General features: G+C 47.1%; 1 protein-coding gene across 1 annotated transcript; it reads left to right on the top strand.

Moving 5' to 3' along the window:
- Positions 1–513: 513 nt before the first annotated feature.
- Positions 514–31,099, top strand: Il20rb (interleukin 20 receptor subunit beta). Its single transcript, XM_032911323.1, has 7 exons — positions 514–759; positions 11,661–11,787; positions 13,428–13,618; positions 18,657–18,781; positions 20,820–20,970; positions 25,298–25,440; positions 29,617–31,099. Exons 1-7 carry the CDS (start codon positions 687–689, stop codon positions 29,731–29,733), a joined length of 927 nt encoding a protein of 308 aa, XP_032767214.1. The 5' UTR covers positions 514–686; the 3' UTR covers positions 29,734–31,099.
- Positions 31,100–60,948: the final 29,849 nt, after the last annotated feature.

The raw sequence follows: 60,948 nt of genomic DNA, 5'->3' as shown, positions 1-60,948 counted from the left end.
TACAGCCTAGATTTTCTTTTTGCAGATGTGTAAATATAAAGTGACTGTTCTTTTACCTTTTGACTTGTAAAATGGTATTTCAAATGGAGGCCACAGGGCTGAGTCGTAGCTCGGTGGCAGAGTGCTTGTGTAGCCTGCCCAAAGCCCTGGATGCATCCCCTAGCACTGTAGAGTACAGCCATGATGGGAATCATTTAACTTCTCCCCCTTTTCCAGAAGTAGGTATTAGCAAACAGAGCTGATTAGCACCAGCCTGAATGAACAGCCAGAGAGGGTCTTGGCCGAGGAAGCCTCTTGATGAGTAGGGACAATAATCTTGGCTGCTCACTGGTAAGTCCCAGGGCCCTCCACCACAGCCCGGATGCCCAGATGTCTCCCTCAGGCAGATGGCGATGTCTCAAGATCCCCGGCTATCATTTCTCTGGAACTCTGACAGGCCACTCCCCTTGATGCAATATCTGGGTTTGGGCAAAAAGGAGGGTGCTGCGAAGTCCGCCCATTTTGAGCATTTGGGCCAGCTCTCCTTTTCAGAGCGAGTCAAGCTTCATTGCAACTCTGACCTCAGCACCAGCATCTGCTTCCTGAAGCAAGATGGTCAGCATGGACAGACAGCTTCATTCTGGAAGAAAACAGTGTTTCAGGGCAAGCTGAGTTTGCCAGAGATCCTCACCCAACAGGCCAGCACGATGGCTTTCCAAGGAGTGTGGACAAGTCCGATCATGTGGGTTTTCTACAGCATGACCTCAGGTTTTCTCACTGGTAAGAATGAATTTAAATACAACTGACAGCCTGGGCCTTGAGTATTGGTTAAGAAGGTGACAAATAGTTTCCTGTGTTTGGGTTGAGTTAGAATGTCTTTTCAAAAACCTTAGCTCCATTTTTCAAATCTCAGATGCCTGCATTTTATTTGGAAAATTTCCTCCTGACATCCACAGAACAATTTGGAAAAATGTCATTGATATGGTCTGCAGAGCTCAGTGCGTTTTGCTGTTTCGTTTGGCATTTGAAGGGTTAAGGTATAGTTACAGCAGTTATTTCCACGTGGCACTTAAAATGATTAAAAATTCTGACAAATACAAAAAGACATTTATAAGCTTCAAATTGAGCCTAAGATTTATAAAAATTAGATTTCTCTCTTGATCATTACAGAAAAAGGTACTTTTCTAAATGGTATGAACATTTAGAAATACATTCTGTTTGGGGCATTTTCCTTCCCAGGAAGATTGCATAATTTTCTGTTCCACTCCTGGCTCCTTGTAATTGCCTTCTTTATTGTTCCGGAACTGCAGCTCCTTTCCTACCTGTTAGTGTTTCTTTAAGTCAAACTGCGTTTAGGAGAGATTTCTAGTTTAAATACTCCAGCGTACGCTTACTTCGTGGCGTTGGTGGTGTGTGTGTGTGCGTTGCCTTGAGCACTAAGGCAACTTTTCCAAGTGTAGCTGACATAGAAATGGACGGTGTTCCTGGCCCTCAGACCTTCAGCGTTCCAAAGGTTCAGTAAACGCGGTCCACACTCTGCTCAGTTGTCGTCTGTCTATGTGGGATCATCCTGTATCTATTTGAGCCTATGTCTCACTCCTTTCAGAAAACAACTGTAGACGCGGCCACTTGCTGTCCGCACAGTCGATGCATTCTGTTACTCTTTTCTTGCCTTAGCCTTCATTGTTATCATTTTCCCATAGGGGCTGTTGAAGTGGTTCAGTAGGTAAATGCACTCTGTTGGCCAGCCTGACAACTAAGGTCAATCCTCAGAACCCATGGCAAATGGGTCATTGTCTGCCAGCCTGTCGGTCCTCCTGCTACTCTCCCCGCCCCCCACGTGCCTGTGTGTGTTTGTGACTTACTAGTTTAGCCACTGGTCATATAACTTCATTTTTTCCATCTGTGAAATGCTTATAGCAGCCACCTTAAAGTTTTAAGGGGTCAAAACAAGACAGTACAAATAAGTTTTTAAAAACTCAGACACTCCTGCCCCAAATGCTAGCCATTCTTATCTTTTGGTAATGCAAATGGTGGTGTTAGAAAATACTTGCTTTAGCTAAGGTTGCCTTAATGCAATGCAATTTGGAGCATTTGCTCAGGACTATGCAGGCAAACTTTGCAAATGCAGAAGGAACTTCTGTTGCTCACTAGATCCCTTGGCCGAAGAGTAAAGATGTCTTACTTCACTAACCCTAACCCTTTCCAAATAATAGTGGGTGATTTAGGAAACTGCTTCCTACTGCTAATAACAATGACAGTCACAATTGCCTACCTCTAACTTCCTCCTCTCCCTCTTCCTCCTTCCCCTCCCCCTCTCCCCTCCCTTCTCCCTCCCTTCCTTTCTCCCTCTCCCTCCCTCTCCCTCTCCCTCCCTCCCCTCCCTCTCTCTCTCCCCTCTCCTCTCCCTCTCTCTCTCCCTCTCCCCTCTCCCTCTCCCCTCCCTCTCTCCTCCTTTCTCCTCCCTCTCCCTCTCCCTCCCTCCCTCCTCTCCCTCCCTCCCTCTCCTTTCCCTCTCCCCTCTCTCCCTTTCTCCCTCCTCTCCCTCTCTCCCCTTTCTCCCCTCTCCTCTCCCCTCCCTCCTCTCCCTCCCTCTCCCTCTCCCTTTCCCTCTCCCTCTCCCTCCCCTTTCTCTCTTAAGATTGGACCTATGACCTAATGCATTCTGAGGCAGTCGCTCTACTATTGAACGTATTCTCGGAGCCCTTGTCCCTGCTTTTTTTTTTGTAACTTTCCGTGTTTCAGTTAGGGTTCCCTTACATTTTCCAAACTGCCTTGAGCTTGCTCTGTAACCCAGACAGGGCTTCAATTTGCACTCCTGCTTCCCCCTCCCATGTAGGTAGAATTCTAAACCTGTGCCACTAGACATGGCTCATGGTCCTGGGTACACTGTATCCCCTGGATTAACGGTAAAAGCTCTTCAGACACATCACTCTGCAAGGTGGGTCTGATAAGCCCCATTTTACACCAGGAACCAAGACTCAGAAAGGTTCCGTTCTTTGTCCTGGTATTTGATCAATGGGGGAATTGGAGTTTGACTCTGATTTAGCAGCGCCAGACAAATGCTCTGCGCTCTGTCCTCTGTGGAGTACAAAGGAAGGATAACAGAGTGAAGGGATTAAGGGATGTGTGGCTTTCCCAATGCATTTACCTTAAAGACTGTGGCAGGGGGGCTGCAGAGATGGCTCAGCGGTTAAAAGCACTGACTGCTCTTCCAGAGGTTCTGAGTTCAAATCCCAGCAACCACATGGTGGCTCACAGCCATCTGTAATGGGATCTGATGCCCTCTTCTGCTACAGTGTACTTATATAGAACAAATAAGTAAATCTTTAAAAAAAAAAAAGACTGTCGCAGGAAAGGATGGTGAGAGAGGGGAACCAAACAAGCAGAGGTGACCAGAGGGATCCAGGGATCCAGGTAGGAAGAGATGCAGCAATTTCTGCCTGGAAAGTTTGCCCCGTGGCTCAGTGGAGGATGCCCTCCTGCTGCGCCCCACCCCCTGCACCTAAGATTTTCCGAGATGTGAATCTTAGAGCAGCTAAAAGGATGACCTCAATGGCTGAGAGATTAGGAGAACCACCAGGCTAAGCTGACCTCTATGGGAGTCAAGATGTGTGGGGTTCACTTGCTCAGTTTCCTTCACTTAGTGTCTGAGCCCCTGGTCTGTGATGGGCTCTGAGCTGGGTGCTAATTCGGGATGAACAAAACCTGTTTATAGTAAACATAAAGTCTGCAAGAAAATACACTGAGACCTTCGACATTTGGGGTTTAACGTATTTCAAACTATACTTTATCCACCGGAAGTAGGATCAGTGTTCTGGTCTCTCATGAAGCCTGGAGACCTGGGGAGCTTTTCACAGATATAACTGCCAAGGCTGCATGGCCATAGGTTCAAAATTCACCAGGGGAGCAGCCTAGACACCGGCATTTTAGAAACTCCCTGGGTGTGGCTCTGTAGAGAAGTGGATGCTTACAAGACTGGGCAAGGGGAAAGCAAGATGAGACAGGAGCAGTGTGTGGCAAGCTATGAAGTGCTTAAAATAGGACGGGGGCCCAAAGGTAGCAGAGCATCTTGGGTTGGATGTTGGAATGGAAACAGTTGTTCGTGAAAGAATTGGCAAAATCCAAATGGAGCCTGGGATTTTTTTGTGGTCACTGATCCACAGTGTTCCTTGGTTTTGATAACGGCATCTTGTCTACATAAGATGTTAACATTGGCTGGGGTTTGCACTGTCTTTGAAGTCTGGAGGTCTAGAGTTATTTTAAAGTCTACTGACAGGGCTGGTTGTGGCGATGCATGCGTTTAATCCCGGAACTCAGAAGCAGAGGCTGGTGGATCTTTTTGATTTTGAAGTCATCAAAGTCTACATAGATCCTGTCTCAAAAAACTAAAATCAAAGCAAAGCAAAACAAACAAAAAAAACCCCAAACCAAAGCAGATTGACAAGAGGAGAATGGTGAAAGAGTGGGAGGGGGCGACAATAGCAAAATGGACACAGGGATCAACCTGAGTTTCCAGAGGCTGACACTGGAAACCAATAACAAAGCAAACAACCAATAACAAAGCAAACAATAGTAGCGTTGGGTTTTAACCGTAAAATGAAAGCAGTGCCTAGGAGTCTATTCATCTACGTAAATCACTGGAAACATGACCAGTAGTGGAGGAGGACTGGCTCTCCCTTAGGGGAGAACCCCAGTGCAGTTAAAAGATTCAGATCACAGCTGTAGTGACTGCCGAACCAACGGCTGTCAACAACGTATGAAAGGTTGAAAGGAGCTTACATACTCTCACATGTCTCTCCCAGCAACTTTAACAGTAAATTGGTAGTTTTGCAGATCAAGATTAACATCTGATAATTGCACGTATTGATACTGTGTCCTGTGCATACAAGGCAAACGCGGACAAACGTTTTGCAATCGGTTGCTTGGGCTTGCCCTGGTTTGAAGCACATAGAAAGGTGGAAATGAGTGCCCACAGCAAGAATGCATGGTAGACGTTACCTGAGAGTTTTGGTGGACCTCCTAAAAGAGGGCCAAGTGGAGCATATTAGGCCTTGGGGACACATACGCCATTGTTGCATCAAGGTACACGGCAACACCCTCATTCAGCTAGAGAGACTATTCACCACCTCAGACCAGACTCCGCTCACTGTGTTTGGACTTCATAGGGCAGAGCAGTGGTTGACGGACACAACCTAGAGTGTAGGGAGCCACGCATCTTACTATGAGGTCAAAGACCAGGAGACGTTGCAGCCTGTCTGGAGTCAGTGTCTTACCAACGCTGACCTGAAGATCTCCCTCGGGGTGCAGTCACCGAGCTGAGACCTCTCTCCAGCTAACATGATGAAAGGGACAGCCTAAGACTGATCTCTCCACCATCCCCGGAAAACTAGGATGGGGAACGGGGACCTTCATCAGTCTCTGAGAAGTTCGTGAAGGATACTGAAGAAACTAGATTTGGTGCACCATCCTGTCACTCTCGGGATGCAATGGCAAATAAAACAAGCAACCCTTTATAACTTCACCGAAGCCTGGTGACAACAGACAGACCCAAACTGAGAGCAAGTCTGTAAAACGGCTAACCCAGTGCACTTCAGAAATGTCAAGGTCATAAAAGACAAAGACAGATTGAGAACAGACTGGGGGAGACTAACTAGACGTGACAGCTACACGGGGAATCCCGGCTAGTTCCTGGAAGAAAGAAAAGAGAGCACGGAGGGAGAAAACTGGAGGAACTGATTAGAGACTGACCGTAGCCAGTGACCCTGCAGTTATATCTCGGTCTTACTTCACAGTCATGCTGTGGCTGCGGATGCATGGAAGGACGGATGAGGGCATCCAGGAGCTCCCTCTGCTATCGTGCAGCTGCTCTGAGTAACAGGAGTGCCTCATGTTGTTAGCATCACTGTGTCCCTTCTGGAGGCTGCAGCGGTCAATCTGTTTCCTTGCCACACTGAGCCTCCAGCAAGCAGTCCTTGGGTTCCTTGCTCATAGCCCCCTTCCTTTATCTACGCTACCCTTTGTAACACTCACCTTTTGTAGAAAGTCACCTATTGCAAGACACTCGGGGCCCATTCCAGCTCAGTTTCAGATGCACATCTTAGGTAACAGAAATTTCCATGTCTCTAGGATAAACACCCAAGATCACAACTACTGGGTCAGATAGTAATTGCATATTTAGTTTTCTTTTTTTTTTTTTTTTTCAGAGCTGGGGACCCAACCCAGGGCCTTTGTGCTTGCTAGGGCAAGCGCTCTACCACTGAGCTAAATCCCCAACCCCGCATATTTAGTTTTAAAAAAAAACTGCCAAGCCATTTTTTCAGAATCAGTGTGCCAATTTACAATTCTACCAGCAGTCTATGAGGGATCTGTCTTCTCTGTCCTTGCCAGGATTTATTTTGTATCTTTAACTACATACCTATACCATCCAGAGAGCTGTGTGGTGCTGTCTTGTGTTAACATAGGAAATGATTTAAACGGCTTCAGACAACATTTTACTTACATGTAAGGGTGTTTTGGCTGCATGTGCCCTGGAAGCTAGAAGAAGGTATTGGATCCCCTGGAGCTGGAGTTACGGTGGATTGCTATGTGGATGCTGGGAATTGAACTCAGGACCTCTGGAAGAGCAGTTGGTGCTCTTACCCGCTAAGCCATCTCTCCAGCCCCACATGCAGTCTTAATTACTGTCAGTCTTGAATGTGTGGATTGGTCCTTCACTCTTACTCTTTTTTTTTTGGTTTTTTTTTTTTGGGGCTGGGGACCGAACCCAGGGCCTTTCGCTTCCTTGGCAAGCGCTCTACCACTGAGCTAAATCCCCAACCCCCACTCTTACTCTTTTAAAAAAATATTTGCTGGGGATTTAGCTCAGTGGTAGAGCGCTTGCCTAGGAAGCGCAAGGTCCTGGGTTCGGTCCCCAGCTCTGAAAAAAAAAGAACCAAAAAAAAAAATTTATTTTTCTATTATTGGGGCAGTGAATGCCATAGCACCCGTATGGAGGTTGGAGAACGGTTCTGTGGGGTTGATTTTCTCATACCTTTACATAGGTTCTGGGGATCCGACACAGGTCACCATCTCGTCATCTCTTGAGCTCTTTCAAACTTATTTTAATTGGGGCTGTGGGTTTTGCTCAGTGATACAGTTCATGCTTAACATTCACAAGGTCCTGGGTTCAAATCCCAGTGGCAACATATATGTAAAGTACACACACAGATGCACACACATATACACAAATTCACACATCACATGGACAGCCACACAGACTAACGCTCTGGATCCCCTGGAGCTGGAGTTACGGTGGTCGTGAATTGCTATGTGGATGCTGGGAATTGAACTCAGGACCTCTGGAAGAGCAGTTGGTGCTCTTACCCGCACAGAGATATACACACCATACAGTGACAGACAGACAGTTACACAGATGCCCACACATGTACATACAAATACATGCACATATAAATACACATATACACAAACCACATAGACACACAAATATACCTACACACAGATACACACGCCACACAAACACATACATAGACACACAGGGCTTTAGTTAGTCTAGTTCCATAATCGTTCTGTTTTCTTTCTTGTTCTTTTTTTTTCTTTTAAAGTAACGAGATGGGTCCAACTCTAACAGCTGGAGCTGATGACGTAGCCCAGGCTTCTTTCCAGCTTAATCTTTACCTCAGCCTCCTACTGCTGAGATTATAGATGTGAATGACCATGCTTGACTAATGCCATAACCTGGGGAGGGCGGAGGGCATTGTTGTGAGTTTGAGACCAGGCCAGCCTTGACTTCACAGAGAGACTCTGTCTCAAAACGATAAAATCATGTGATTTGAAGAAAAATGTATGAAACTTGAAATCATTATGTTGAGTAGGACTCCAGCAAATGCTATTTTCTCTCATATGGCAGAATCTAGGTTAGTTTGTTTATTTGTTTTAAGTAATAAGACAAGAAGGTGGAAGAGTGACTTTTTGGGAAGGAAAAGTGGACCACCGGAAGCAGGAAAGGGTGGCGTGTGAGTATTGTCAAGAACGGGCTGTGCACATTTGAGAGTTTTAATGACAAAATTAGAAACAGAAGAACAAAAGAAAGAAAGAAAAGAAAAGAAAAGAAAAGAAAAGAAGGGCTGGGGATTTAGCTCAGTGGTAGAGTGCTTGCCTAGCAAGCACAAGGCCCTGGGTTCGGTCCCCAGCTCCAGGAAAAAAAAGAGAAAAAGAAAGAAAGAAAGAAAGAAAGAAAGAAAGAAAGAAAAGAAAAGAAAAGAAAAACAAAGAAGTTAGGGCTGGAAGGCCAAGAAATCACCCTGCAGGCGTCCCCGGTCTTTCCTCCCAGGTAGAGCGAGTGTGTTGAGGATGAAGTGAAGGTACACCATCAGGGTCCCAGGTTAGAAAAGACACAAGGCACCAGCCAGACAGGGTGTTCTCAGGAGCATTCCTTCTCCCTCATGTACACGGGACTTGATGCCTGATAACAAATAGCAGGTGCCAATCTAGGGGCAGGAACAGAAAGGTCCCAGGGAAAGACCTCAGCTGATATTTTGTCTGCGTGTCATTGAGACCGCCACTGTGGGTCGTAATGGCAAGGGAGCCCTGGGTACGGAAAGAGGAGCATGCGCAAAGGAGCGGTCCGGTACCCGAGGCCGAGCGGTGCCTGTAAGGCTGAGCTTCAGGCTGCCTGGAGTCCTTATCAGTACAGGTGCAGTTTGGCTGGCCATTTTTATTCTGTGCAAACTGCAGTACCACTGTGTACACACTCTAGGCACGCTGCCTTCATCCTGTGCCTGGGATGGGCTTGTGGGCTTGCAGTCTTTCCAGGGTGGGGTCTCTGAGCTGTTTTGGTACCCTTCTTTACTAGATTATCTCCATGGTAGACCTGAGTCAGAGCTTCCCATCAGGCTGCAGATGCCCCATTGGCCATAGTGTTCACTTAATTAATGTGTCCTGGTGCCCAAGGATGGCAAAGAGACATCATGAGAAACTGGCCAGAGCCTGAGTGAATTTGCCATGAAGAAGTGGGAGGCTCAGGTTATGTGGGTTGCATAAGATAACATATTCCAGGGCTGAGTCAAGACCTGAATCCAGGTCAATTTGGCATCAAGATTATCATCTAGAGTCTATAAAGAGCTCATTAGCAAGTCAATAAATAAACTGATTGAAAATGGACAGTAAAACTAAATAGGCATTTCTTAAAACTAAATAATACCAATGACCAGGAAGTATGTGAAGCAATATTCAACATCATTAATCATCCCAGAGACGCAAAAGAAAAGTAAAGTAAGATATCACCTCACCCCACACTGGGGCTGTAGCTCAGTAGAATACTTCCCTAGGGTGTGTAAACCCCTGGGGTTTTATCCCCAGGACCACAGTAAAAGAGATTTTCAATAAAAAAGTTAAAAATAACAAGCCAAATGCTGGCATACACTATTGCTGAAAACGTAAGCTATTATAATCCTTATGGAAAGCAGTGTGTAGGTTCCCTAAAATGCTCAAAGTGCATCATGACTTGGCTATCCCACTACTGGGTATATAATGCATCCAAAGGAAATTAAAAACTGTGCTGAGACAGCTGCTGCACTGTCTACAGAAGCCAAGAAGTGGAATTAACCTAAATGTCCCTCAACTAAGATGTAGAGGAGTTTTAATTCAGCAGCATGGCTGCTCTGGCAAGGGATCACATCCAAAGATACGATCTGTCCAGATGCAGACACACCCTGGGTTACAATATGACCTGGCTGGAATACAGACGCACCCTTAGTACACACCTTTAATCCCAAACAATGGAGGTAAGATTAGTTTGCAGAAGAAAGCAAACATGGTTGAAAGTGATCTATCGAAGTGATTATCAGAGTTGATCTAGTATGTGTTTAGAATGGAATGATAATGGAGGGGCAGACCAAGTGTCGAATCAAAGAAAGATTTGATAGAATGAATCAGAGATAGGACACACCCAAGTTACATGAGAATAGCAGAGGAAGAGAGGCTACTAAGAGCAGTGAGAGAGAAAAAAAAAAGGTGATGTGGTAGTTGGTAGGTAGTGTGTGTGTGTGTGTGTGTGTGTGTGTGTGTGTGTGTGTGTGTGTGTGTGGCAATTTTATCAGGACAGTTTTAAAGGGACAGGTTACAGAGAGAACAAGCTAGACACAGGAGAAGACAGAACATATTGTCAAAGTTAGTGTGAGGCCAGGCAGAGCAATTTCAACAGAAGCCAGGAGAAGCTGGATTGAATCAGTCAGCTGGGAAGATTATATTGAAGGAGGCTAGAAGCTTCCAGGTCTAGGCATAGTGATAGAACAGAGAAGGAGATGACCTGGGATCAGCTGAGTAGAGCTCTTATCACTTTATCTTAAAATAAAATTGACGTTTGCACTGACACGGATAAAACTACCTATACACAATGGCATACTGTTCAGCCATAAAAGGCTGACGTAGATGATCAGGAAGATATCAGGCTAAGTGAAATAAACAAAACACAGAAAGATAAACAGCACATAATCTCACTCATAGGTAGACGATCACAGAGTTGATCTAGTGCGTTTTAAGAGTGGAATGACAGTGGTAGCTAGAAGCTGGAGAGAGTAGTGGTTACAGAGAATACAAAGTGAAGATAGGCCAGCAGTTATTAAGTTACGGTTAGATAGCAGAGTTTTCTGATGTCCTGTTGACAGTAGACTAATTGGGGGGAAAATGTATTTCAAAAGGCCCACAAGATAGGATATTTGAAGGCTTTTAACCAAAAAGAAATGATAAATGTTTGAAATAGGCTTGCTTTTATTTGAAATAACACATTGTATTCATGTGGTAAAATACCCACAGATATCATGGGTACATTTTTTATACGTTCACTAAAATAAATAAGGCCAATGAGATGGCTCACTGAATAAAGGTGCTGTCCTGAAAACCTTATGACCCATATTTGCACCTGATTCCCATTGGTGGAAGGAGTAAACCCTAAAGTTGTCCTCTGGTGTCTATATATACACCATGGAATATACATCCACACTCATATACATACATATTGTACATACTAGTAATAAGTAAATTATTAAGTAAAAAATGCATATCATACTAGAGTGGTGGTCTCAGCACTCAGGTCGCAGAGCAGGGAGATCTCTGAGTTTGGGGCCAACCTGGGCTACAGAGTAAGTTATAGGATAGGCAAGGCTACATAGAGAAACCCTGTCTTGAAAAAAAGAAAAAAAATACATGCTCTTGAACAAATAACATGCCTCTGTTAGTTTGTTCATTTAATGGGGAAAATAATGGCTCTTCTACTCAGTAGGGTCATGGAAAGCTGGGCATAGTGGCAAACACCTTTAGTCCCAGAGGCAGAGACACATGGATCTCTGAGTTTGAGGCCCATCTGGTCTACAGAGTGAATTTTAGGACAAGAAGGACTACACAAAGAGACCCTGTCTCAAACAAACAAACAGAAGAGGAGAAGGAGAAGGAAATCAAATGGGGTAATCCTGTAACAATCCAGCAACGGCCTATATAGAGTATGAGCAAAGTTCACTAGAGCTTAGCTATTGTTATTACTACAGACATTCCATGCTGTCACAAAGGCACAAGTGTGATAAAATTGCGGTCACTGCGGATGAACCTGTAAGGCTTTGCATCTGAAGCTTTGCCAGTTCTCACTGTCGCTCAGAGGTCAGCTTCTCTACTTAATTTCATCCCAGATGGAGCGACCATTCTGCCTGCCCCACAAAACTTCTCTGTACGGTCAACCAACATGAAGCATCTGTTGATGTGGAACCCAGTGACCCAGCCGGGGGAGACGGTATTCTATTTTGTGGAGTACCAGGGGTAAGTTTGGTTTGTTTCTGCTTAATAGCCTTTTCTTCCTTAGATAACAGGTCTGAGAAGGACAGCCCTCCTTCTCTACTCCAGGAGGCTTTGTGGCTCAAAATAGATGTTTTACCCAGTCTGCCCTTTAGTGTTAATGGGTTTGAGAGACCCAAATACATTTAGGTGTACCTGTTTTCAACAGTAGGAAAATTTGTGAGTTTGATCCTTGCTTGGAATGGACAAATCCAGAGAGCTAACCTTTTGAGGTGTAGGAGGCCAGCCATAGTTTCCTTGACTTACTTGGATAAGAAGTCCAAATGAGTCTTGACCCTAACGTTCAGCTGGCCCGGGGTAGGTGAACTTGGATCTAGTGTTTCCCAGCTGCCCGGGCACTTGTGACTGACAGAGTTAGTGCTCGACACATTTCATTAGCGATGTAAGACCAAGGTTAGCCTGTAAACCAACGACTAGTAACTCCCTGTAAACCAACAACTAGTAACCTCCTAGATGTTAGGAGCTACAGTTCTTGGAAAATAACAAGGCCACGAGGGAAAAGATGGTGGTCATATGGCTTTGTCCTTAAAAGTCTCTGCCACATGTGTCTTGAAGCCACTCAGCTGGGAATTCCAGGGAGTTGTCCTGACCAAAGTCCATCCTGGTCAGTGTTTAGTTAAAGCTTGGTTCAAATTTGGCTCAGAATTGTGGAACTAGTTTATCTCTCGGGGAATCTCAGGATTAACACAAGGCAGGAATAGAGCCCCACATGTGTAGATATTCTTCTGGGCTCAGGGATACAAGGATGCACACTTGTAGATTCATGGAAACCAGCTTCTGGAGCAAGAGGTAACTACATACCCTGGGTGTGCACTCCTCAGTTTTGCAGCCACCAGCTACTGGTGCTATTTAAGTTTAAACTACACCGAAGCATGTCACTGACCCCCTTCTTCCTTCTTCACATGCTCTAGAGCCACAAGTGGTCAGTGACAACCCCCACTGACCGTCACTGACACAGGACATTTCAGTCATCACAGAGACTATCGGGCAGCAGAGCTCAGAGCCCAACGCAGAGTTGTAGAATCCCAACAGGAAGCTGTTAAGGGTCATGCAAAGGAGTTGAGTTTGCAGCTCTTTTGTGGTGGTGGTGGCCTCTGCAGGAGGCGTACCCTTTCCTGAGAGATGGCAGAGTCAGAACTCTTGAGACAGTGAACATCTAGGTAGAAGCCATAGACGAAGAGATCACCCTCACTTTGAAGGAGTGAGCAAAGGTCAGTGGGGGTAGAAGCAGCATCCCTAGAGGGCAGGATGGGAGAAGGCCAGTGTCTCACAGGAAGCCATCAGGGACAGAAACATCCTAGTCTGCTGAGGGGGCAGTGTTTGAGATCTCCACTGCAGAAGGTGGAGTATGGGAAACCACAGTGCGGCAAGGCATGATGGCAGCTGAGATGGGGATGGCGACAGTGGACGTAGAGAGACAGGGACAGGTGGAGGCTAATGCTAGGGTTTCTGAGGAATAAAGAAGAGTGGTGGTTGGGGCGGGAAGGAGGTAGAGGGTCGGGAGCTGGGGAGAGAATGCTCATTCTACTAACGCACAAAAGCAGTTATCTTCTAGTCTGTCCGAAGGGTGTGCCTTGACTCTGTGCCTTCCTCTCCTTGGCCAGGGAGTACGAGAGCTTGTACATGAGCCACATCTGGATCCCCAGCAGCCAGTGCTCACCTACCAAAGGTCTGGAGTGCGATGTCACCGATGACGTCACTGCCACAGTGCCATATAACTTCAGGGTCATGGCCATGCTGGGTTCACAATCTTCAGCCTGGAGCAACCTGGAGCACCCCTTTAATCGGAATGCAAGTAAGGCATACCTCTCCTGCCCTTACGGAACTAACTACCTTCAGCATCAAAATAACTGGTGTGCTTAGAAACACAAAACCTTACTGACATTGTTTTTAAATCGCTGACTGTCTCACCTTCTGTCCCTCTCCTTCTGTCCTTTGGGAGTCAGTCCTGACTGTCCTCGTTAGGGCCCACAGGTATGGACATTCCAGCACTGACACTAGAAATCTTACTCTGATCACGCCTCTGTAAACATTTCCCATCTGGAGCCCCGTTAACCCCATACTGCTGAGAGCAGCTCCATTGTTTAAAAACGGCTGTACATTTAACGGCTATCAGAAACATTTCCTTTCTGTGGTTGCTGGCAAATAACTTTTCTACTGCAATTATAACTGGAAAGTGATTGAAAGGGGAGAGAAGAGTCCAGGTAAGTGGCCAAGGGCCAGCTGTGGCTGTCCTGTGAAAGGACATGTGTGTTTGGGACGAGGTGATGGCTGGATGGGCAGCAGGGCAGATGAAGAACTGGCCCTATGGTAAAGCTTAATCAGGTCAGGAGAGGGGAGTGACGGAAGGAGACGGGGTCTAGGCCATGTCTTCTTACAGAACAGATACTATGGCCACTGCGAGGAGAGTAACCTGGAGTAGGTAAACCTGCCGAGCAGAGGAAGAGTGAGAGGGAAACTGATAGCTTTCGGCTAAGCCAAGATGGTTTCTGGTCTCTATCGTAGCAGAGGAGGTACGGGGGAGTGGATGAGTTCAGCAGACATGGGAGCTTGGGAATCGGTTAGTGAGGGATGGCGTAGGGAGACAGAATCTAGCTTCTTACCTGGGTTGTGAGACTGCTGTCCAAGGCAGAGAACCCAAAAGGAGCAACTGATCTTGAAGAATAGGAGACACTCGATGTGTTCTTTGGAGCTGAACTCCCGCAACGTGGTGTGCTGTGAATGTCTGACTGACAACCGGAAATCAGGCCTTGAGGCTCTTGGGGATGAAAGCCAAACACACAACACAAAGTTATACCAGCTATATAGGCTTGGAGATGATGTGAGTGTCCAGGGACAATGTAGGGAGGATAAAAAGAACTCAGGATGAGGTCCCAGAACCTCAGGGTTTAAAATGTAGACAGTGGAAGGATTTGTGTAGGTGGCTGGGTAGCTAGAAGGGGCAGAGAGCTCCTGCGAAGCTTAAAGAAGCCCTTGGGTGGTCCTTGAGAAAGTGACCAGGCTGCAACTGCAACACATTGAGGACTGTGTGAAGATGGGAAGAGGCAGCTCTTTGTCTGAAGTGGGAGTGGGTGGGATGGTAGGCGTTTGGTGCTAGGGAAAAGGCAAGGCCTCCAGTGGCCCATTATCTTCTAGTGGCAGATTTCCTTAGAGTGAGAGCTTAGGAACATTAGGTCCCAGTCTCCAGTAATGGAGTAAGTCAAGTCACTGAGGACAGAGGATATTGAGTGGAAGTCAAGAGGGTTTAGATGACAAGGCATCCCAAATGGGCCCTGAGGAATTATGAGGGTTGGTTCAAATCCATCTTGGAACGTGATAGCTGTGTGAGTCCAATATTTTGCCTCATGGGATAGCTGAGGGGAACCATATGAGCTGTTGCTAATATTATTATTGTTGTCCTGGGGATGCCGGAGCTGAGAGCCAGTGAGCAGATGAGGAGCACAGGGTTGCTGGAATGGGATGCCAGGGAGGCTTTTGCTGTGATATGCAGACTTCTCTGCTAAGCATCTTTCCCAGGTACGGGGAAGACTTGGCTGAAGTGGTCGGAGCCTAGGCACCTGGAGGCTTATGGGCACTGGAGGACACTGCAACTCTTCCTCTGCCCACAGGGTTCAGCCAACACCCAGCCCTACTTCCTCTGGCACCTGGGGGTCTGAGGCTCCAGCCAAGAACTCCTCTGGGGTCTGGCAGCTATTGCTGGAAGGAAGGCCAGGACAGATGGAGATCAGGGAGTGCCGGCAGTTATTTGGGAAGGGCTGGGCAGTGAAATCTGTACTCAAGAGGCCAGCATAAACAGGAAAAGGTCTTGCTGCAGGGGAATCTGAGGGATAGGAGTTTGCATGTGCTGAAGAGAGCAGAATCTTAAGAATCCTGTTGGCTTCATGTGTAGTGGAGTCAGCAACCTGGCTGGGTTAGTACTGGTTCTCTTTCTCTCTGTCTCTCTGTTTCTGTCTCTCTGTCTCTGTTTCTCTGTCTCTGTCTAACTCTGTCTCTGTCTCTCTCTGTCTAACTCTGTCTGTCTCTCTGTCTCTGTCTCTGTCTGTCTCTGTCTCTGTCTCTCTCTATCTGTCTCTCTCTCTGTCTGTCTCTGTCTCTCTCTGTGTCTCTCTCTCTCTCTCTCGCGTTTTTTTCAAGACAGGGTTTTTATATGGAGCTTTGTCCTGGAACTCACTCTCTAGACCAGGCTGGTCTTGAACTCACAGAGATCTACCCGCCTCTGCTTCCCAGGTGCTTGGATTAAAGGTGTGCACCTCCACCACCTGGCTAGCACTGAATCTCCTAAGGGCGCTCTATCTGCCTTTCCTATTTGAGAGGGTCACTCTGACTTCTCTGACACACAAAAATCTTAATGTTCTCCAGTGGAGCTATCCTATTCTTAACCTCATTGAGGGCAGACATTCTTTTTTTTTTTTTTTTTAATTCTTTTTTTCGGAGCTGGGGACCGAACCCAGGGCCTTGCGCTTCCTAGGCAAGCGCTCTACCACTGAGCTAAATCCCCAACCCCCCATTGTTTTTTGAACCTAAAATTCTACCCAGGTTTGTGTCATGTGTAGCCAGAGTTGTGGCTCCCTGCTTCTGGGGATGAACACCTCACACAGGAGGCTAGAAACATAGACTGACATGAGTTCTAATTCTGGCTGTTAGCTGTGTGACTCTGGGCAAGTCCCTTAACATCTCTGTACCACAGAATTAATTACCTTCTGTGGGTGGATCAATTGCTCTGAGCATACTGAGTGTGTAGGCCAGAGGTTTCTGCCCAAGTGCTGCCAGAAAGGAAGGAAGGAAGGAACAAAGAAACAAAGGGAGAAAGGAAGGAAGAAACTCTAGATTGTAAAAGGGTGGCATAGATTGAAAGGTGGCATTAAAGACCCAGATTCTGACCGTATGTGGAGTGGGCATTCTCTGTTTGCAGGCATTACAGAGGCAGTGGTGCTGTGTCTGGACTAGCTGTATTTGCACAGGTGGCTTGACTTCCCAAGTCCTCTTTGTCCCTTCAAGGGACAGCTCACCAAACCTAGGGATATTTTCTCTAATGAGGATGGCAAGGGAAAACCCCCTTTGCTCTCTCAATGCCTCCTCTAGGAACTGCCTTTCTTCTCTATGTTCCTTGGCCTCCGTGTGGAGGGATTTAGTCCATGACACCTCTCTTCCTACTTCCCAGGCCAATACCAACCATCCCACAGGTCCTTCTGGTCCTGCGGTTTCTAGATTGATATCGAAGGAGGGGAGGCAGCCCGTGTGGGCCCTTCTGTTCTTGGCCCCTTGGTGGGAAGGTGTCCCCAGAGGCTGGCAACCTCTCTGTTTGGGAACCTGCAAAATGCGAAAGACAGTGTTTGTGCTTGGGCTGTGATTTCTAGAACTGATTGTCAGAATGTCTAAGACACTTCTGACTTGCTGACAGTTTTTATGTGAGACTAAGAGTCCTTGGACCAAGAATAGAAGGACCGAGTCACCCAAGCTAGCAAGGCACCAGATCTCACATGTGCCAGGGCTCTGTGTGAGCAGTAGGGATGCACAGGGTTGACCCTGTCAGATAAATTTACTCCTAAGGCGCAAAGGGGATGCCAGCTATGTTCAGCAGAGCTCAGGCAGGCAGGCGTTCAGCAAGCATTAAGGTGTTAAGGATTGGTTCTAATGCTTTGACTTAATCAGGAATCTGCATGTCCAAACGCTAAAGGTCCTTGTATCCAGTTGGTTTTTGATCGATCAATAAAAATGCCAATGGCCAATGGCAGGGCAAAGGGAGATGGGGCAGGCCTTTAGATTTGTGCGGGCTAGGAACTGGAAAAAGGAGACAGAATCGCCATGACTCGGGGGAGAAGGGTGGGAAAGGATGGGACGTGGCAACTGCAGGAGAGAAAGCCATGTGAATATTTAGGTGGGTGGCACTGGCTGCTTTTCCGATTGAGCCTGGGGTAGCAGGGGAAGCTTTAGGAGTGCCAAGCCTTTAAGGTAGCCAAGGCATTTTAAAATTAACTGGCATGTGTACGTGCGTCTTCCATTCAGGAATCCAGATAGCTCCTGGGCAGGTGCCACCCTGGGACCCGCAGGGGCCAAAGCAGTGTAGCTAAACTCACCGCTACATTAAGGACCAGTGTCTTCACTCATTGTCAAGGTGAAGAACAATGAAACAAGGTGGTGGAGAGGAGACAGAGAACGTGCTCTAAAAGGAAAAGAAGGCAACAATGTTTCCCTGAGTTCTTCCTCCCTTCTCTTGAGCCTCTGCTCCCGGAGAAGGAGCAGATGACTTGGGGTGAAAATGAGTTGTAGTAAGTCTTTACCGTTTGTTTTCTGCTCATCCATCATTCAAAAAGCATTTTATGAGGACCGCCAGATGGCTTAGCAAGCAAAGGCTTCGCTGGCAAGCGCGATGACCTGAGTTCGATTCCCAGAACCCACCTGGTGGAAGGAGAGACCTGTTCTCTGTGTTTCATATGCAAATAAACACACACACACACACACACACACACACACACACACACACACACACACACCAAATACATTTTAATATAAATAAAATCTAAAAGGACTTTTTTTTTCTTTTTTCTTTTTTTTTCGGAGGTGGGGACCGAACCCAGGGCCTTACGCTTGCTAGGCAAGCGCTCTACCACTGAGCTAAATCCCCAACCCCCTAAAAGGACTTTTATGAGCACCCAGAGTGCAGGAGAGTGCTTATGTACATAATTCCACCCACACACTAGCACCCCTCGGCAGACCACCCTGCCCCTTGCCCATTGGGCTGCTACGTCTCCACTGGTGACATGGTCATTTTATCCTGAGGAAATCGGTTCCCCCTGGAGCTGGTTTTGATTCTTTCTTTCTCTTGCCAACAGCTGTTCTCACCCCACCCAGGATGGAGGTCACTGAACATGGGCTGCATCTGGTTGTTGAGCTGGAAGACCTGGGGCCCCAGTTTGAATTCCTTGTGGTCTACTGGAGGATGGAGCCTGGTGCCGTGGTGAGGCTTCCCACTGACCCTGCCTGGCCTTTGAGTCAAGCCTTAGAGAAGGCGCACGGCTTTCCGGGGGTGAGGGAATGTGTCTAGCTCTGTAGTGCTCATGGCATAAGTGACTTGACCAGGGTGAAGTTTAAGAAAGGAGAAACAAGAGAACCAGCCATCCATCCCTTGACTCCTTCCTCAAAGACCTACCTTTCATCCTAGGCCTTGGCCAGGACGTCTGGGCCCTTTTCAGGCCAGGTCTATAGGAGTTTGGGAGGCCGCTTCTCTTACTTTAATGCCCTCCCCGCTCCCCCCACCCCGGACCCCTAGTGCCTTTTTGATGCATTTGGGTTTTTTTTCTCCCTCACCAGCTAGTCTCAGACACATAGGGCCAACAGGGCAGGATGTTCCAGCTCAGGGTGTTCCGGATGATTTCAAAAGCACAGAAGGTGGGCACAAACCTCTCGAGGGGTGTGTGTGTGTGTGTGTGTGTGTGTGTGTGTGTGTGTGTGTGTGTGTGTGTCTTGGCAGAGTGCAGAAGTGGGGCACAGAGCCAGCAGCTAGCTTATGAATAAGACTATCTAATTATGATCCAATGGGCCGTGCAGAAAGCTTGGAAGGGAGCTGCCCTTCCCCATGGGAAGCTTGCTGTAGTTTGGGGTGAGTGGGAGGCCAGCCCTCATGGAAGGTGGTCACAAGCAGCAGCAGCAGCAGCAGCAGCAGCAGCAGCAGCAGCAGCGTAAAACTCTAGCAGACACAGGGGACACCACTCCCTGTGGAGTTCTGTTTAAGCTGATAAAATGGCAGAGCCTGGTGATCCACTTCAGTGGGCACAAGGAAACTTGTGCTTTCTCAGAAGGATCAATATCGGCCACAGAGGCGTCTCACCAAATCTGTGAGCAGAACCAGCACAAGACCAGGCAGAAGTACAGTCTTAACTACACAGGGACCTGGCCTGTGGGACCCTTGCTGTTTTCTCCCTGAAGGTCTTATGTGGCCTCTTCTCTTCACTCCCAGGTCCTATCCATGCCTGTGACTGTGTCTCCCTGACTCCTCAAAGCATCTCAGATTGACCCTCCTCACCCAGTCCTCTCCCTTTGTCCTCCTGTCCAGCTTGAGGTATTCGGTTTCCTAAGACCAAATCCTCCAGGGAGGAATCCCGTTGCTTGGGCTCTACTTATCCATCTAAGCTTTGTGGGGTTTGGACAGCCAGCCGAGCTCTGTGGGTCCCCTTCTCAGTCAAGGCTGTTCAGTGTCACACGGCAGTATCTTGGGGGCTTGTACACTCTCAGCAGAGTGGGATAGTGATCTTGGAAGATGGCGTGGGCAGGTGGGACAGGGTATTGGCTAATATTTACCCTGCAGGGTCAGGGCACACTAGTAACACATTTCACTGTCAGCCAGGCAGACGGAACAGGGTGGGAGAAATGCTGGAACTTGGCAGGAGAGAGCACGCATCAACCTCGTAGTCTTTGGGGGCGGATCCTAGTCCCCTCCCTTGTAACTGGGAGGCTCATTGCTGAGAGAGTGTGTACCCTGAGTCATCGGGGCTGGGTCACACAAGCTTCTACAGGCTCCTCTACAGGCCTGGGGGTTAGAGCAAGAGTTGACGGGTGGGCAGACAGGTGGATGAGCTCTGCCCAAATCTTGTCCTGTTGGAGAGGCTGTTTCTAAACTCCCTTTAACCCTGTGCCTCCTAGCCACTCTCTTTGCCTTACCCCATTTTTTTTTTCTTCACAGCTCTAATCACTGCAGGAATGCATTTATATTTCTCTCCCACATGCAAGCTCTCCAAGAGCAGGGGCTTTACGTCTTTCATTCAGTGCTGTGTGCCTAATTATATTACTACACGGGTACATTAGTATATTAGTACAGGCCTAATATATGTCCGTGCGTGAATGAAGAAATGAATGCTTTCATGAACGAGTGGGAAGGGATGTTCTCTGTTCTGGAATGTTCTGGAAAAGGACTCCCTGCACTTTCCCTGCCCTGCTCTCCCCACCATCTCTCACTCTGCTGTCCTTCAGCACTAACTGTGTCTCGATCTTTTTTACAGGAACGTGTCAAGGTGGTGAGGAGTGGGGACATTCCAGTGCACCTAGAAACCATGGATCCAGGGGCCATGTACTGCGTGAAGGCGCAGGCGCTGGTGAAAACCATCGGGAGGCACAGTGCCTTCAGCCAGCCTACGTGTGTGGAGATGCAAGGTAGGGATGACCTGCTTGTCCCTGGATCCCTGCACATGGCCGCCTTACCAGTGCCTGGGTGCCCATCTGGTGTCTTGGGTGCTGAGTCTTCCCCAGCTTTACACGTTTGCTTCCAGGCTTGGTGAGTCCTAAGGTAAACTCTGACTCCCCCAGGGGTAGAAGCCCACCCTGGCTAGGATTTCTTGAACATTGTCTGGAGTTGCCCCCAAAGCCACCTCCCCCTGCGACACATTGTTACAAGACTACCTTGCCAGAAGGCTGTTGCCTGTGGGCAAACATGGCTGTCGGAGAGTTAGATCTTGGAAGGACGTACCACACTGTATAATAAAATTACAGCCTCTTTTGTCTGGAAGGGATCTTATAGTCTGTAGAGCCCTCTTTTTTGACTATCTTTTTAAATTTGAATTTAAGCAATTTAAAAATTGTGCTTGTGTTGTGTGTATATGTCTGCAGAGGTATATGTGTGTGTACATACACATATATATGTCTGCAGAGGTATATGTGTGTGTACATACATACATACACACACATATATATATATGCATATGCATGTGTGTGCATGCCTCTCTCACTGATCCCAGAGCTTTCTGACTGGCTCTGTGGGCTGACAAACAAGCCCCAGGGACTCCCGAGCACCCGTGTTATAGATGTGCACAGGCTTTCCTGGCCTTCATATGGGTGCCATAGATCCAAACTTGGCTAATACTTGCCTGACAGGCACTTTACTGACTGTAGCATCTCCCTAAACTCTGTCTTTCTCACTCTCATGCTCTGAAAAAGCCCTGCAGTAATTAAAGACTCCTTGAAAAGAAACAAAATCTGATGTCCCATGAGCCCACCATGCAAACACCACTAGTTACATTTTCTTCTTACCTTTAGAAAGTATTAGTTTGAATCTATAGTCTATTCATAGGGCCCATAACATATTGCAAATGTAAATTATCTTCTCTATGTCTCTTCTCCATTTGCATAGTTCCTCATCCTTTCCCTTCAGTATGAGTTTCTTAGGTAGTCTTCTGAAGACATTTGAATCCACATACATGTAAATGAGGACATGTATGTGTAAGTATGTGCATATATATCATCTTTTAGGCATAGCTGATGACATATGTACTGTTCTGAATCTTACTTTTATGTATCTTGTAGATGTTTCTGAATGAATAAAGAAATTCCATCATCCTTTTTCATTACCAAATTCTATTCCATTTTTATATGTGTGTTTGTGTCTGTATGTATATATGTTTATTGTTTAATTTAACTGATCTGCTATTGTTAGGGTTATTTTCCCCCCACCAAAATTTCCTTATGTATAATCACTTTTGCTTTATACATGTATGTATGTATGTATGTATGTATGTATGTATGTATGTATGTATGTAAGTATGCATGTGTTTGAATGATAAATTCCTGGAAGTAAAGTACCTGGGTCAAAAGACATGCATTTAACTTTGACACTGTTGAAAATGCCCTCTAAAGAATTGTGACCCTTCAGTTATCACCCATATGAAGACATGCTGTAGCACATTAGGACATACATGTTATATGTTATTGTAAACTTATAAAAAGGCTGTCTTTTCCTCCACTAGATTCAGCACTGCAGTGCCCCAAGATATCTGGGAGATATCTTGCCAGAAACACACATCTCAACTCTGTGGCGGCCCAGTGTCTGCCACCAAACACTCTCCCTGACTCAATTCTCCACCAGAAAGAAAACACAACACAATAACCTCTGATCCAGTTGATAAGATATAATTGCCCACCTAAACATACAAAGCCCTGGACACATCCATCCCTCAAGACCATTCATAACAACCTGTAAATACACAGAGTGGAATCTTAACGTCAGCCTCCATGTTGTCTCCACTGCTTCCCTCCCAGTCTCCTCCGGCCTCCCGTCCTTTCTGTTCCAGTCTCCTCCTCTTCCCTCAAACTTTTCTCCCGCTCATCCTTCCTTCTTGTCCAACAACAGGCCTCATTGTATCTTGTACCTGCACCACCTGTATGATATCATCCCACAGTTATATCTGGTTTGTTTTTCACAAATACATTCATAACATTTTCCATAAACACCTTCTGAGTAACATTTCTTGGTTCTTAAAAAATTATTTGTCAAACTTATGAAAAATCCAAACAATATAGAACTATAAAATGTAGGCATTCCTCCAGCCTTCTTCAGGATGCTCAAGAGACTGGCCGTTACAGTTCGGATAGAGTGTCTCCCCACTTGCTCATGTGTTTGTACACTTAGTGCCTGGCTAATGGCACTATTTGGGAAGTCGTAAAACCATTGGGAGGTGGGGCCTAGCTGGATAAAGTAGTTCTCTGAGAGGTGGACCTTGAGGTTTAGAGCTCAACCCCACTCCCTGTCCTGTTTCCTGAGCCATGGGGAATGTAAACATACAGCTTCCCGTTCCTGCAGCCACAACTGAGAACTGTTCCCATGACCACACCTTCCTGCCAGGATGGAACGCATCCTCAGAGCACCAGTCAAAATAAACTCTCCCTCCTTTTGCTTGCTTCTTGTCAGGCATTTGATCACAACACTGAGGAAAGTCACAGATACATTTTCGCAGGCAAATCCTTCATTTATTCTTTCAGCATTTTCTGTACTTTCCAACACTTCTCAACTCAGGGACTCAAGTGTTCCCTTTCCCTTTCCCTGGTTCTGCTATCCCTTGTAGCACATTGGCCAGTGTATGTCTTCCATTTTCTTTTTCTTCATCTTCTTTGATACAGCATCTTACTATGTAGGTCTGGATGCCCCGAAACTCACTATTGTAGACCAGGCTGGCCTAGAGCTCAGAGATATATTTGTTTCTTTCTCCCAAATGCTGGGATTAAAGGATTATGCCACCATGCTTGGCTTACCTTACTGTGTAAAGACACACAGTAAGCCAATATGTGCAAGTATATCTTTATTGATAGTGATACCATTTACTCTCCAAATATTTTCCATTATTGGTCAAACCACAATCTGTCTGTCCTGTTCCTTCTAACGGCTGAACTGTTAACCTACCACGCCAATGTTCCATAATATCTTCCATCAGCCTGGTTTGTTTGGCATTTAAATCATTCCCATTGGCCCTGGAAGATGCTGTTCTCTTTATTTTGGTGTTTGCAGAGCACTGACCACATGCCAAATCTTGGCCTGTCCACTGGGGCAGAAAAGGGAGTCCATGCCTTCCAGTTATGGAGGCAAACAGCCAGCTACTAGCACGTGAGGTGCATGTGTGTGTGTGTGGGGGGGGAGGGGGTTGCTTCGAGCAGAGTCACAGCACACAAGGATGCATGAAGGGCTGCACACTGCTGGGCGGGACGGAGATTGGCGGTAGCCTGTGGCCCTCGTCTGCACATTCCTTGTGCACTTACTGAGGTGCATATTTGTCTCCTTCCTTGGAATGGTTTTCTGGGAATGAACATCACAGGAGGGGATTGGAAGGATATGAACGCTGTACGTTTTTTTGATGTCTTCTGCCAAAATATTTTCCAAAAGTGAAACAATGCGTGTGCCCCACCCCACACGCCACAGCCCCGTGAGCTGAGTCACATTGTGGGTAAGAGGCTCAGGCAGGAGGTGATGAACAGGCGTTTGAGGTTGGAACAGAGAGGTGGGGGTCCAGCTCAGCCTCTCTTCTGCTTCCAAATGCTCGGTCCTGGTGCTCTTTGCTATATTTGTTAGCAAACTCGTCACAGGCTTTGGAGCTAGACCTACCTGTATATCCTGTCATAGGCCGTTAGTCCATCTTGAGCATAGATAGCATCCTCTTCCATGAAAGAGGTCCTCACCCTGAGGAGAGAGGCCTAGACCTTATCAGAGTGCTGGGGGATAGAAGCAGAACCTAGCATGTGTAATAGAACCTTGATCTGTCAGTTATGGCGTGATGGTTTAGGGGACTTAATATTTTCCTCCATCATAAGAGTCCACGCCAAGAGCAAATTGTGAAACACATTGTTTTTGGCTCCCGCCCAGCCCTGTTCTAGGCTGTTCTGCTGCAGCTCCTCCTCCTCATCCTGCCTGCGGCCTGGCAGCCCGCCTTCCTCTGGCAGTCGTGCCAGGTACACGCTACCATGGGCAACGTCTTACATTCCCCCCTCCCCTTCCCAAGACTGGAATGGTAATTGTGGCTTTCTGGGAAAAAAAACCACACACACTCTCCATGAGATTCCAGAAGAATGGGGGTCACTGTAGCCATTGGAGGACACACCAGTCTCATGGTGCTGTCACCTGCGGCGCGGCCTGAGTGCATCCCTAAGAAACTCTGGGGAAGGGGTTCCTGGTGGCTCCCCCGTCCCTGCTGTTCCCTGCTCACTTGTGCTCTGCCCACAGGAGAGTCCCTTCCGCTGGCGCTGGCTCTGTTTGCATTCGTTGGCTTCGTGCTGATTCTTGTGGTTGCACTGCTCTCCGTCTGGAAGATGGGCCAGCTGCTCCGGTACTCTTGCTGCCCCGCTGTTGTCCTTCCGGACACCTTGGTAAGAGCATTCTTATACCTTTCAGTGTGATGCTGGCCAGATGCATCGTGGGCCCTGGAGGGGTTTGGGGGGCATAGACACTTTCTTCATGGTTTGTGAAGATATGCAGAGAGTGGAGCAAACGCCAATGGGGCTTCTCGTGCCTCAGTCTGTGGTGTTGTAATAAAATACTACAGACTACGTCATTGATAGAGAGTAGACGTTCAGTGGCTCTGAAGGCTGGGGACGGTGGTGGAGGAATGAAGACAGAAAGGGCTTATGGGTAAAGGTCTTCTTGCTATTACAACATGGTTAAATGTGATAGAACTAACGGATAGAATGAAATTTCACACCAGCCGACTTAAGGCCTTAGAGCCTACATTTATGAAGTGGGGACCTCATCACCTCCCACGGTTCCTGTTTCAACCCTGTTTTGCTGGGCTTTTGTTTCCAATATGTGGTTTTTGAGGATACATTCAGGTCACAATAACTCCTGATGAGAAGGTCTGGATGACATCCTAACATGGACAGCCGTGGATCTCTGGCAGGCCATTAAGCTGTTCCCCCCGGACCTGTCATTACTAAGATGGTGGCTGTGTTGTTCAGCCCAGGGTGCCTATGGTTTCAAGAGTCATGCAATCTTAATCTTTCAAGGTGCCTCCTGAGTACTCCCGGCTGCCCCAATTCTAACAGCGGCTCTGTCCAGTAACATGTTCTGACCCAAAACTTCATTCTCAGTCCCTACGCAGAGTCTCATGATTCTCAGGTTTGAAGGTCATGTGGCATGGGATTTGCTTTGCCTTGGACAGCAGTCTGGACCTTTATAGCGACTGCTCACAGAGCTGTCCTATCAGTGACCCATAAGCCAAAGATGCTTATTTTTCTCTTGAAAACGTGGACCACGGCTCTGAGCCTCTGGGTATGTGTAGGCCCTGTGTACCCGCACCCTGGAGGGAGAAGAGTAAAAACGGGCCTCAGTAGCTCACACATGTGAGATCTTCAGAGGCCTCCTGGATCTCAACCACACCAAGCAGCACAATCAAAGCAAGAAAGAACAAACAGGAAGCAGAGCAACCCTTTCACCCCTGTCACCTTGAGGGTGTCACAGTTCTATCTGGTGGGGAGTTAACAGTCAGTTGCCCCAGTGTATCAGGACGAGCTCTGTCTATAGTCAACACACTGCTGGAGTTCCTTAGCCAGCCTGCAGTTACAATGAAGCTACTCTTGTAACACTTGTGTGGTTTGATTTGGGTCTGTGCAACAGGAATAACTCTCCCTTTAATCCGATTTTCAGGGTGCCCCAACACCTTTCTATCCTAATACAAGCTCTCCTGTCTCTAATATTTCTGAGTAGCCATAATAATGCTAGTGACAGTAGCAGAGCTAAGTTCCAGGGCTGTTGTGAGGATGTTCCTGTATTGATTGAGATCGCTGAGTCCGCCCTGACTTCTGCCTGCTACTTGGTTGAGAGAAGGTTGTAAAGAATCTATGAATGTGGCTACATCTGTTTCTCCCTTTTGTTACCTTCCCATGCTTTTTTATTTTCTTATTTTTTGAGACAAGGTCTCACTGTGTAGCTCTCGCTGTCCTGGAACTCACTCTGTAGACCAGGCTAGCTTGAAACTCACAGATCCACCTGTCTCTGCCTCCCGGGTGCTGAGATTAAAGGAGTGCACCCAGAAACCTTTCATGCATTTTGAGTGCATACACATATACGATTCCTGGATCTTCTTAAGTAAGCCTTTCAGCATCTCGATGTTCAGTTCTTTTTGTCCGTTGCTTGTATGGCGTATCCTTTGTAAAGCTCTGCGTTTTTGTTTAAAGTGTGTCTCTTATAGACAGTTGATTTGGTTTTCTGTTTTGACTTATTTTGTGTTTGTGTAAGTCACTTCTGGTAATCTCTGCCTTTTTAAAAATAGTATGTTTAGTCCTTTAACATGTAATATAATGATTGATGCAGTTGTATATTGGTTAATGATTTTATTTTTGTTTCTTCCATCTGTTTTTATTTTCCATTTTTCTTTTTCTGCCTCTTTTAGGGTTTATTAAGTATAAGTACACACACATATCACACACACACACACACACACACACACACTACAGTCTCCTTTCTTCTCCTTTTTTTTTTTTTTTTATTGAGGCTGGCTTTGATCTCACTCTACATTCAAGGATAACCTTGGATCTCCCACCTCTGCCTTCCAACTGCTGTTTTATGTGACACTGAAGTTTGAACCCAGGGCCATGGTACATGCTAGTCAAGCACTTTAGTAAGCCAGCCCCCAGTATATTATAAACTTTATAATTTTTAAATCTTTTTTTGTTATTCTTCACATTGTTTTGTTCATGGTTGTTATAGGAATTACCATATATGGGTCTTTTACGTTTTTAAAGCTTTATTTGCTTTTATTTCATGTGAATGGGTGTTTGTGTACGTAGTGTCCACAGAAGCCAGAAGGCGTCAGATTCCCCTAACTTATTGTTGTAAGGATGATCATATATTTTTTGTTTTATTTTATGCTTTCTACTCGTATAAAAGAAAGCATTTAACTGGGGGCTGACAGTGTTGGGGGGTTATTCCATGATCATGAGGAAGGGAAGCAGGCAGACCTGGTACTGGAGCCATAGCTACGAGCTATGCATTCTGACCTGCAGGCAGCAGGCAGAGGGGCGGGGTGTGGGGAGGGGTAGATGCTGGATCTGATGAGGGCCTCTGAATCCTCAAAGCTCACTCCCAGAGACACGCTACCTCCAACAAAAGCCACACCTCCTAATCCTCCCCAGACAGTTCATCAAATGGGCACCAAGCAGTCAGACATACAAGCCATTCTCGTTCAAACCACCAGAGAGGGAAGATCCAGGTGAGGGTAGAGAAGTAGGCAGATCTTTTTGGAGCTAATTCTTAGTAACCTGTTCTTCTAATGAGGCCCTACCTCGTGCTTTCCATGGCCTCCAATAGGATCATACTGGAACAACACATCGAGAGACACTGGCAGATCAGAGCTCTCATGCATTAATCGCTTGCCCAAAGCCTGCCATTGTTAATCCCGTGCACATGAGCCATCAGCAGATGATTCAGGCTACTTCGTAATGGACGCTGCAAAACTGCTCTTCCTATGTTTAAAGTCTCTGGGAGAAGCTACTGGAGGCGGAAGTGGGTAGGAGAGAGTTTTCCCTCAGGATGCTCTCCGGGCTGGGCACTGGACTAGGTAGTGTGCGAAGCCTCGCAGAGCAGGTCCTTCTTCTCAGAGCTCTCTGGTGGTAGAAGGGTGGAGCCCCTCTCCCCAGAATTATATCTGAGCTTTTGTGGGACTGGTTCTTAGCGGAAAGCACTGACCTAGCAGGGCCATGTGGGAATTGCTAGACAGAGGGTCAAGAGAGGCTCTCAGCAGATGCTGGAAGCCACAGACCTAGGGGCTTGGATTGTCCTGGAGAGTTTTGCTTCTTGAACGTTAACTAGGGCTGAGAGGATGGCTCAGTGGCGAGCATCAGTGTGAGGATCAGAGTTCGGATCCACGGAACTTACATAAAGGCAGAATGGGGGGGGGCAAGGACAACTTATTTTTTTCTAAAACTTTTTTTTTATTTTTAATTAATGTATGTGTGTCTGTCTGTCTGAGGATGTGTGCACATGAGTGTAGGTGCCCAAGGATCCGGAAGAGGGCTTTGGATCCCCCAGAGCTGGAGTTATAGCTGGCTGTGTACTGCTGGGTGTTGGGGGCAGTTCTTTCTTTCTTTCTTTCTTTCTTTCTTTCTTTCTTTCTTTCTTTCTTTCCTTCTTTCTTTCTTCCTTTTTTTAAAGATTTATTTATTTATTGTCTGTGAGCACACTGTAGCTCTCTTCATACACACCAGAAGAGGGCATCGGACCTATGACAGATGGTTGTGAGCCACCATGTGGTTGCTGGGAATTGAACTCAGGACCTCTGGAAGAGCAGTCAGTGCTCTTAACCTCTGAGCCATCTCTCCAGCCTGGAAAACTTGTAATGTCCATGTAGGGCTTGAACATACGAACATATGTACCCATATACACATGTGATTACACAGAAACACACACACACATACATGCATGCACACACACATACACATACACACAGCACGTTCACACATGTGCTTGAAAAGGGAGTTAAATAGTCAGGTTTCTACAATATTCTTTGTTGTGATGTCTAATGAATGATTTTTATGAAAATGAATTTCTAGAAAGTAACCAGCTCATCCCAGAAGCTGATCCGCTGCAGAAAGGAGGAGGTGGACGCCTGTGCTGTGGCCGTGCTGTCCTCTGAGCATCTCTTTGGGGTCTGGATCTCGCAGACTTGAGAAGCACTTGATGGGTTAACAGCCTGGTTTGCAGGACCCAGAACCCTGGATGGGGAGGGCTGTGTCTCTGTTTTCTCTGTGGACAAAAGACAAGAGAGGTAACAGGAGCCTGCTGTGTGCCTGACTAGTAGCCACCATCGGACGCAAAGTGGCGCGACCCAACCAAGAGTGACGGAAATAGTCTGGAGAAGTGATCCCCAGACCCACAGTCACCATATGCTCACTGAACAACAGTGGAGAAAATGGCTTTGTCCCTGCGGACCCCGCTTTGTCACTGTAGTGGGGGCTAAGGAGACTGTTTAAATGGTCTCTCCCCTCATCTGTGTATGCATCCAAACCAGCACCTGCAGGTTGGCAAGGAGACTCGTGGCACTGTGCAGGACGGTGAGCTCCGATCTTGGACGGTGGGGTATGCGTGAGCACTAAAAACGATGGGTACTCACCTGGACGCATAATCTTGGCATTTAGGAGGAGCAGGAGAGAAAATCACAAGTTCAAGGCAGCCTGGACAACATGGCGAAACCCCATCTCAAGTGAACAACTGAACAGCCAAGAGTAATGAAACTTTTATCGAACCAAACGCAGACTTCTTTACCAGAGGAAACCGAGGAGGGAAGGAGGAATGGGAGCGCTATTTCACTTCAAGCCAAATCCTGAGATGGTAGATGAGCAAGCTTTGCTGCGGGCGACATCGAGGGAGGCCATAGGCATCCATGATGGGACACACATGGATGCTGCTGTGGGTTCATGGAATGTCATCAGATCCTAGGACCCGGTCCACGGTAAATCCCACAGGCTCTCTTCCTAAAAACAGTTCACTCAGGGTTTCTCAGCCCCTCCCAGATGCTCACCAGGAACCCCTGACTAGAGAGAGGCACTGCCATTTCTTACTACCTCAGGCAGGGAGGTAGGGGTGGGGGACAGCTTGAGTCAGAGGAAGAAGAAGGAAGGGAAGTGGCTTCATCTCTCCCTGCAGAGTCAGGCTCACCACCCCCTCCCAACTCTGGAATCTAGAGCTGGTTTGCCTCTGCCCCAACTTCCTGTGTCTCTCCCGCCAGACAAGGGTAGAAACAGTGTAACTGCTTCAACCGTGTGTCTACTCCAGGAGAAAGGGCAGCTATGCACGGTGTGCGCTGAGATGCCCTGCCTTTCTTCCGTTTTGTTTATTTCTGCCTTGACTCTTTTGTGAAGCGAATGTTAATTTTGTATTTCAACTAGTCTGGAAACATATGTGCTATTTACAGAATTAAAATTTGCATACTTAATTGGCCCTCGTCTTTTTTCCCCTCTCTTCCCTGCCCCCTTACCCCAGGGACCTCGTCCCTCTGTTACCTAAGATCAGAATAAAGAAGTAACCCTGGCCTTCCTCTGTTACAGTTTCTCATGGGATTCTACGTGTTTTTGCTGGTCTCTTCAGCTATATCGAGAGCTCTCTCAATTATTCTACTGTCTCTTCGGGTCTCCAACATGCATGTGGTTATTGGACCCCAACCAAGCATCAGAAATAGAGCTCGCTCCTGATGGGACCATAGCTACCTCCTCAAAGCTGGCTTACTCTTTCCTGGAACCTCCTTTTCTTCCCTCTACCTGGGTAACAATTTTAACTGTCAGCTTGATACTATCTAGAGTCACGTAGGAAGAATCTGAGTGGGGGACTGTCTAGATCAGGTTGCCCTGTGCTTCTGTCTGTGTGGAATTGTCTTGATTATGTTAATTGATGTGGACCTTGGTTACTTTGAGGCTTCCCACAGGCCTAGGTTTCCTAGTTGTGCCTTCATAGAACACTTAGCACCATCTGATAACAAGATCCTGCTTCGTGGAGCGTGGATTCAATGGACAATGGGGACATGATTAAACAATGATAAGGTATTATTAGTAAGTAAATTATTAGTACACTGAGAGCTTATAAGCTTTAGGGGAAAATGAAAAGATGGAGAATAAGATAGGCCCAGGGCAGGTCGCAGCCAGTCTCAAGATGAAAATGATCGCAAACATTGGAACCCACGCTTCTGTCCCTCATAGCCACGTGGTGTGAGGGAGTCTGTGTGACTTGAGTTGCAGTCACTTGGCAACAGATCCTCAGGGGCGTGCTGTCTAAAGCAAGATGTATTCAGTGTTTGTACTGTTTCTACTGATAGTCCTTTAAAAAGTTATTTTCCTAAGCTATCAGATAAAGCAAATGAACATTCTTTATTCTGAAAGAACCTGGCTTTTGGGATCAAAACTGTAGGGGGTCAATTGTGGACATCAAAATGTGCATAAGAACAGTGTGTCATTAGAGCCACATCTTTGATGGCCAGAGTTATGTCAACTTAAGACAAGCTAGAACCAGCTGAGAGGAGGGACCCTCAATTGAGAAAATGCCTCCAGACTGGGCTGTCCCCCAGCCTGCTTGACATTTTCTTAATTAGTGATTGATGTGGGGGAGGGCCCAGCTCACCATGGACAATGCAATCCTGGGCTGGTCCTTCTGGGTTCTGTGAGAGAGGCAGGCTGAGCAAGGTCAATGGCCTCTGTGTCAGCATCTGTCCCTGGGTTCCTGCCCTGCTTGAGTCCCCATCTTGACTTCCCTGTGGGATGGATTGGAACTATAAGGAAAAGAAACCCTTTCTTTCCCAAGTTACTTTTCGTCATGGTGGGTTTTCTTTTTTAACAGTAATAGAAACCCTAGGACAAGATTAAATGAGGTAATGTGGAGTCACGCCTGCATAAAATGAACGGGTCTTTTGTGCCACCTGAAATTGGAAGTCACACCGTTTGAAACTCATAGGCAGATAATTTGGTGTTTAAAAAAAGTTCTTTTGCTTTTTCCTGTTGAAATGGCAGGGTATAATTGCCACCCTCCACAACGCACACTGATGACTACATTTTGGTTCCCAACATTGTTAATCTTCCAAGAAGTCAAGGTTCCTTAGAACAATAGCTAATTCCATATCTGGTCTGGAACTGAAAGGCTCATGGGAATTCTAGAACATTTACGCCTTTCTCCTTCTGAAAACCAAATTGCAAACAATTGGGTCAGTCAAAACTTTATATAACTAGTCTCAAAGGAGTCTCTGCTGGCCACAGTGTTGAGCACGCATGGGGAAAAGATATCCACTGGATACAATCTACCCGAGCTCATCAGCCCATAGTGATACCCAAGAAGATGCTAGGACAGACTCATTCTCAGGATGAATTGAGTCCAGTGAGATGGCTCAGCTGATAAAGATTAAAGGCACTGGCAGAGCAGCACTGGAGACCCCGGCTCAACCCACTCCTGGAAACCACAGAAAAGTGCAAGGAGGGAACCGATATCACAGAGTGTTCCCTAGCATTGGCACAGTGGCTTACGTGTACACACACACACACACACACACACACACACACACACACACACACACACACACACACACCACATGCCTGGTCAACACAGATACAAAAGTAACAATTTGAAAAAGAGCAACAGTGTGCATTTCTGCTACAAACTTGCCAGGTCTTGGAAAGCGTCTACCTCCAAATAAAAAAGAGTCTTGGCTCAGCTCAAGGGAGACTATAGAAGGATCATTGGTGGTTAGATAAAAGCCAGCATTCCTCAGGAACTTGTGAAATGGGTTTCCCTCTGCCAAAGGAGTCATTTCCCTTGCCTCTGGCAGAGGGGACCTATGGCCTTCCATTGATATATACCCGTGGCTGCATATCAAAGCCTATGCTGGCCTCCAGGTTCCCTCGTCCCACCCTGGCCCTTCCCATTCATCCCCCATTATGCTAACTCCCAGGCTGCTTCGGTTCTTCCTGGAGACCTGTCAGCTCTCTCTCTAATGGCCAAGACTTCCCCCTTTCCCCATGCACTATTCTGTATCCTGGCTACTCTGGCTAGTCTCTCTACTATTCTATACCATCCCCACCCCTTCTCTCTGCTCCCAGTAGTCCTGGCCAAGTTCAATCTGCTTTCCCCCTCTGCTCTGGGCTCTTCCAGTGCCTCTGGATGTTTTCTCTCTCTCCCATTCACAATAAAACCTACCCCTAATCGTGGTGCGGCCATGTTGGCAGCTTCCTTACTGTGTCCTCACTTACAGTACTCATTTGTGTGGCGCTTATTGGCGCACTCGCTTTATCATTGGAAAATGCCAGCAAATGTCAAGAGATCAGTCATAAGCCGATTTCTCCGCCATCGGTCCCTGTCTCCAGACACCACCCGCGCCCATCTGCAGGCCGGTAATTGGTAATTGCCTCTCTGGGTTCTCCATCGATTGTTTCCCACACTTTACTGTCCCTTGTCAGGTCAAGCGCCTGTTTCTCACACTTTACTGTCTAATCAAGGTTTCTTGCGAAACTTTCCGTTTTACTGAGGAGCTGCAATGCAGATGATATCTCGCCTCTGTGATACTCCTCCCAATCTCTTTAAAATAGGCGTCTTGTTTTCCGTGGGCCTATTTCCTTCTTTGGCCAGTGTGACTTTTCTGGGCAATGAGATCTCTTTCTTTTGAATCCGGCCTGATCGGTTGATCCAATGCCAAGTCCACCAATCCCGGTCCACCGGGAGGGAATCGACCATAGCACGTCTACGGGTGTCTGGTGCCACCTTGTGGTGAATTCTGAAAAGAAAATCCGTTTGTTCCCACTAGCGACTAAGCTCCCTGGGCTTCCTGATAGGAAAAAGGGAAGAGCTCAGGCTAGTTTTCCTGGAACCAAGGCTCAGTTGGAGAAAGTCCCCACGCTTAAACCGGAACATAGAGTTTCCACTGTCACTTGCAAGTTTAGCTGCCACCATGTTCTCGCTCTGCATCCCTGGCATCTGAGCATGTGCCCAGTGGTCCCTTTACTCTGCTTCTGTTTTACTCTGTAAGTCACTCACTTGGATCCCAGCCCTGAGAGGACTCGAGTTTGAGGTCAGTCTGGGCTACATAGAAAAAAAAAACAAAAACCCTTCGTTTGGAAGGAATGGAGGGAGGGAAGGACAGGGGCGGGGACAAGGAGGCCGCTGCAACTCTCTCCCGTGTTGATTTACTCCCCATGTCCAGCTTTTCTCTGGACCAGACTGACTTTCTAGGGGGTACTCTTTAGGCCAAGGACCCCATTGTGGCCCCAACATTTATGATAAAGCATTGTGCATACTTGGTGAAGTCGGTACAACATCCGTGTTGACCCAAACTGTAGCGTGGATTTTTGTTTTTCTCGCTCCTGGGCCCCTGGTGTTCCCTTGGCAGCGTGGGAGGTTCACAAAGAAGATGTAACTTTCTCTCCTTGCATCCCTTAGCGAGCAGTCCGCAGCCCTGGGAGAGGCCGGAAACTCTCATTCCACTCTGTAGAGAACCTGAAGAGAAGCCCTCCAGGGATCTGAGAGAGCCTGAGGTAGCTCTTACCTTTGCCCCGATACCTGAACTGCTCACCTACCACACACTGCAGGCTTCTAGATTGCCTAGGGACCACCAGCAAGGTTTGCACACTTCTTCATCGTAAGGTCGAGCCTGCAGCCGCAGCCGCACAAGACCCCTCCCCCCAGATCAATTTGTCCAAAGTTCAAAGATACTTTTGAGTTTATTTTGAAATCATAAATAAAGCTCCTAGAGAATGTTGAGCCAGGGCGTTGGGGCTTCATAATCAATTTCAGGGGACAATTTGCGATTCTCTAGAAACAACCGGCAGGCAGGGAGAATCTCCATCCAGTGCCACTGTGATTACAAACACTGTCATCTCAGACCAGGTGTGGTGGCCCACATCTCTAATCCCCGCACTCCAGAGGTAGAGTCAGGCAGATCTCTGTGAGATCGAGACCAGCCTGGTTTGCATAATTGAGTCCAAGACAGCTAGGGCTACGCAGAGAAACCCGTTTCGAAAAACAAAACAAAACCAAAAAAGAATTAACTGTCATCTCCTAAAAAACGCACACCATCAGAAACTGTAGGATTGTGAAGTTTTCACTTTTAAAAGAGGAATCTCCTCAACACACCGTGACTCCCTCCTTTTTTTTTTTGTTCTCGTATTCATTTCTGTTTGGGAAAACAACAACAACAACAACAACAACAATAACAACAACCAAATGACCCTTCCCCCCCAAATAAAGCCCCTGCATGTCCTACCCTGAGCTAAAAGCTCAAAGTAAAAGTGTGTGCATTAAACCAAAATGCCAGGCACTCATGGAGGCTCACATGCTATAGTGAGATCCATAGGAGACAGGAGTTAATGTCGCAGGGGTCCTGCAGCCAGGGTTGAGATGACGTGTCAGCAAGTGTTCGGTACACCTGACAGTCAGCAGTCTAAGAAGGTACACAAATAGACACCGTCTGTGCCAAGCTGCTGAAGGGAAGGAGGAAGAGAGCTGCTGATCATGCTGGTGTCACCCCGCCATCACCCTTCCACTCTAGACAAAACAGAAGAGGAAGCACATCAGGCAGAGGAAGCCTTATCAGAAATGTGTGGCCGGGGTGTAGCTCAGTGGTTGTGTGTGGGTGTACGTGAGGCCCTCGGTTTGCTCATCGGTACACTGAGATATCTTTGATCAGGGCTGTAAAACTGACTCGGGGAACCAGAGCTTGTTGGCTCCTGGCTCCTGGCCAGGCTTCTTTATTTGTTTCTGCACACTCGGGTTCACAGCTAAGGGGCTGGTGAAAAACAAAATGGTTTGGAATCTGTGTCTCCTTTTCGCAACATTGATTCAAAGCAAGAAACTTTCTGAGAAACAGCACAAACCTCATAATAAACCGGAAGGTGACAAACAGTGAGTGCCATCAAATCCAAGAATATTTAAGTGTTTGGCTTTAGTCATGGTGTGTGTGTGTGTGTGTGTGTGTGTGTGTGTGTGTGTGTGTGTACTGTGAAGTGCTCTGAAAATTTGCAAACTTGGATTTTTTGCTGGCTCGGTGGATAGAGCAGCGCGGCACAAGTGGACTTGGGATCTCCAACCCCTGCAATCGCTGAGTGATTGTGGTGACAAGCCTGTAGTTCCATCCCCCAGAAGACAGAGACTGAAGATCAAGCTAGGTGACCAACTAGACTAACTGTACTGCTGAGCTATGGGTTCAACTAAGAGATTCTAAATAAAGTGGGGAGTGAAGGCTTAGAGTCTTCACAGACTACTTTAATAAGGGCTCTCAAATGCTTTGACTCCTCCTCTAGCCCACACCCGAAGGTGGGGGAGAAAGATGGTAAACAGGACAGGGGGGTGTGGGCCTGTTTAGATGGATTTCACTCTCCGTTTGTCAGGATACCAGCAGTCCTCTTCAGTACTGTCAGGATACCAAACAGGGATCCACAGCAGTGGCGAGATCCTGAAGAAACAGCTAAGCCTCCCCAGAATCAGCGTGAGTCAGCGGGAGCTACGAGAACCAGCTGGGACACCAGGAGTGTCTGCTGTGCTTCTCTCAATGAAGTGATCAGGGAAGACGCCGGACCAACAAATCTAGCTATGCGAGCTATCACAGTCCATTGAGTCCTAGTAACATTCTCTCCAGACATCACCTGTCCTCTCCTGGGTCTTACCTCAGCAAAGCACCACATGAGTCTGCATCCCATGACACACCCAGGAACTTCTACCTCAGGGGAGTGATCAAGGAAGACTCAGAACACCACCCTTGTGCCTCTCTATAGGTGTGCTCATACACACACACACACACACACACACACACACACAACTAAATAAAATAATCAGTGAGATTTCTTTAAACACAACAGTAATCCCAAGTGTGCACAGGACGTTGGTAACTATTTATGAAAATGGTGGAAAATCTTCTGAATGATCAGTAAGAAGGTGAACTTTGATGACCTCTGCTAGAGAGGGACTCACTGTCTTTCTGTGACCTCTTATGATAACGGCTACAGAGTCAGCACAAGATGTGACCAAGAGGCACGAGGGACAGTTAGGCTGCTGACACACACAGTTTGCCAAGTAGCACAAGCTGTTATGATTTACTTTCCATTTTCAAACTAGATAGTCACTTTTGGTTTGGATTTTAGAATCAAGAGTTTGGATTTTTTTTTTTTTTTCCTAAACCAGTGCCCATTTGCTTAAGCTTCAGGTCTGAGCAGGCCCTGGATGGCCTTGTTGGCCCAAGCACAGCACTGTTCCCCTCTCTGTCTGCGTGGCCTCTGACTGCCTTGGCCAGCCCATTTCCTCCCTGGATGGGTTGGTTTTTTCTTCTTTTTCCACAGCCCTGGAGGCCCTCACTGACCCAGCCTATCCCAGTCGACGGGCTTTGTAGCCACCTTAGCTGAAGGAACCAACATCCACATCTGGGTCCCCGACTTAGATTACGCCATAAGGGAATCTGCTTGAGCCAGCACTTGAGTTGGGTGCCCATCCTGGGTTAGGTAATTTGGCTCAGAAGACAGAGCCCAGCCCAGAAACCAATGCAATGGGACCTGGTCCACAGGGTGAGTGGAATCAACAAGGTTCCTTTGTCAGAAACACACAGATCCTGCTGGTCCAGGTGAGGACTGTTTTAAGGGCGGCTTCCTTGAGCCAGGCAGGAGGCTGAGCAGAAGCCTGGGACACGGGACTGGACAACTGAGGTAAAGCCCCCAACCACAGCAGCAGGGCTTTCCCAGAATGCAGCTGGCAGTAGAACTGTAGAATAGAGGTGTGGCCTGAGGGAGTGAGAGAATCCTAATGGCTTCCACACATCCAGGCCAGAGGGCACCTAGGAAGTGTGAGTAGAGCTAGTCAGGGACAGCTTCCAAGACGCTTGGCCAGTGTGGCTGGATTCAGAGGGTTCTCCTAACTGGAGCTTGATGCTCTGTGGTTACTATTCTTGACCCATGGCTGAGGGAGAGAATCAACTCTCACAATTTGTCTTCTGACCTCTACAAGTGTACTGTGACACACACACACACACACACACACACACACACACACACACGACGTGTGTACTTTTGGTGATTTTGCATACCATCTAAATGTTTTTTAACACCTTCATTTACAATTGATATTGCACAGTACAGTGATGAACAGTAATATTTGTACTGATAATTTTCATCCGTTTCCTAGCCCCTACCTGGAACATCTTTACTTAAAGGCGAGAAACCCAGAAAGAGGCCACATGAGAAGTGGAAGAGCGTGTCCGCCTGCCTTTAGTGACATTTCCCCCACTCTATCCTCAGAAAGCTCCATGCGTTATGAGTTTGATCCTGTCTGTGGCTGAAGTGTTAGTCAGCGATGGAGATGGAGGCCGGGGCCCTGGAGACGGGGATGGTGAACTTGTTTGGGGTTATATTGGTTCTGAGGCGCTGGGCTCAGGACAGGAGGAGTAACGATTGGGACAGAGAGTCTCACTGCCTAGAGCTTGGAAAGGGTGGAGTGGAGATGAGTGGATGGTGGCTCGTTCCTCCCAAAGTAGGCGCAGGAAGAAAAGCAGCTGAGTAAGGAAATGAAGGATCCAGTAGCAGTCACCTGGGAAAGCGCTAACGTGGACAGTCCCCAGCCTCACACAGAGCACTTGAAGGTGGTGGATGTGGTGCCTACCATAAAACTAAAGGAAGGAAGGAAGGAAGGAAGGAAGGGAGGAAGGAAGGAAGGAAGGAAGGGAATGTGGTGCCTACCATAAGGTTAAAGAAAGAAAGAAAGAAAGAAAGAAAGAAAGAAAGAAAGAAAGAAAGGAAGGAAGGAAGGAAGGAAGGAAGGAGCAGAAGACAAGGACAAGAGGTAAGAAGAGCAAAGCTCTGGCCTATACCAAGAAAGGCTGCTCCTGTTTTGAGACAGATGTTGAGGGCCTGCCTACCTAGTCCCTTGCTCTATGACTGAGGACACATCCCTGCCTCCTTTCTTGTACTCAGTTCCTGCTCTAGAGGACAAAGGAGACGGACAAGTTGCCCTGGAGGGTCCTCCTGCTCAGACTCTGCAGATGAGGCTCTCTTTCCTCCCTGCTGCAGGCAGGCCTTGCTCCACCCCCTTCTGTCCCAGGCTTCTCATCTGGTCCAGAACAGCATGTGCTTCACCCCTAGGGTGGAGCTCAGCACCCCGGAGAGTCACAACCACGGAGGTAGTGGAGCAGAGGTAGCGAGGTGTCCAGCTTGGGCTTAGTCTCCCCGAGCCTGAGCTCTGGTTGGGCTATTTGAAAATTTTATGGCCTTGGGAAAGTCACTTAGCTCCCCTGACTTCAACTGTTCATCTGAAAAAAGGAGCTAACAGTATCTCCCACATCAGAATGGCCAAGGTGAATGAGAAAACGTGCGTCCGCTGTGGCCTGAGGGCAGCCACTACTCAAGGATCCTGGCTGACTGAAGCTTTTGCAGATGGGCCAGCTGTTCTGGTTTCAGTCAGAGTGACATGTGGCTCCTCTGCCAATTCACGAAGTTCCCAGGGTAGTGCCCAGACCACCTATTGCTCCTATAGCTTTTAGTTTCATTTTATTTATGTTTGGATGTTTTGCCTGCATTTATGTCTGTGTACCACATGTGTGCATGGTGTCTGAGGAGGCCAGGAGAGCATCAGATTCCCTGCAACTGTAGTTACAGATGCTTGTGAGTCACCACGTGAGTCACAGGACCCAGGTTCACCACTGATTTAACCTGTGTCCTGTGGAACAGCAACCGGGCTCTTAACCACTGAGCCTTCTTTACAACCCCACTCCTTTCCCGTAGACTCTCTGGGCTTCAGGCTTGGGCTGGTCAACTAAGCAGGCTGAACTGACAATGTCCTCACAGGAGAGGGAGCTCGTGAGTTGTACCCTTGGCGCAGGGACTCCTGAGCCCGTTGGAGGACAGACTAGCCCAGGCTGGCTTTGAATCGATGCTCCTGCTACCTCAGTTTCTCCAAGGGCTGGGATTACAGGTGTGCCACCATGTCTGCTCTCTCTCTCTCTCTCTCTCTCTCTCTCTCTCTCTCTCTCTCTCTCTCTCTCTCTCTCTCTCTCTCTCTCTCTCTCTTATTTGAGATGAGGTCTCTCTCTATAGTCCTGGGCTTGCCTGATACTCAGGGCAGTTCTCCTGCCTCAGCCTTCCAAGTGCTGGGATTACAGATGTATGTCACTAGGCTTGACTTGCAAAGACCTTTGCACACTCATGTATGTGTGGGAAGAGAGCATGTGGGTTGTCAAATTAGGTCTCATTTGTCTCTTGATTCTGCCCCTCTGTTCACTTTTCTTTGTGACCCAGCTTTTTCCTGACATGGATGGTTAGGACTTCAACTCTCATTTGATATCTCCTTCCCTTTGCCAAGTTAAAAATATTTAATCATAGTGTTCTGGTTCGTAGATCCTCAAAGAAATAGTGGAAACAAAATTTTCTCCTTCCCTCTGTCCTTTTTTTTTTTTTTTTTTGTAAATTACCTGGATTAGCGATGTATTTGGCTTTTTCCAAAGTGGTATTGGAGGGTGCCCTAGTAACAAATGTTATTCCAGGAGCCGCCACTAGGTGTCAATAGAGGTCTTGGTAGTCGGTTCAGGGCCATCGGTTGATTTGGTTGGGTCTCTGCGGATCCTCTGCGTCCTCTCCCTCAAAATAACAAATGTCCGTGGTGCAGAGCACTTTCGTCAGGAAGTACTCCAGGGAGCCCATGCGTTTGCATATGAAGGCGAGGAGCGCGAGGCCCCTGTTAATGATATTTCATGCCGATCGCGGTTTGATGTATGAGATTATTACTGAGTGGCGTGGTGGCCAAGTGATGCTCTGTGGGCAGGCTGAGGACGCGAGTCCTGCGTGGGCTGCAGAAATGTCGCAGCAGAGCATGGACCCGGTGGAGGAACCGAGTATACAGCCCAGTCCGGGGCAGGACGGGATGGCAGACGCTCTCAGTGTGCTCAGCGCCACCTTCCCAGACAACTCCAAGGCCCGTGAACACGGCTGCGCCCTCCAGGGGTTGCAATGGGGGTTGTCACAGCAACTTACAAACAGACTTGGGCATCTTTCATCTCCACAAAAAGTTCTGCCCAAATTCCTCCACTCTCCACCGTGTTTGGGCTGCAATGCTTTGCTTTTTAAATTTCTTGTAACATCAGGATGGCACCATCAGCTTGGGTCTGTCAGTAGCTATTTTCTCCTAACTAAAACATTCCCTCCTGGAGGGAATGAGACTCAAAAGACTTAGGAAGCTGGCGAAATTTACTTTTTTTTCTTTTTTTTTTCTTTTTCTTTTTTTTCAGAGCTGGGGACCGAACCCAGGGCCTTGCGCTTGCCAGGCAAGCGCTCTACCACTGAGCTAAATTCCCAACCCCCGCGAAATTTACAAGAGTCAGGGAGATCTCAGTTCAAGGTTGTAAGTTTCAGCAAACAGTGGACAGGAGAAGCAGTGAGCTTCAGTTAGGCTATGTGTAAGTTGTGCGGAGAGCTAGTGGGGCAGCCTTGTGAGTTGCTGCCCCTGCTGGGGTGGGCTTTCCCCTAAGGTGGCTGATTCGGAGTTCTACCTGCCCCTCTAAGTGACTCCTCACCTGTACCCCTGCACGGAACCCCAGTAAACTCCCTGGTCCACAAGGTAGGCTCCATTTGAGTCATTGTTTTGGTCTTTCCACCTGTTTCTGGGGTGAATAGACATTTGTGTTATGTTTCCTCAGGAAAAATCTCACCCAAGAGATTGTGTGTGTGTGTGTGTGTGTGTGTGTGTGTGTGTGTGTGTGTGTGTGTGTGTGAGAGAGAGAGAGAGAGAGAGAGAGAGAGAGAGAGAGAGAGAGAGGAGGAGAGAGATGCTTATCTAGTCTATTCCTGGGGTCTTGATGTTGGGTACCTTGTCTTGTTTAGTGTTCATTGCTGCTACAATCTACAACCGGAAGGGGGAAGGATTGAAAACCCTTAGGTAGAAGAGTCTTTTCTCTTAGATCTGTGTAAACACAGGTACCATGACATTGTGTAACATCACTTAACTTGCCCCCTGAGCTCTAACTGAGGACAAGACAGAGCGTTCTGGATTGGGGGCAAATAGGGATGTGGGTACATCTGATAAACCATTTTTTTTTTGTCAAGTGGAAGGCACCGTAAATATGACAGGGGATGGGAGCAAGAGGGAGAAGGGTTTAGGGAGAGCTAGGAATTTGCGATAGGGCTCAAGGGGATTTGGGTAGCCTGACTGGAACTTGGGAAAATGAGCAGGACTGTTCAAGTGTTCAGTCCTGTCTGTCTAAGACTGGTGGGACATGAGCCTTCTGTTTGTAGGGATAAAAGTGTGGAGGTGGAGTACATGCTGGCCACCAGAGAGCCTGTGGACACCAGATAGAGAAAGACCCAAGAGAATGGGGCAGGACCCAGAGACTGTGTCCACTGTGTTCCTCGCCTCCACGCCTGTTTGAAAGTAAGGCTATGAGGCAGACAGCGAGCTAAAAGTCTGCCATCCTGATTGAGGCTTTGGTTGCTGTGTGGACTCATATCCCCAGTCTTGAGTGCCGCCCAGGGCCTCAGACTGGCTCCTGACTTGTTCTCTTTCAAGTATCACACTTCTTCTCAGCGTAGAGACTAGTCAGGCCCCTGGCCATGTATCAGGGCTCAGCTATAGCTGAGTGTGGTCTCTAGCCAGTGCCCTGGCTGCCAGTCTGAAGAGGAGACCCTGGAGTGTGTGGAGAGGAAAGATAGGTGTCGTTTTGACACCCTTTGTGAGTGCTGTATATCAGTAACCAAAGCCCGGGAGAGACAGACCTCTCACAGGTAAGGTACTGAGGCCCGGAGAAAGAGACTCTGAGCTCCCCCAACACCTTCAGCTTACACTGTCTGAGCCTGACCTGGTGGCCCTGGATGAGTTCAACCCTGTTTATCATCTTGGTTCAAATCTTGGTGTTCCTGGGCCCATCCAAACGGGGAGGGGGGGAACTCCTCCAAAACAATTTCTCGTGACTGAACTTCCTGGAGACGTAGAAATACTTAGAAGAGGGACACCTGCTCCCCTAGAAGTGTGGTTTGGGGCTTCCTCTGCTGCATGGTAGATGTCTACTGGAGCAAATGGTAGGCTGGACCTCCCTAGTTTCTCAACATGTGGGGGTTTCTGGATATTAAAGAAAATACAGGCGGAGGAGGTAAGAACATCAGCTTCATTCCCTCAGCTGAGAGAGAGCTCTCATAACTCTCCTCTCCTCCTCCTCCTCCTCGTCGCCCTCCGCGTCCTCCTCCTCATCCTCCTCCTCCTCCTCCCCCTCCCCCTCTTCCTCCTCCTCCTCCTCCTCCCCCTCCTCCTCCTCTTCCTCCTCCTCCTCCTCTCTTCTCTCCATCTTCTTCAGAGTAGGGTACCTTCATCCACTTCAAACAGGGATGATAGGCTGAACCTCAGCCCCCGTACTTAGTTCATTTAGTTCAAGCATTGCACCCACAGGTGCCACTGAGGTACCCAGAGGTCGTCACCGTAGGCGATGGAAAACCCCATTCTAAAATCCCCGCCCATGTGAGCAACACAGTTTTGAGGTTTTTTAGACATTGGGAAAAATATGTGGTATGGGTTGAAAGCTTCCTCCCCAAATAACAAATGACATCTTCTGGTCTCTTTTTCTTTTACTTTTTTTTTTTTTTTGCCAAAAAGTACAACACACACCGATAAAAAAAGATATACACTGAGTGTAGCCTTAATAACAGCCGTGGCAAAGGCAGGCTGAAGCACATTAACCACGGACGTATCTGCAGAGCCGCGCCTTACGTAAGATGCATTTCCCTCTAGAGCCAGGTAGTAAAGAATTCACCTGCACAAGTAGAAAGGGGCCTGTGGGCTCACGCGAGGTCCAGGGCCAGCCCCGTAGCACGGAACTTTTCACATAATTGACAGAACGGGGGCTGCTTTCCATGTGGCACAACGGAACCTAACATGTAAACCGGCACCCGGTACTCAGCGGTCACCTATGGGACCCAAGGCAATCGCACCGACATCTCTGTTTTCTCTGGGGAGAATAGCACTCGAGCTGTTTTCCACTGACAAACCTGGATGGATCCGTGCATTGCAAGCGGAGACACACGCTTGACTTTCTAAAACCTTTCTAAAACCACACTTCTCTCTCCTCCCCACAGCTGCCCCCTAAAGCCTTACAGGGCTAAATAACAATGGGACACTGGGGTGAGGTTGATAGGATGACACCCAGTCTGATCCCCACTGGTGGCCAGAGGCTCACGGGGCTACCTAAGCCAAGAGGATGTTCAGGGCCACCTAGAAGTTTCACCTGTGTGGCTATCTGAGAGTAAGCGATGTGCCGGTGAGGTGATAGTGTTCATGTCCGGTCCCTTCACCGGATCATAACTCCTCTTCTTCACCCCCACACCCCGTGGGCCAGCTGCAGCCTGCCTGTTCTCGATTCCATGCGTGCAATCACTCAGTGATGTCGATAGAGCCTCTGTTCTAGCTCCAGCTCTGGGCTACTGTCTGTTGCCCCCGTTCCACCCAGATTTCTCTGCTATCCTTGGCAGCTCAGCCTTTCTGTCACATTCTCTTAGGAGCCTATCATGGCCAGTTTGGTGAGCATCGTGCCAAAGCTCTAGCCCAGGTCTCTACTGTTTCTCACCTCTGCTTCTTACCCCAGGCCTCTGCCTGTTCAGGGGAAGAGTGCACTTGAGTCTAATCTCAGGCAGATACCTTAGAATTTGAAATACTTTAGCCTCCTCATGGCCAAGGTGGTTGGTCCTTCCATCCAAATGTTAACCAGGCTTCATCTTGCTTAGCTTCAGGATTGGGTGTGGTCATGTGATATGGCTAAGGTCCAGGGGATTTTTACCTCTGATTTCCTACGTCATAGACTCTTGTCATTCGCTCTCTCCCTCTGGCCTGAGGGCCCCTCAGTTTATAGAACTTTCCTCATAGCTGACCTATCCAAAAAGTGGTCATCGTTTCTGCCTTTAAAGTATTACACTATTTGTATACATACGTGTGTGTGTGTGTGTGTGTGTGTGTGGTGTGTGTGTGTGTAGAAGTGTGAGGGTGTGCATGTTACAGCACATGCATGGAACTCAGAGAACAGCTTATGGGAATTGGCTTTCTCCCTCCAATCTGTGGGTTCTAAGGATGAAACTCAGGTCATCAGGTTTGGTGACAGGCACCTTTACCTGGTGAACCATCCCAGTGGCCCTGTCAAACAGACAACAACAGAAACCAACCAACAAACACATGAACAACAACAAAACCCAGCCAACAAAACATTCAGAGGGCGAGGAGACCCGTAATAATACCTTCTTCAAGACAAGAATGACAAGAAATGATGACAAGATTGGCTAAAAATATTTTCTTAAGAATGAGAACTGTACTGGCAGGGGTGATAAGTCCCTGAATGAAGGCCCCACCCGGAATCTCCAGGTGACCAACAGAGACTCCGTTGTTCTATAAAGACAAAGTTACTCTGTTGAGTAACAGAGGCTTAGGTCGTGGACAGTGGAAAATGGACTGCTTCCTTCCGTGACTCACAAAAAGAGAAGAGGAACTGTGTTTCAGAGCCCCTGCAAGTAGCAGGGGAGAGATCTTGCGGGCAGCACACTCCCTGCATTCCCTCTGTGCTCCAGGCTCTCCAGCTGGCCACAGCCTGGCTTTTCAGGAGGCAATTAGGATGCGAAGCCTGGATGGGAGCTTGTTCCTGCTCTCCTCACCTCTGTCCCTTCAACCCTGCCTGGGCCCATTCTTGAGTGTGAAAGTTCCGATTGTTATCTCCGTTACCCGAATCCCATTCTTTGTCTGTTTTCTTCTGCCCTCACCCTCAGTTTCTTTGAATGTCCTTTCATGGGACGCCTTGATCTGCTCCCATAGAAATGCAATTATCAGAACTCAACCTCCCTCACCCGTTTCTGCCCTAAGCAGCTTTTGCCCACTGGTGAATTTCACATTGTACTGAGAAAGCCAGCAACTAATACTAATAATAATAAAATATGTTTGTATTTTTAGATGACTTTTTCCACTGGGGACTCCCTGGTGAGAGCAGGGCACTGGGTAGAATGAGGGTGTGTACGAGCCAGAAATAGAGAAGCCAGAAGAGGCCTGGCCGACTGAAGGCTTTTCTTGACAGCTAATTTCCATTTTTTGGTATCAAGGGGTCTGTGCCAGTAATTGGCATGCAGATTGTGTCTGATGGGCCTGTTATACAGAATAAAGGAATCTGCTAGTTAGAATAAGCCAACCCCAGGCTGATGGATGGGGCATAGGGAGGTCATTGCAAAAGAGAAATTGTGTGTGTGTGTCCCTGTACGTGCGTGTGTTTCACAGGAATTCATGCCCCTCCTCCCCCCTCTTTACCCAGCAAACTCTAATCTTTCATATTGCACTGAGACAAATGTCACTCCATTCCTTTCCCTCTCTCTGTTTTTCCTTGAAGGAATATTTGATGGAACCTACTCTAGGTTTTAATAAAGTATGGGGGCAAAGGAGAAATTAAAGCAGTGTCATGGTTTGTTAACAGCTCAGGATCGTCCAGGATGGGCCCAGGCTACAAATTATACCCTGGAATTAATTGGTAAAAGAGAGTTCTCCTGTCCATCACTCTTAATCCGGCAGCTGTGGGATATCAACAGGAAAATGGGTGTGGACGCCCAGGTTCTCTTTGCTTTGTCTAAGTCAGTGCACTGGTCAGTCGTTTGTTTCCTGCATTATGTAGGCCTGTGCTGTTGGCTGTTTCTGGTTAGGTGAAGTAACCAGTGCTGGGACTCCTTCTAAGGAGGGTGCTTCTGGAGGCCAGGGGTCACAGGAGTTATCAACTAGACTTCCAGGGGTGAAAGAGAAGCTAGCTTGCTTTTTCACAGCTCTGAAAATCAAAGCCATGACAAGGTCAACTATGGTTGACACAGTATCTGTGTTTTGGATAGACTAGTATGTCTGGTCTAAATTTCCAAGAACTAGCTTTCTTTCTTTTTCCTTCCTTCCTTCCTCTCTTCCTCTCTTTCTTTCTTTCTTTCTTTCTTTCTTTCTTTCTTTCTTTCTTTCTTTCTTTCTTTCTTTCTTTCTTCCTTCCTTCCTTCCTTCCTTCCTTCCTTCCTTCCTTCCTTCCTTCCTTCCTTCCTTCCTTCCTTTTCCTTTCTTTCTTTCTTTCTTTCTTTCTTTCTTTCTTTCTTTCTTTCTTTCTTTCTTTCTTTCTTTCTTTCCTCTGTGTAGCTCTGGGTGTCCTAAAACTCTGCTTTAACCAGGCTGGCCTCCAACTCAAGAGATCTGCCTGCTTCTGCCTCTTGAGTGTTGGGATGGAAGTTGTGTGCCGCTACTGCCCAGCTTTTAGGGGCCAGAGAGATGGCTCATCAGTTAAGAGCACTGACTGCTCTTCCAGAGGTCCTGAGTTCAATTCCTAGCAACCACATGGCGGCTCACAACCATCTGTAATGGAATCTGATGCCCTCTTCTGGTGTGTCTGAAGACAGCTATAGTATACTCACATAAAATAAATCAAAAGTCTTAAAAAATTATTTTTAAAATACGCAGAATTAGGTAGTTTCTGCTTGCTTGCCTATGGTTTCCCTTCCCACATAGCAGCAGACAGAATTAACTCGTTCTTGGCTGTGAGATCTGCCTGAAGGTTTTCTCCATTACATGTGGACAGCAGGGGAACCTTGGTGCTGTCCTCTCATACAGGGCTTTCCCGCAGAGCTCACAGTCCTGCCTCTTCGTGCAAGGGGGATTTGATAATCAACAGAACTGCTTCTGTCTTTCTTAGATACAAAAGGGAAGTATTCCTGCACGGCTGATCCTGAAATCTCCAGGACAGACCTTTCTACGCTAGAAAAGCCTCTCCCACCCAGCTCTGTTCTCTCTGAAGGATGAAACCTGAGTTCTTTTCATTTGTGGAGACAAAGTCTCAAGCTTCTAGTTACATTGTGGCCTCCTCACACTCTTCTGGCCTTGTATTGTGGGACGGAAACTTTTTACAAGTTGTGTGACTCTTAGAAAAACTTTTCTATTATACATGATAATACATTTGAAATTTGTTTTAAATTGATCCATAAAAATGTAAAAAATTGTGATGGTAATTGGGTACCACAGGACATTCTGTTACACAAATTCATTATATCAAGTTTAGCTCAGCTTCATAAAAAAGGAACGTGAGTCTCTCGAAGAAAGGCTTTTGCCTTATTTTCTTTTAGATGAGTTTAGTTTTCTCACTGAGGACCCTTAACCCTCCCTTTACCTTCTGAGCTGATCTAAAAAGGCCCCACGGCGTCAGGTTCTCTCAGTTTGTCTTCCCTGAGGATATTGTATAGGTGGATGCATACTGGGTGTGTTGGTGTTTACCTGTAACCCAAGCACTTGGGAGGCTGAGGCAGGAGGATTGCTGCAAGTTTGAAGCCAGCCACATCTATACAAGTCTCTGCCTCAAACAGCTGTGCAGAAGCGGCTGAGAGGGTCAGTGTCACCTGAGAGTTGGTCCTACTCCAGCTGTTTGCCTGGATCAGCCGTTGCTTCTTACCTTGCTAACTCTGGAAGGGGTTGCGTCTTCCACTGTCAAGAGAGCTTGGGGCGAGTACAGAGCATTCTTCTGATGGGCTGGTCGAGGTGAGGCCCCTACAAGTGGCTTTGTGGGTGACATACAGGTCAATGAAATGGGCGGAAGTGAGGGCCGAGCTTTGGTGGTAACTGGGTAAAGTAGCTTATTACTGCACAGCAAGCTCCCTTTCGAAGACTTTGATGTAAGTGGGTTCACTGTATTTCTAAGGGGTCTGGAATCCCTTTCTATATAAGAAGAAAGACATCATTTGAGCCCATCAGAGGTTAAAATTTTACTTTTTACTTATTTAGTTTCATATTTTTATTATACGTATATTTGTACATACATATGTGTGTGTGTGGGGCCATGCATGTGCCAGGCTGCACACATGGAATTCAGGGGAACAACTTGTGAGTGTTGCCTCTCTCTCCACCATGTGGGTCTTGGTGGTAGAGCTCAGGTCATCAAGCTTGATGACAAGCACTTTTACCTGCTGAGCCGTCTCACAGGGTTTGAGATTTGAGGTATCTAGGTCACCTCAAATTTCAGAGAGGAAAAAAAAAAAAAGAGATTGCTACGCCATCTTAACTCATTTGGAGAGACATAGTAAATCACCACTAGCTTAGGTGATGCCTTAGTTAGGGTTTTCCTGCTGTGAACAGACACCATGACCAAGGCAACTCTTATAAGGACATTTAATAGGGGCTGGCTTACAGGTTCAGAGGTTCTGTCCATTATCATCAAAGCAGGAGCATGGGAGCATCCAGGCAGGCATGGTGCAGGAGGAGCTGAGAGTTCTACATCTTCATCTGAAGGGTGCTAGGAGAAGACTGGCTTCCAGGCAGTTAGGACAAGAGTCTTAAATCCATGCCTACAGTGACACACCTACTCCAGCAAGGCCACACCTCCAAATAGTGCCACTACCTAGGCCAAACATATTCAAACCATGTCAGGTGGCTTTTAAAAAACAGAATGTATTTCTCACAGCTCTTCCTCCCCCTCCTCCTCCTCTTCTTCCTCCCCTTCCTCCTCTTCCTCTTCCTCTTCCTCCTCCTCTTCCTCTCTTCCTCCTCTTTCTTCTTCAAATGTTTATTTACTTATTTCATGTATGTGAGAACACTGTTGCTCTCTTCAGATGTGCCAGAAGAGGGCACTGGATCCCATCAGAGATGGTTGTGAGCCACCATGTGGTTGCTAGGAATTGAACTCAGGACCTCTGGAAGAGCAGTCAGTGCTTTTTTCTTTTTTCTTTTTTTCTTTTTTTCCGGAGCTGGGGACCGAACCCAGGGTCTTGTACTTGCTAGGCAAGCGCTCTACCACTGAGCTAAATCCCCAACCCCGCAGTCAGTGCTTTTAACCACTGAGCCATCTCTCCAGCCCCTGTCACAGTTCTTGAGGGTAGGAGACCCAGGCTCTGAGCACAGGCCTTGTTGTTACATAGTGAGGGCAAGTTCTTGGTCAGAGAGGATGCTTTCCTGCTGTATCCCACGTAGCAGAGGAGGCGAAGGAGACACCCTTGGGCCTCCATTATATGGCTACTAACCCCACTCATGGGGTCTTTCTCATGACCCGCTTACCTCTGCAAAGGTCCCAGCTCCTCGTTCTCTTGGCAGTTAGGGTTTCAGCCTCTGAATTTGGGGGTTGGGATATAAGCACCCAGATCATAGTATAACAGGCCTTATAGCAGGTGTGGCTCCTCTCTGAAACTTACTCCAGCAGGGCCTCATCCCGCTTCTGTAGGAGGATAGGCTTTTCACACCCTGACTTTGATGTCTACACTTGTCTCCGGACAGGAAGCCTCCTTCAAGATTCCTTCTCCTGTGTTCTTGGGATGTTAAAAGCACTGGGCCCAGCTCTTCAGGATTCAGCCCGGCCTTACTTTAAGCCGTTGCTATTTCTTCACTTTCTTCTCAGCAACTTTTGGCAACCCTAGACAGACACAGGCTAGTCTACAAGTATTAGAGGCGACTTTGTAGACTTTTGAGTAAGTAAAACTGTGGATCAGGATGCCCCTTTCTTGGGGCTCAACCTGTATAGGGTGCAGAAGGGAAAGAGTGACACCACCCAGAATGCACTGGGCTCTCCCCACAGCAACTAATTAAGAAAATGCCCTACAGGCTTGCCTACAGCCCGATCCTTTGGAGGGATTTTCTCAGTTGAGGTTTCCTCCTCTAGGGTAATTCTAGTTTGTGGGTGAAGTTGACATAAGACCAGCACAGGGGCCAGCTCAGGACCAGAGCATGGAAACACAGAAATGTCTTTGTCCACCAGCAGAGAGTCTTAGACATCCGCGGCTTTGAAAACACCGGCAACCCCCAGAGATTTCCAAATGTGCAAAGATCAAATGTTACTACCAAAACCTTTAAATTAATCAAAAGTTACTCTGAAGTGTTTTTGGTAGGCTCGCCCTTGCGGTATTGCACAAGTTCAACCTGGATTGGTTCTGAACACAGAAATGTGCACTTGGCACTGGACAAGCCGTCCTGTCTAGAGTGCCAGCGAATTCCTTCAGAAATGCCTCAGCTCAGGCCTGGGTGGTCTGTGTGCAGTGTGTGTTTCCTGGATGTACAGCTTCCTGCTGTCGTAGGAACAGAGCGGCTCGATCATAGAAAACAAAGACTTTTTTGATGTTCCTCTAACATTATTCCTTAGCATGTAAGTGTCACGCTAATACATCCCTGGACTGTACTGGGTTAGACAGACAAGCCCATCCATGTCATTAGCATGTAGATTTGCTTTAAGTGGTAAATTTACAAGTATACTGAAGAACTGTAACATAAGTTTATGACGTATTGTCAGGAGATGTTTGATTTGCATATTTATTATATGTAACTGTATTTCTGGGGCTGTATAAATTTCATTTTTGGTGACCTAGTGAGATAGCTCAGCAGGTAAAGGAGCTGCTAAGACTGATGGCCTTAGCTCCGTCTCCAGGATACACATGGGAGAAGGTGAGAACCTCTTCCTATGAGCTGTTCTCTGATCACCAGCATGTGTACATGTAGGTATGCATGGACACGAACACACACACACACACACACATACACACACACACACACACGCACACGCACACACCCATGCACGCTGAATACATAAAATACAGTACAAGTTGTGTGGTAAAAAGGAGTAGCAAGTGGAGAAAGCTTAGAAATCTTGCTCTTTGGCATCCGTAGGTTGCTAAACCAACCCCTAGGTCATCTTTCTTTCTCTTTCTTGTTACTAAATGACAGATGTAGAGTTTCTTTGAGTGTTAGTTAAATTTTGTTACTTACTGCTACATACATCTACTACAAGATTCACTCAAGTCCTAAACATCTATTTATGGTAATAAAATAATCGGATTATCTTCAATAACTGCATTTGTGCTCAACCAGCCCTTGAGGGTGATCCTTGGGCCTAGCTTGTGGGGCAGATGCTGACTTGAACTTTCAGGGTTTAAGTCAATGGCTGCAATCTTGAACTTGAATCTGGAAATGCTGGTCAGAGCTAAGAAGTGAAGCTGGGGAGGAAGCACTCTCAGGGCCTCTGCTGAGTGCCAGGAGCAGAAGGGTCATTCTGCAAACTTTGCCTCAGCATCAGACAGTGGGCCCTGAGGGGGTCATTTCCTCTTGGCCAGCTAGGCCAGTCCACAGAGCTTTCTCATGGACCCATGGGATATAAGCATACAATTGTGGTATTCAACCCCGGAACTCCCCTGAACCTTAACTTCCAGTGCAATCGAAGATCTCTTCTCCTTTCTCCTGGGTCCTGTGATCTAAGAACCAGGAAGTAAAGAAAAGGGGGTTCCTTGAGGCAAGACTCATCTTCTTTCCTGGGGATTTTTGTTTTTGTTGTGGACCCCAGTGAAGTAATTGTGGGAAACGTCCCTTGCAGATGCGATGGGACTCACATTTGTTATGAAACTGTAAAAGAAAGAGGTTGGGTCATTTTGTGTTACAGTCAGTTTTTTTTTTCTTTCTATGTATAAAGTAGGCTCAAATACTCCATGAACTGGACTGGCTCCCCGACAAACGGCAAGCAAACACTTTTGGCTGAATTTTTATCTTTTCGTGCACCTTTTGTGTACTACAAAGCTCCTTGCAGTTTGTTTCACAACCACTTTCTACGTTACATTTCATTAGCACAGGGCCCAAGAGTTACGAAGTTTATGTAATTAATCGTCGTTATCATGGAGAAGTGGGCACTGCCTGCCAGGTACTGAGCTAAGCACTTTACGGAAAGCATCATTTGCATCCACAGATAAGTGTTAGGCGCTGGATTGTACTCCAAGCCCTCTGTGCCCATGGTCTCCTTTGTAAGTAGGGTCCTTAGAGAATCGAGTCACAGGGAGGTCCTTAGGATGCGGTTGTTACTCCAGTGTGATGATGGGCCTGATACAGGGGAAGGGAGCTACCACAGGCTGAGGAAGACCTGGAGCAGATCCTTTCCCCACACCCCCAACAGGGATTCAGCCCTGCCAACACCTTGATCTCTGACTTCTAGCCTCTCTTCTACTGTGAGACAATAAGTTTAAGCCACTCAGTTTACGGTATTGGTTGTGGCAGCCAATGCGAATCAATATGGTATGAATAGATAGCACAGTTACTGAATAATGTTATAATTCTAATTTTCTGATGCTGAGGCAGAGAGAGGAATGGCTTGCTGGCATTTGCGAAACTAAGTAGATGTGGTGGTTTGTTTGTGCTCCGCCCAGGGAGTGGCACTGTTAGAAGCTGTGGCCTTGTTGGAGTAGGTGTGTCACTGTGGGTGTGGGCTATCAGACCTACTTCCTTAGGTGCCTGGAAGTCAGTCTTCCACTAGCAGCCTTCGGATGAAGATGTAGAGCTCTCAGCTCTGCCTGCATCATGCCTGTCTGGATGCTGCCATGTTCCTACCTTGATGACAATGGACTGACCCTCTGAACCTACAAGCCAGCCCAAATGAAATGTTGTCTTGCATTGGTCATGGTATCTCTTCACAGCAGTAAAACCCTAACTAAGACAGAAGTATTCCATCCCCCTGGCTCTCTGTGGGGAATGCTGGTGGTTCTTGCTTCGTGATGCCCGAAGTGTTTGGAAAAGTCAAATAGAGCAGGTATCTCCTGTCCTAGCTGAAAGGACTAGAGTCAGCACAAGACACCCAAGACCAAGTCCTCAGCACAAAGGAGATTTATGAACTCTGGAGGGGCAAAGGGCAGGGAATAAGGGGAAAAGACAGGAGACAGAGGATGAGGAAGGAGAAAGAGATGGGGAAGGGACCCTTGTCCCGGAGGAATGAAGGACTGCCTCTGGGTAGAGAGGTGACAGACATGACCCATAGGCAAATGGCAGTTTATAAAGAGAAAGAGGGAAAACCTGTTAGATTGAGTTGGTTAATTTTGATTGAACATGTTAATTAGGATAGCTAAAAGGGAGCTTTTGATTATAGGACTTTAATAATTCTATAGCTAGACCTTGGTGGTCGGCCGCAGGAGGAGAAAATGGTCAAGTAAGAGAATGGAGCTTGGTGGCTAGCTTTAGGAATGTAACCGAATGGTTACATCAAGGCCGAGGGAATGGGGAAGGGTGAAGCCTGACAGGGTTGTGTTTGCTGTGCTTGGCCTGCAAGAGCAGTCGACTAGCAGCCATCTTTCTAAGGGAAAGGAAACTCCAAGCTAAGGTGCATTTCATTTATTTAGGGACTCCTCTCTCCCTGCAGTATTTTAACTGTGTCTGAGACCTTTTAGGGATCTGGAGTTTGCTTAATGGAGAATGGGGGACCATGTTGTCTGAAATGGCGTTCCACCTTGGACTGTCAGAGAGCTGCAGCTAAAATGTTCACATGCTTCACTTTGCTTTTGCCTTTAACCCCCAGTAGGGTAGCAAGACAAAGGCATCTGTGTGTGTGTGTGTGTGTGTGTGTGTGTGTGTGTGTGTGTGTGTATGCATTTATTGCTTCCTTGCAGACACATGTAGCACACCCCTTCACCCAAACTCGCACTTATAGATAGAAACATAGACATATCTGGGCACATATGCAAACGATACTTCCCCCAAGAACACGCTTAACCTCATTGTCAAGCAACACACCTATCCACTCATCTACTCACACAGCAACATGCCAGTTCTCACACCCCGTCCCACATGCGTGGGTGTGTGCACACACACAGCGGGAAGCCACACATGACTGAGTAGCGTCTGCCTCATCAGAGTGACAAGCTAGTGTTGCCTTAGGTCAGGCTAAGAAGCAGATACCGACGTAAGATGGAGTATGGAAGTGACCCACCCGAAGGCTGTTCCTAGGGACACTAGGGACACAGTGGCAGAGGACAGCAGTAGGTAAGAAGAGGAAAAGTGTGATTTAGATTAAAGTCACAGCCTTGCTTGACCCTTGTGCCAGCTGCGCATGACTTTGGACAGCCTTGGGGGGGGGGCACAAACTCCCGAATGCTTCTGTGCATCGCTGTAGCAGGGTAAGCGATTCTGCAGCCCAGTTATCCTCAGAATACTGCACGGGGGGAACCCTCAGCAGCCGAGGACCCCATAAGAGAAATTGAAGACTGGCACCTAGACTTGCTAAAAGAGGTCTGGGTGAGGCATAGTATGTGCGCGTGCATGTGCTCAGAGTAAGGAGCAGGGGGTTGCTGCATGGACAGAGTGCATGCATGTTCTTCCTGGCACCGGGCTAACAGAGCAAGGCATGGACAGGAAGTTGATGGACAGAGGCCATTTCCTTTTGGGGGTCTTTGCTTCTTTGACCAGGGTATGACATCAGAGGTAATCTCTCTCTCTCTCTCTCTCTCTCTCTCTCTCTCTCTCTCTCTCTCTCTCTCTCTCTCTCTCTCTCACACACACACACACACACACACACACACACACACTCTCACAGAGAGCAGAGAGAGAGAGCACGCGAGCGAGCGAATACGCGTGCGCATGCGCACACAAATTGTTGGGTAACCCACTGGAAGTATTGCCTATAATCTGGAAGAGGTAGACCACATGAGATACCAGTCATATACTTACCTCTTCCCCCATCCTTTACTCTTGCACCCAGACTGCAGGACCGGCCATCAGCACACTGGTCCGCTTCTAATTGGCTATTACAGAGACTGTGCTGAGCTGTGTGTAGGAAGAGGGTGTGTCAAGGGAGCGCAGACGCACTGGGTAGGGTTTTCTCTGCTTTTCATCAGCCTTCAGCAGATTGGGAGCCAGTTGTTAGACACAGGATGGCAAAGTCCTCCAACCCAGGGTGTGGATACAGGAAGAAACTAGGTATTTTCTTAGCAGTCCGTTAGTAGGCGCCAATTCACCCATTTTACTGATGAGGAAACAGACAAATGAAGTGAGTTGCTCCAAGTTCAAGGGCCCAGCGATGGCAGAGGGGTTCGGGCTTACACTTGTGCCCTAAATGGTTGATGAGCTGGTTAGTTTTTGTCAACTTGATAAAAGCCAGAATCATGTGTGAAGAGGGAGCCTTACGAGGACCTGTCTCCATCAGACTGACCTGTGGACGGGTTTGTGGCACGTTTTCTTGATTAATGGCTGATGGGGGAGGGCCAGGCTGACCGTGGCGGTGTTCTCTGAGGGCGGGTGGTCCTGGGTTGCGTAATAAGACAAACAGCCACAGGACTAAGCCAGTAAGCCCCATTCCTCCATAGTCTCTGCTTCCGTTCCTGCCCTGACTTCCTTACGATGGGCGGAAGTAAGCTGAAATAAATTCTTTCCTCCCCAAGTTGGTTTTGGTCAATGTTTTATTACAGCAACGGAGAAGCAAACCAGGACAGCTGGATTGTGCCAGGAATCTGAGAGCTCAGGGATGGAGCAGAGAGAGCCGTCGAGATGGAGCTTCAAGTGTGGGGTCCCAGCTGGCAGGCCGGGAAACCCTGCTGAGCCTAGATTGTTTCCACAGAAGCAGGAGGTAGCCAGGACTTGGGTTTCACTGGCCTGAGCTAGTCTGACACGTTACTGGGCATACAACTGGAGGAAATGTAAAGAAACAAAACCCAAACCAAACAAAAACAAAAACAAAAAGAAAGAATGTATTTCTCATGAGCCAGCAATATTTTTCAGGGACAGAACACTTAAAATTCATATTTTAAAGTAGTTTATTCGCCACTGCACAGACCCGCGGTCCTGAATTTTCATTAGCGAACAGAACACATTCAACCTGCTGAAGCACTCTCTGGGCTGGCTGTTCCTAAAAAACAGGAAGATGAAACAGCTTCATCTCTGTCTGAATGGCTAAAAAGGTCACCAGGGCGGGGCCCATGGGCAGGAAGGGAAACCTAGCCCGTGGACAAATTCCAGCTTCAACTCTGGGCTGCAAAACTCACTGCAAAAATTAAATCTGGCCTGTAGCAAGGGGAAGACGCTATTAGGAGAAACATGTTACATTTTTTCTGCTAGAAGTTGTTGTTTACCAAACCACTGGTGCGGGCTTTCGAGCAAGACGGCTTGTGGTCCTTAATGATTACTTGTTAATTTGTTTACGAAGTTGCCCTTCTAAAGCTGTCTTTGGCCTGCTTGAAAACTGATTCCTTAAACAGAAGAGAAGCGAGAGCAATGATTTCACAGCCTCATGTCCCTTGCCCAGAGTGGGGGGGAGTTGGCAATAAAACTAGCTGATCTCTAAGCTTCTAGACTTCTGTTGGGAGTTCAGGGCGTGAAGTTTGAAGTCTACAAAGTTCGAAGCAAATATTTTATGAGAATGTCATGCATTTTAAAAGTGGCTTTCGGGGCTGGGGATTTAGCTCAGTGGTAGAGCGCTTACCTAGGAAGCGCAAGGCCCTGGGTTCGGTCCCCAGCTCCGGAAAAAAAAAAAAAGAAAAGTGGCTTTCTCATTTGAACTTTTTATTTTGAGGTCCTCGTAGTTTCACACAGTGGTAAGCACCCCACCTCTGTAACACCCTTTTCCCCTGGATTTTCTTTTCCCTCAGATGTTTATGAAAAGCTCTGTGTTAAGTCTTTCTAGTTACTGGGGAATCAGGCATGCACACTGTGGCAAACTCCCATTCTCAGGGGTTTGCACCGGTGTCCAACTGTACAATCTCATTTCCCCTTAACATTATAAAGCAGAAGCTGACCACAAACTTTAGAAGTCCAGCCACTAAGGAAATTGATATCAAACAAATGTCAGAAAGACAAACTATAAAAAAAACAAGAAGGGATTAAACAGGGCTGGGGAGACAGCTCAGCAGTTAAGAGTACTGGCCGCTCTTCCAGAAGATCTGGGTTTGAATCCCAGTGCCCACAACATGGTGGGATCTCATTCACCTGGCACACACGTGGTACACGGACAAAACAAAACACCCATATACATACAATAAATAATAAAATGTAAAAAATATGCAAGAGATTATTTATATCTATGACAGAACTAAATACTAGTTACGATATTTAAAGTAAGAGATGATATCATTAGAAGCGATGGGAATCAAATCAGTCATGAAAGGATTATGATTTTGGCAAGTCAAAAATAATTGAAGTAAAAAACTAGAAAATTATTTCAACTATGATAAATAAGACTTACAGCTCCACATGAGTAAACAATTACTCAGTTTTTATTTGAATTTTATTTGACAACACACGAAGGATGTGAAGATATTGTTCAAACATAAAGAGGCATCTTTTATTTATAGCATCTTTTATTTATACATTTTATACGTTACAACTTACAATGCTCTTGTGACCATATCAGCAGAGTGGACAGATTTGCTCCGTGGGAGTCTGTTTTCTGCTTTACTGTTCTGAAACTGCAAACTAGAGGCTGGCGAAATGGCTCAGTTGTTAGGTGTTTATCTGCAAGCATAATGCTCTGAGTTTGATTCCTAGGACTTGGTAAAAAACTGCTCTGAGTTTGATTCCTAGGACTTGGTAAAAGCTGCTCTGAGTTTGATTTCTAGGACTTGGTAAAAGCTGCTCTGAGTTTGATTCCTAGGACTTGGTAAAAAGCTGCTCTGAGTTTGATTCCTAGCACTTGGTAAAAGCTGCTCTGAGTTTGATCCCTAGGACTTGGTAAAAGCTGTGTAGCATGTACCTGTAATTTCAATGCTAGGGAGGTGGAAATGGAAGAATTCTGGGGTGTGTTGGCTAGCTCTTGTGAGTGCCCTGTCTCCAAACTCAAGGCAGAAGGGCTGGGCAGGTAGCTCAGTGGTTAAGAGCACTAGCTGCTCTTTCACCAGGTCCTAGCATGCATGTTGGGCGGCCTACAACGGGCCTAAACACCTACATGGTGACTGATGCTCTCTTCTGGCCTGCTTGGGTACCTCTCACACACACATGGTGTGCACACACACACATTCATTGCAAATAAGTATGTTAGTTGTGTGTGTGTGTGTGTGTGTGTGTGTGTGTGTTTTGCCTGCATGTATGTGTGTGTGTAACAGAAGCATTATTGGTGCCCATGGAAGCCAGAAGAGGGCACTGGCACCCTGGAATGGAGTTGCAGGCAGTTATTAGCTACTATCTGAGTGCTGGGAACTGAACCTGGGTCCTCTGTGAGAGCAGCAAATGCTCTTAAACCACCTAGCCATTCCTTCTAAGCTAAGTGGTGAGGTGAGCCTTGAATCTCACACAGGAGGCAGAGGTAGAGGCAGGTGGATCGCTGTGAGTTCTAGGCTAGCCTGGTCTACATAAGCAAGTTCTAGTTCAGCCAGAGCTACCTAGTGAATGCTGTCTAAGAAAATAAGATGGGAAATGATTAAGGAAGACATTTAGCATTGACTTCTGGTCTTCTACATGTGTGCACACACACGTGCATATGCGCTCTCTTCTTACATGTGCACACACTCATGGAAGCATACACACTATGGATAGTCAATATTATATTAATCAAAATAAATAAGACATACAAACACCTTTGTTCTGCAAAAAAAAAAAAAAAAAAAAAAAACCCTAATGAGTTGCTGTTCTCCTGGTCCTTGAAGTACAAGCAAGAAATTTGTAACAAGAACTACGCAACCATTCACACCCTCTGACGTGGTAATTCTACTTTTTGGAATCTATCCTAAAGCGATAATCCAAATCATAAAATCATCTGCATAGCATGTTCATAATATTTAAGGAATGATGATGATGATGATGATGATGATGATGGCGGCAGCATGTCCACAATAGGGATAGATGGAAAATACCCAAGTACTAAGCAGCTGACATGGTTCTGTGAATCTCCAAGCATCAGAATTTTCTGTGGCCACTAAGATTGGAAGGTATGTGAGCTCTGCTCCCATGTATGGAAACACACATGTCACAGTGCTTAGTGCACACAAAGCAGCTACCTTCACAACTTCACAGAAATGGGGCCTGAGCTTTGTGAAGTCTGGGATAAAAATACAGTCAGCTGGAACTTTTATATTCATAGAATTCTTCTGTGTAAATTTATTCAAACGTTTATGGCACGTCTATTTGATGAAGAAAAAATGCTGGTTAAGACCCAGTTCCTTTGGAAACCATGCAGTGATTTAAGAATCTTTCCTGGTGCACGGGTTGTGCTATCTTCCCTCAGAGAGCTGACCTTGCTGTTTCTTAGCTGAGCATCACGGGTGGTATAGCCTGTTGCCTGCCTACGAAGCCACTTTAAGGATGCTACAACAGTCTGGGGTCCCCTTTTCTTCAGCTACTGTCTTTTTACCTTCAAGCGAATACATTCCAGAGCCCAGAGGTTAAAGTAACACAGAGTAAGGGTGTGGTTGGTCCAGTCACACAAGGAACAACATGACCCTGGGTTTTTGATCTAGCAATCGTCAAATCTTACAATGCGCTGTATAGAGTTCTCCTGCCTCAGTTTCTCTAGTTATGGACCCCAACTGTGTACTACTCTATCCAGCACACTTTTAGGTAACCTTTAAGGTCCCCCCAAAGTCTGATTCAACTGACTACAAAACAGAACAGGATAAAACAAAACATCAATCTAAAGGAAAGAAAAGGAGAGGAAAGGAAAGGAAAGAAAAGAAGACAGAACTTTAGCAGAATCCGGGTTGGCTGTTCTAATGGGCAACTCATGG

This window comes from Rattus rattus, chromosome 8 (assembly GCF_011064425.1).
Source record: "Rattus rattus isolate New Zealand chromosome 8, Rrattus_CSIRO_v1, whole genome shotgun sequence".
Taxonomy (NCBI): Eukaryota; Metazoa; Chordata; class Mammalia; order Rodentia; family Muridae; genus Rattus; species Rattus rattus.
Note: the sequence above shows the minus strand (reverse complement) of the source record. Positions and strands in the feature narration are given on the sequence as shown.

Excerpts from the sequence above, each read along its gene's own strand:
- Il20rb (XM_032911323.1), top strand. The coding sequence starts at position 687 with ATGGCTTTCCAAGGAGTGTGGACAAGTCCGATCATGTGGGTTTTCTAC. Across the intron at positions 18,782-20,819 it reads GGATGGAGCCTGGTGCCGTG|GAACGTGTCAAGGTGGTGAG; the intron begins GTGAGGCTTCCC and ends TCTTTTTTACAG. Across the intron at positions 25,441-29,616 it reads TTGTCCTTCCGGACACCTTG|AAAGTAACCAGCTCATCCCA; the intron begins GTAAGAGCATTC and ends ATGAATTTCTAG.